Source organism: Glycine soja, chromosome 17 (assembly GCF_004193775.1).
Source record: "Glycine soja cultivar W05 chromosome 17, ASM419377v2, whole genome shotgun sequence".
NCBI lineage: Eukaryota > Viridiplantae > Streptophyta > Magnoliopsida > Fabales > Fabaceae > Glycine > Glycine soja.
The window spans coordinates 7,151,255-7,221,649 of NC_041018.1; the positions used below are offsets into that span (position 1 = coordinate 7,151,255).

At 32.4% G+C, this 70,395-nt stretch overlaps 7 protein-coding genes and 1 pseudogene across 14 annotated transcripts; 4 read left to right on the top strand and 4 right to left on the bottom strand.

Annotated features, from left to right (window-relative positions):
• Positions 1-3,280: 3,280 nt before the first annotated feature.
• On the bottom strand, positions 3,281-10,285 carry LOC114392482 (ubiquitin-conjugating enzyme E2-23 kDa-like). Of its 3 annotated transcripts, none has more exons than XM_028353632.1 (7): positions 10,141-10,285; positions 8,009-8,081; positions 5,961-6,040; positions 5,517-5,631; positions 5,127-5,179; positions 4,787-4,915; positions 3,281-3,630 (listed from the first exon to the last, which is right to left on the bottom strand). In XM_028353632.1, exons 2-7 carry the CDS (start codon positions 8,050-8,052, stop codon positions 3,497-3,499), a joined length of 555 nt encoding a protein of 184 aa, XP_028209433.1. In that variant the 5' UTR covers positions 8,053-8,081; positions 10,141-10,285; the 3' UTR covers positions 3,281-3,496. The 3 variants fall into 3 exon arrangements, with proteins under 3 accessions (XP_028209433.1, XP_028209434.1, XP_028209435.1); XM_028353633.1 differs by having other exon boundaries at positions 8,009-8,084; positions 10,141-10,243; XM_028353634.1 differs by lacking the exon at positions 10,141-10,285 and adding an exon at positions 8,810-8,830.
• A 4,943-nt stretch (positions 10,286-15,228) lies between these two features.
• LOC114393524 (WAT1-related protein At5g40230-like) lies at positions 15,229-17,000 on the top strand. The gene is made up of 4 exons (XM_028354878.1): positions 15,229-15,437; positions 15,889-16,017; positions 16,495-16,749; positions 16,850-17,000. The coding sequence occupies exons 1-4, from the start codon at positions 15,229-15,231 to the stop codon at positions 16,998-17,000; spliced, it is 744 nt and encodes a 247-aa protein (XP_028210679.1).
• A 2,891-nt stretch (positions 17,001-19,891) lies between these two features.
• On the top strand, positions 19,892-22,656 carry LOC114393987 (WAT1-related protein At5g40240-like). The gene is made up of 7 exons (XM_028355520.1): positions 19,892-20,089; positions 20,389-20,448; positions 20,558-20,674; positions 21,284-21,503; positions 21,606-21,764; positions 21,860-22,011; positions 22,309-22,656. Exons 1-7 carry the CDS (start codon positions 19,899-19,901, stop codon positions 22,466-22,468), a joined length of 1,059 nt encoding a protein of 352 aa, XP_028211321.1. The 5' UTR covers positions 19,892-19,898; the 3' UTR covers positions 22,469-22,656.
• Positions 22,657-22,766: 110 nt separating this feature from the next.
• LOC114393986 (protease Do-like 9) lies at positions 22,767-28,313 on the bottom strand. The gene is made up of 9 exons (XM_028355519.1): positions 27,598-28,313; positions 26,212-26,411; positions 25,692-25,872; positions 25,385-25,576; positions 24,476-24,708; positions 23,573-23,674; positions 23,425-23,475; positions 23,217-23,321; positions 22,767-23,132 (listed from the first exon to the last, which is right to left on the bottom strand). The coding sequence occupies exons 1-9, from the start codon at positions 28,163-28,165 to the stop codon at positions 23,034-23,036; spliced, it is 1,731 nt and encodes a 576-aa protein (XP_028211320.1). The 5' UTR covers positions 28,166-28,313; the 3' UTR covers positions 22,767-23,033.
• Positions 28,314-31,409: 3,096 nt separating this feature from the next.
• Positions 31,410-35,298, top strand: LOC114392966 (rac-like GTP-binding protein ARAC8). 2 transcript variants are annotated; one of them, XM_028354222.1, is made up of 8 exons: positions 31,410-31,695; positions 31,919-32,006; positions 32,351-32,460; positions 32,550-32,613; positions 33,644-33,708; positions 33,791-33,856; positions 34,626-34,720; positions 35,015-35,298. In XM_028354222.1, exons 1-8 carry the CDS (start codon positions 31,459-31,461, stop codon positions 35,052-35,054), a joined length of 765 nt encoding a protein of 254 aa, XP_028210023.1. In that variant the 5' UTR covers positions 31,410-31,458; the 3' UTR covers positions 35,055-35,298. The 2 variants fall into 2 exon arrangements, with proteins under 2 accessions (XP_028210023.1, XP_028210024.1); XM_028354223.1 differs by lacking the exon at positions 35,015-35,298 and having other exon boundaries at positions 34,558-34,687.
• A 2,020-nt stretch (positions 35,299-37,318) lies between these two features.
• Positions 37,319-43,856, bottom strand: LOC114392894 (annotated as a pseudogene). Its single transcript, XR_003662415.1, has 3 exons — positions 43,432-43,856; positions 42,014-42,335; positions 37,319-41,917 (listed from the first exon to the last, which is right to left on the bottom strand). The product of XR_003662415.1 is annotated as an uncharacterized LOC114392894 (transcript).
• A 10,408-nt stretch (positions 43,857-54,264) lies between these two features.
• LOC114391875 (nucleobase-ascorbate transporter 6) lies at positions 54,265-60,903 on the top strand. Of its 3 annotated transcripts, none has more exons than XM_028352866.1 (15): positions 54,265-54,669; positions 54,796-55,021; positions 55,923-56,020; positions 56,183-56,359; positions 56,774-56,874; positions 57,184-57,259; positions 57,339-57,398; positions 57,533-57,717; positions 58,203-58,299; positions 59,208-59,294; positions 59,605-59,663; positions 59,757-59,848; positions 59,960-60,037; positions 60,152-60,312; positions 60,425-60,643. In XM_028352866.1, the coding sequence occupies exons 2-15, from the start codon at positions 54,910-54,912 to the stop codon at positions 60,641-60,643; spliced, it is 1,602 nt and encodes a 533-aa protein (XP_028208667.1). In that variant the 5' UTR covers positions 54,265-54,669; positions 54,796-54,909. The 3 variants fall into 3 exon arrangements, with proteins under 3 accessions (XP_028208667.1, XP_028208669.1, XP_028208668.1); XM_028352868.1 differs by having other exon boundaries at positions 54,904-55,021; XM_028352867.1 differs by having other exon boundaries at positions 54,266-55,021; positions 60,425-60,903.
• Positions 60,904-62,217: 1,314 nt separating this feature from the next.
• LOC114391877 (spermidine synthase-like) lies at positions 62,218-66,180 on the bottom strand. 2 transcript variants are annotated; one of them, XM_028352870.1, is made up of 10 exons: positions 65,801-66,180; positions 64,607-64,886; positions 64,297-64,373; positions 63,847-63,969; positions 63,611-63,715; positions 63,416-63,488; positions 63,115-63,186; positions 62,813-63,011; positions 62,593-62,719; positions 62,218-62,506 (listed from the first exon to the last, which is right to left on the bottom strand). In XM_028352870.1, exons 2-10 carry the CDS (start codon positions 64,791-64,793, stop codon positions 62,456-62,458), a joined length of 1,014 nt encoding a protein of 337 aa, XP_028208671.1. In that variant the 5' UTR covers positions 64,794-64,886; positions 65,801-66,180; the 3' UTR covers positions 62,218-62,455. The 2 variants fall into 2 exon arrangements, with proteins under 2 accessions (XP_028208671.1, XP_028208670.1); XM_028352869.1 differs by lacking the exon at positions 65,801-66,180 and having other exon boundaries at positions 64,607-64,905.
• Positions 66,181-70,395: the final 4,215 nt, after the last annotated feature.

The window sequence follows — 70,395 nt, forward strand, 5'->3', positions numbered from 1 at the left end:
TGTTTCTTCTTTTTAAGCGAAATCATACAGTTTAGTTGTTTCCTTTCTTTGTAGATGAACTTGGGCAAAATACTACTGATCACTGTCTGCTTGAAACTGATAACAATTAGCGAAGTTCTAATTAGCAAAGACCACCTAAAGGAACTCATTTGTGATACATATAGAACAGAAAGTGTATAACTAAACTTTCTTTCATGTATTTTTCTTCTTCATCTTTCAATGTAATTGCCACCACTGCAACTTCACTCATACTTGGACTATCAGTTGGAGAACGATTTATGCATTTTGATGCCACCTTCAACAAGTTCACCATCCTTTCTTCACTAGCACCTTGTGAGTTAAGGACTTGTCATAAACTTAAACGGTCCATTCCTCTCTGACCCCTCATTTCACCCATTTAGCCAAATTGAATCCACTATTTTGTACTACCTTTCCTGTCAGCAGCTCGAGAAGTATCACACCAAAGGATATATAAAGGATATATATATATATATATATATATATAAACTTTGAAGGTGCTATATGCATGATCAGCAGCAGTAATTCTCCTGTTTTTGAGATGTTCACCATGAGAAATTGCATTTGAGCTTAATTTTCAATCATCTCTAGACCATATTCCGTTATGCATGGATGATGAATCCACATTCTTGTCAAATAAAATGTTACATGGTTTTAATTTACCTGAGTAATTCCACTTCCACGAATCTCCCCATGCATATAAGCCAAAGCCTCAGCTATATTAGCAACAACATCAAGTCTTCTACCCTATGAAGTAAGGACATTCCACATGATATGGACATAGACCCTTCAACATAGTTAATGTTTAAAATATAGGACATGGAGACATCACATACACACACAAACATAGAAATTCTAATTAAATGAAATATGAATAACATATAACAAAATATCTTCTATTTGTCATATTTGTAAATGTGACAACTTAAGTATTCAAGCCAACAAAAAGTAATTTTTGAATCAAACACCTAATAAGAAATGTTGAACAACTGTCCAGATGCCGAAAAAATGTCCAGCATAGCTACACTTGGAACAAGAGAGGTGTCAGTATTTCATAGCATCTACCCCAATTGAAAGATTGGCCACTTTGGGGTCCTAAAATCATTCAGAGTAGAAAAGCATTTAATTGGATGCATTCATTGAGATCACATTCCAATGCAGCTCCCAATTCTACCATGTTCGAAAAAGGTAGCCCTGAAGAAAAAAGCAAAAGACCAAGAAATACGTCTCATTTTTAAGGCAAATAACATCCCAGAGGAACAACTTTTTTAAGCAATGTGCTAGGTGTCATCATTTGGTAATTGGTGTGTATGAAAACAATGGTTTTCATCCTCAATGATCAGTTTATAAGTATGAAGAATTAAGTAACAAGTTATAAAAATAACTAGTAGATTAGAGAATGTTAAAGATGTTGGTTTCTGCACTTAATTTTTGCGGCTGAGTTTTCTAAGTGTTAGCTTGATTATAGTCGGGGAAGTGAAAAGTTATTACCATACTTATAATAATTGTAAGAAATTACTGATATTTAGACAAACACAAAAGGGAGTTGAAACATCTTTTGCTTACTATTCGTGATGTTTACACAGCCTTCAAATTTTCAAGAATGGCAAACTTGTTAATGTGTATAATACATACATTGGTAAAATAAATACACGAAAAATGTTTGATGTACACTCAATATATTATCCAATACTCTAGTAGAGTGTTTATTTAAAATAAAAAGGATGGTTTTTTTACTGTAAATAAAAGATTTATATATATCATTATTCTAAATACACCAATAGTCGGTTTGGTTTTAATGAATGACATAAAAAAGTTTGAAGAGACACAAATATGTGATGATTGTTTGGTACAAGTGACTTGGGTGAGTTAAGTTTGAAATATTAGTAATTTCTCTCTTCTTTCACGGACGGATAGAGGGGATCTTCAATTTTAAGCAAAAAAAAATCTTATTTATCCTATTTTTTTTCTTTAATGAAGACTGTCTCGTTTTATCACGTTGTGTTTGGTGTAAGCGATCTCCAAAGAGTTGACGAAGACCGAAATGAGAATCCTTACTTAGTGAAGAATAATTTGTGTAGAAATAATAACATATGTTTTTCCTTTTGCTTTGTCACAAAAAATAATTAATTGTTGAATAAAGGTATAATAGTATTTTACTAACATTATTATTTTATTTTCTCTTTATTTGTTACTTATTTTTCCTAAACCAAACAACACAATATTTAATTTTATTTCTACTCTATTTTTTTCTTTAATTATCTCTCTTCTAGTATTTCTCTCTTCACAAGTAGAGTGTTGGAGCATTCAGCAAAAAATAAAAAATAAAAAATAAAGAAGCAAAGCGTTGGAGCTTATCCATTTTTAGTCCAGGTGTTCTACTCCTTCCGCGTTCACTTTAACCTTGCATGAGCATCATTCTATGCCCAATATAATCGGTTATTTGATGTGAATAATCAACTATAATCATTCAAATTGATCAAGTAGTTATCAAGATAAAAATTGCGTTTTTTTATAACATTTTTAAATTATATCCTCTCATTTCATCTAAACCTAACAATTTTACAATATTATTTTTTTCTTTATTTCTCACATATTTCTTTTAAACCAAACAATTCAACATTTAAACTTTATTTCTCTTTTCTCTAATTATTTTCAATCTATTTCTCTCTTCACAACCAATCACAACTCAAGACTTGATAACCAATATTATTATTTTTCTAATTTTGTTGACAATGATCTTTAAGTAACTAAAAAATCATTAAAAAAAGTTTTTTCAAAATAATTTTTTTTAACCCCTATAATTTTTAAATTTATTCATTTTAATCTATATAATTAATAAATAAATATTTTAATTCCTAAAGTTTAATAAGTAAATTTTTTAATTCCTATTTATATTTTAATTTTCAAAAGATCTTTGCCCTTAAATTTTTTTAACTCCATTAGTTAAAAAAATTTAATAAAGAATTTTAATTACAAAATTTTTTTGAGAATTAAAATATAAACTTTAAACTGAAAAATTCACTTAAAAAAGATAAATTTAAACACTATATTGGATAATTAAACTTTTTTTAACAAGAAAACTTTTCTACTTTTAATTGCTTAAAACTGTTTGTGTTCACGAATCAAGACTCCACTGACAAGAAGAAATATAGTTCCATAACTGCAAATAATATTTTTAGCTAATTATACAAGAAAAACAACTGAGATTTTCAACAGGTATCTTTGGACATTTCTTGTTTTCAAATAATGGAAGACAAAATGTAAAACACTAACTGTATATTATATTATGACTTTTCATATGACTTTTCATGAAATTACTGACGAATGAGAATTGTAATTTTACAGACAGAAAAAATAGTGTAAATAATCCTAATTCATATAATTGAACAAGTAATAATCATGTAATAATGCTTTGATTGGTATTACATGTAGCTTTTAATTTAAAGGTATATAAATGGAAGAGCACTGAACCCATTTAAGGATCAGCGCGACCAGGAATTTCATCATCACTAGATCCACTTTCTTCTTCACTGATGTCTTCCTCATCTCCACTCTCTTCAGCTGTAGAGTTGCTAATGTTTTCCTTCTTAGCATACCGCTCACAATACTCTGTCCCCACAAATAGCACAGCAATTTTTTATATATCTTTTGTCACCATTAAATAGCCCCCATTCACCAAACCATGGTACCATAACTTATTAGACAATATATCCAAATATTAAGAAATATATGAAGCAGTGTTGGGTACAAAAAGTATCATCACGTTTGAATAATTTACAGCCTTTGGTCAAAATATGTAGTACTAAACCATTGCATGATACAACTTCTTGGGTGTTAAGAGAATAAAGAGGGGAAAATAGGGTCCTGGAGCACAAGGAAGGCTTTATCATTACAAACCAAAATCCAGATGTGATTCGCCCAGGATGTTAAGCTAGTCAATCAGAAACCAATTAGTGTAGGAGATTCATACGAAAGATTACAACAAGGGTCCTCAAAGCGCATGCAATCAAAATTGTTGATGAAAATTGCAATTCTAAAGTAGAACTCCATCAAATTTAACTATGAATTTGATCCACAACTGATGAGGTGATGACATCGGTGGTGGGATGAGGGAGTAGTGGTATGGTGGAAAAATTAGTGGCAGAGACAATAGTGATGATAACAACAATATCAATGGGTGAGGAGGAGGTGGTGGCAGCGAGAACAGTTGCTGGTGGTGGTGGGGCAGGAGGAGGTGGTGGTGGCAATGGTGACAGCAACAAGCCAACAATGGTAGTAATAGTAATCAGCAGTGGTAAACAAAGGCATCGGCAGCAATGAAGGGGGTGGTGGTGGCACCCAATAATGCCAGGCAGCAACCATGGTAAAAGGGACACTGGTGGTGACAAGGGTGGCAGCTGCAATGGCAGTAGGGGCAGCAAAAACAAGGAAAATAAATGGGCAATGTGGGGTGAGGTAATTTTGATTCAGAGGGTAGGGTTGGGAACTGTGAATTGAGAATTAAGTTTTAATTATATTATAATTATAATTTCATAGAATTGGACCTTAAAATTATTATTCCAATTCTTAAAGTACATCTTAACATTATAATTAAAATTCCAATTCTATGCAGTATGCACAACTTCGTGCACCAAACAGACACTGGCAGTCAGCAGGCCATACACACTGGAGTTGGATCATATTCATAGACTAAAATAGAAAAACCATTATAATACTTGTCTTAAATTACCAGAAAAAGTAGCCCATAACAAACAAATATGCTCACCTTTAACTTTCTGGTCATATAGCTTTTTATCCTTCATCATTAACGATGCTGCATCACCATTGAGAGGATCTGAAGCATTTGGATAAAGCAAGAGTTGGGGAAGAAAAACTTCAAAAACATTTAGAAGATCTGAAAAACAAAAGAAACCTTGGTCATCCATCAGAAATGAAAAGCATAACAGATTAAACGGATAAGGAGAGGGGACATTCCATATTCCTGTTGAATTTCATTCAGATAATTATATACCTCAGTATAGATACACAAGAAATATGACTAAATAATAGAACCTTTAGATGGTGGGTACTTGCAACTTTAATATGAAAGTCTATAACTGGCTTACCAAACATTGGACTCCAAGATTGGTTAATGACATCCAAGCATACAGAGCCAGATCTGCAGTTGATGAACCGTACAGAGCAGAATCAGTCATAATCCATGTGCACACAAAACACCAACCAATAGCAAGTTGTTTCTGTGACTTGATACTTCTAAGAAATATCATTTCCCTCTTGTAGAAAATCCCAAAACAATGAAATAGAAACAGAAAATCAATTTTCTCTCTAGATAAATAAAAGAAAACAGTTATGACATATCATGGAACCCAAATCTAAAAATTTAAAATGTAATAATCTATTGCCAACCCAGATCAGCACAGAAACTGCATTGCAGGGAAAAACATTCTCCCAAAAAAAGTAAAGAAAGATTGATTAATAGCATATGAAGTGCTCACAGCTCATCAACATTTGGGTGGAATATTTTGTTCACAAAGCCAATAGAAGGGGATTTGTACGGGTAAGCATCAGGAAGCTCAACACGAATTTTCCAGACTCCACCTTCATAAAGGCCTGCAACAATCACATGAATGTAATAAATCAAGGAACAACCAAATAGCTTAAAGACGGGTAATTAGTCTTTTGTGCTCAGCTCATTCAAAGATAAGGAAATCAATGTCAAGCTAGAAGATGAAGTATAACTATTTGATGGAAATTTATGCTGATAGAAATAAAACGAACTTCTCATTAAAATTGTCTTGTCCTTCCTTTTTTTCTTGAGAAAGGAAAAACAAAAGGGGAAACATTTATTTAACAAGCATTTGATTAGTAACTAATTCTTCATATACATGTACAGTTTCATCAAACAAAAGACTACGTTAACCATAGAATTTTGACTGTACTTTCTTTTGGACCATGAAACTCCACATTGAACTCATTGAGTCCATCATTTATAGTCTCCACTGCATAATCACTCATCATCCTGCAAAAAAGTAAGGAATATTTGAGAAATATGACTAGGAAGATTTTGCTATGAGTAAATCATGCATACATGTACAAGTGGGTAAGATGTAAATATTATGCTTAGAGTGATAGTCTCAGTTCATCCAACAGATATAATAGGGAAAATCACATGCATGCATCTACAAATTAGTACTTGCATTTGCATACACTTTCTAACTCTATACTGATGATAGTATCATTATTAGCATTGTTTGATCAATGCCAAGTCCCTCAAAAAGTTCAAACCCTTGGCCTGTTTGGATGAATTTTTAACAAGTACTCATAGGAGAAGAAAATAAGGAGGTGAAATTAATGAAATTTCTCTCATAAGTTAAAATCAAAGTATGTATCTCAAGTCTCAACTTTTGGAGAAGTTAGATGAGAGAGCTTTTAAAACAGTTGAACTGCATAAATTGTTTTTGGCTTATGAGAGAAATGAGGTTTATTTACCTTATTTCTCCTACAAGTACTTATTGAAAAGTTTATTCGTAGTGGGCTTTTATCATTTGTTTTTATTCAAGGTACATATTCCTAAACTAAATCAATCCCCCATGCCTATGCCTTCATCATCAATTGCTGTTATCAATTTCAACCATGATATTCTAGCCATAAATTTAGAAACTAATTCAAATTTTGTCCATGCTCTCTGATCATGTGTCTATAACATGTACCAGTCTACTATGATACCATAGCCTATAAGCACCATATGGCACCAAATAATACTACTGCATCTTTCTGCCTAACAACTTTTTATTTATGTAACAAGAATATGCATAAATGATATTGCCACCAAGACACCAACATATTGTCATTACTTAGTCTTGCCACATTACAAGACCAACAAAGTTGCACTAATTGACTGATGTCAATAACAGCACAGCAAAGAGAAAAGTATATAATTGCTGGAAATAAAATGGATATAAAATTAAGTTTGCAATAGAAAAGGAAAGTGGAGGGAAGGAGATTGATTGTAACAAGAACTTACTTCAGCAAAGTATTACATGCTGCAGTTTAGTTTCAATCATCAGCATTTAAATGAATAATGTTGCACTAGAAAATAAAATCATTAATAAAGCAGCGTTTTTGGTCCTATCACAGGGAAATGAGATGGCATTACACCAGCAAAGACACCCCAGTGGTGTTGCACAGAAAAGCAAAGTCCTTTTGCCTCAAATAAGAAGCCACACTGCATTTACCTTCAGGCTTCAGCCTGGAGGCATCTCAATGAAATAAAATGAAAATTCATGTTATACACACAACTCAAATGAGAAATTAGTAAATTACCCAAGATTGCAGCAGCTTTTTCTTTTATTTTTGGCGCAGAGGGTGGGGTTATTAATTATTATCATACTGATATTCTCACAGAAACTGCCAACAGACTAAGACTAAGTAAGCAAGTTCATTTTTCTTCATTTTAATTTCCTCAATTGTTCTTAGTAATCTGCAGATCCCTATTCCAAATAAAAAAAGTGATGTCTTTATTATGACTAAAAATCAGATTGTGCTAATATGTAATGTGATGGACTTAAATCACAAGCAATTTTTTTTTTAAGTTTACTATTGGATTCTATGTTTGATATTTCACGCTTTGATGAATTCGCTTTTCACTTCCAGTTGATTTTTCATAATAGAAACGGCCAATTCATAATCATGCCTTCTGTCATGAATATTAATAAATGGGTAAAATGCATTTTCCTTGAAATATTGCCCTTTCTCAACTTACCTCTAAAGTTTACTTCTTATCACTTAATCCTGTTGTTTGATTTTTAGGAGAAATCATTACTTTCAGATTATGTTTCATGCACACCATGTGACCTTACCATCATAAAAAATGAAGTTTTTCTTTATCATGAATCCCCAAATAACTTATAAAAACAAGGCTATAACAAATAATTCAAGAACAGTTTAAAATAATTTAACCATAAACACAGTAAAAGAATCTACTTACAGTTTCATTACATCCATTTCTCTTCTCTTGCTTGGAGATGACATTTTGATTACAACAAATCACTTATTTCAACCTGCTACAAGGAAAATTAAGGAAAGTTAATATTTGTCACCATCTTCACCACAACAAAAGGTTTAAAAACAAAAAACAATTTCAATGTGCTGCCTATATAAACTCAATTCACTTCAGTTTAAATTTAAAAGAGGATGAGGAAACTTGATATATCACAATATATTTGTTTAGGTGTCCTGCATATCAAACCAACACATAATTTTGCCCACAAAGATTCACCATATGCTGATAAATGACATAGAAAAGCACAAAACCCAAGCAAAAGAAACTGTTCCTCATCAGGATTAATAGATGTGTTTCTATTCATACATAAAAAGAAGTCACATCAGTAAAGAAAGACACTATCAAATGAAAATAGTCGAGAGTCAAAGCAATAAGCTTTTACATTGAAAGTTCAAAATATCATTCAACAACAGAAAAGACATACAGATTGGATGCAAAAGTTAAAAATGAGATACAAACCGAAGGACAAAACCTAAAAAAAAGAAAGCAAAAGATTTTCATTCAATAATGTGGATCCAAACAAGATATACCCTTAGTCCTACATATATGAACCTGTTGACTACTTTCAAAGAATTAAGGAATTGAGTTAATGGTACTAAACTTGTCAACAATTTGTATAATTTTTTGACAAAAACCTTTAAAACTATTGGAATTCCATTCTCTTAATCTCTTTCCACCTAATTACTGAATCTCCATTTCAGGGTATTTTTATAAAAACTAACGTACCCCAGTGCCAAAAGGCTCCTTGCTAAGTGAAGGTACGAGGGAGGATCATTGCTCATGACCAATCAATCATCCTTGAACTAGGGCTCACCCTGTTTTAGGGGTGTTTTTATAAAAATAAATAAATAAAGCAATTAATGCAGTAGACAATTTACAGGGGGTCTTATAAAAAGAACCAAGACAAACTGCCCAAAATGTTCCTATAAGAAAAAACTAGAGGCAGTATATATGAAGGACAACAACTTGCTTAAGATATATCAATGTTTTTCATTGCATATTTGTCATAGATTTTTTTAGAGAAATAATCACTTATTTTTTAAAAGCTCTCTCATAAAGTTATTTTTCCAAAATAAGTTGAACCAAACACACATTACTCATGGACCAAACAGAAAAGGATAAAATGAACAAAGCAAACTAGACAAAAACATAGACACAATTCTAGAGGTATACACTATCCGAGTGTTTGGACTCTGGATCAATTCATATTATAACATTTCCACGTCCAGTTCATAGGAATAACGCAAAAGCTAGTATTAGATGCATTGAAATGACACACTTTAATTCTCACGGTTGAGCAACCAAACACGCTGTACATAGTTCTGCTCATCACAGCGCATACTCTTAGAAGTTTACATTACAGGCAAACTTATTCCAAAATTCAAATTAGTACAGAAGAATACTTCAACAACAACAATAGCCTTATTTTAGAAGGACAGAATACTTCGAGTTGAAAATTTCTATCAAAATGAGACAGACAAGCATCTATTTGAATAAAAAGTGGACCAACATTATCATCCTTCAGAGTATCGAAACACAAAGTTAACAGGTCCAAAGGAGAGAACACTATACAACAGCAAATAATGAAATGGTCTCATGAGTTATCGAAATATGCAGAAAAGGAGCTATAGAAAGTGTGTGATACACAATGTGGCACCAAGTGCAAATACATTAAAGTAAAACCTTTTGCAAACGACAGCGTCCATTTCAAACACGAGCAAATACCCAGAATTCCTTATCCTACTTCGATCAACTTCCCAGCCACCAAAGCGGCAATGAAAAGCAAAATGCGAAAAGGCATTATAGCGCTAATCAAACAAAAACAATATTACCAACCAACAATGTTACAGAAAGAATTGATACAGATTCCGATACAAAGATCCATGGCCGACCCATTTAACCAAACATAAAGAAAAGAAAAGAAAAAAACAATCTTGCAATGGCAAGCATGCTTGAATCAGTGCAAAATCAAAAGGCAACAGAAGAAAAAAAGAGGAAAAGTGGATTGGTATACATGCGAGAAGTGAAAGTATAATTTGGGGAAAATGATGGCTTGCCTGAAACCCTTTGGCGATGGCGTTGTGATCAGAGAGTAATTCGTAATTGGATGGAATTGGAATTGGAATTGGAAGGAAGAAAGATCAGAAAGAAATTGAGGAAGAACAAATATATAGGGAGTGGGTGTGAGCGAGATAGAAGGCCTACGTGGGACATACCACGTGTTATAAAAAAGGTACGGCAACGTGGCAATTATGTTTCACCATTTTTCTGGTATGTGCTTCTAATTACTACTACCCCTCTATCCCTTTTTATTTATTTTAAGGGTTTATTTCATTTCACACATATTTTTATTGCGCGTTTAATTTGAAAAAACTCAATTTTTTTTATTCAGAAAATTATGGAACTTTTGTTTATATCTAATCCAAGGTATTCTGTACATTATTTGTTAGCTACCATAATTATATCATATCATATATTTTAAATTTACATTTTTTACTATTTATATAATATTTATCATACTATTTACTTCAAATTCACATCATCTAACTAAATCATGTTATATATTTTGAATACATATTATTTACTAGTTATAAAAATCTTATCATATCATATATTTTAAATTTATATTATTGACTAGTTAACTTATATATATTTTATATTTTGAATTCTCATAAAATATAATAATATAATAATGATGTAAATTATATTAAGATAATTAATATTAAAAAAATATCTTAATAAAATTTATTATTTTATTTGTTTTTTCCATTGTTAATCAAGTAATACACATGATAAAACACATGTCTTGTAACTCAAGTATTTGGGATGTAATTTGTCCCCCAATCTTTTCTTTTCCATAGTGATAAAAAAAATATATCATTCTTAAACTATTTTTTATTTATTTGAGATTCTAGGTTCATATTTCTTTTTATTTATGTTACTTTTAAAATTATACTTACACATATGTATTAGTAACTTTTTTTCTCCTTTGTTATTCCTTGTAGATCAGCACTTGTCTAGTAACAACCCAAATCTAATTAAGGCGATCCAAAACAAGCTACAACGAATCTGAGTAAATTAGTATTGTGCAAAGACACTCACTTAAAATAAAACAAATCTAAGCATAGTGTTGCCTAAAGAAACTCTAGTTGTTTGGATATTGTTGCAAAAGATGACTCTAACAATTCATTTGAAAGGGGAAAAAACATGTTAAAGTAAGGATAGGAACCCAAAGGAAGGCAACATCTAGTAACTTTTCTTGTTAAAGTTACATGAACATTACAATACATTGAAGTATGTCAAATCATAAGAGTTAGTTTTGCAATTATTGGATTTACTAGTTTTCCTTCTTCAGTCTTTTACAATGTGTTTGGTTAAGCTCAAGTAGGAAGAAAGTGAGTGAAAGTTTTGAATTTCATCTGTTTGTTAGTGAAATAAAAACACAAATTTTGAAATTTCTGTGAAGTCCACTTGATTTAACATTCATCCTCAGGTGAGGAAAAGTGCCAGAAATTTTGTCTTTTAGAAGTTATTGATGTTAATACCCTCCTAGTATGTTGTCTTTTGTTTTGGTTTGAATGCTCATGCTATATGAAGGATAATAATAAAACAAATATATAAAACATGAATATAATTTATCTCCTGCATTCGCTTATGTTTTTCAATAAATGGAAGTCATGCGTTTGCTCCCAACCACTTGCTTAATCAATTATATTTATATGGCATGCAATATAATTATTATGCGCATGGCCATAATCAATTATATTGTATCCCGGCCCATAGGCTTAATCAATTAAATGGGAGGTCACGGTGAAAAATAAAAAGTTAAATTGTACTTTTGATTCTCTTATAATTTTAAATCTATAATTTTTGTTTTTCTTTTTTTAAATCAAAATATTTAGTTTTCTTATTTTCTAAAATAAATAATTTTAGTCCTTAAAGTCAAACATTAACTTTAATATAGCATATTGATGCTGACATAATTATGTAGGTTGTTGATATAGTATTTAAAATATCTTAATAAAAATTGAAATCATGATCATTTATCTATAGATAAGATAATAAATTATTAAAACACTTAGTTAAATATATTAGCATTATTTTTTTTAATCATTAATCAAAAGATATTAATTTTTTTCAAATCACCAAAATTTATAAATTAAATATATTTAATAATAACTATTTTTAATTTTATTTTATTTCATTTTATATGTTATTATTTTAAACAATTTACGTGTTTTTATTTTACCAATTTATAATTAAATTTCATAAATTAATATGTAAATTATTTATATATTTTCTAAAATTGATTTTAATACAAATTATTTTTAATCTAAATATTTAAGTAAAATTAAAATATTTATATATTAAATATTTTTTAATTTATAAATTTTGATAATTTAGAGAAAAAAAAAATATTTACCAACCATACGTACTTAGAAAATAATGTTAATATAACAAAAATAAGTATTTTAATATCTTGTTTATGAATAATTTTACTCTAAATAATTAGAGTAAAAATAATTTATATATTCAAATCATTAAAAAAATTAGAAAATAATTTATATGTTAATTTATGATATTTAATTATAAATTGATAAAATATAAATATAAATATGTAAACTATTCAAAATAAAAACATATAAAATCAAATAAAATTAAAAATATATATATTAAATAATAATACATTGAAAATAATATTAATAAAACTAACTAAACAAAGCAAGTGTCTTTCTAATTTATTATTTTATGTAATAAAGGATCCTAAATTTAATTACTATTAATATACTTTTTATTAAAAAGTATTTTTTTAATTTTTTTAATTATTTCCTTTTTACTTTCAGACAAAAAACCCTCAAAAAGTAAACTTTTACTCCACTTCTCTCCTATTTATTTTCAACCAATCAACAACTTCCATTTCTCCTACTACGGACAGTAAGAGTCAACTGAGAGTTGTTTATTTGATTAAAGGAACTATATATAAAAGTACATACAGATGAACTCAATCGTTATGCGTTGTGAGAGAAAAAATTAAAAGATGTCGGCAGCAAGGGTTTGGATTTGGTCCTCAAATGACCAAATTCTTTATCACAAAAAATACAACAAGGAACACCAAGCAATTACAAATTTCAACTTTTGTTTCAGGTCATTCAAAGTTTAACTCGTCCGCCGAGGATTTTCTCCATAATAAAAGGCAGTGCCAACCATGAGCACCTTGGACGACCACACGAGTCCTCATTAACTTCTGGTCTAAAACTGATTAACACAGCAAAGTTAATCAAAGGAAACTAAACAACATAAGTTGAATGACAAGGACAAGACAATCACAAAGAAGAACCTGCTCCAATCCAACTGCCAAACAAAAGAAAAACATTAAGATTAGCCATCTCCAATCACCAGGCAATGTAAACTTGCTGCATCCCTCAATGCCAATTCATATTCCATTGCACATTACAATTTAAATTTGAAACTATCAAATTCCTTATTTCTTCCTTTGCAAATGCAAATAGAGGCAATTTTATCTGCATATTCATGTGCAGGGAGAAAGGGCGTTCATTACACTTACACCCCATGTCCTTCACATTTCATCAGTCTAGAAAGAAAAAAGAGACTCCTTTTTCACACACTAGAAGTGAAAACTCTAACACCTAAGTTACCAGATTCATTTCCTAAATCCATTAGCATCCAGTGATCAGAAACAACAACTTAATAACTTGATTGATCACACTCAAAGTTGGTAGATTCTACTATTAGTATAAAATTCAGCAACCTAAGTAAATTTCTTGCACTCACATATCATCCTTCAGAAAGCAAGGGTAAGGTAATATAAATCCTGATGACATACATATAAGCAGATTCAGCGCATCAAGAAGCCAATTAAAATAGGTCATTCTTATTTTTTTTCAATTTATGCCTCACACATATGGGTAGTGCAACATTATAAATCTATAAATTTTCAACTCTATTCATCAGGGACATCTCCAAATTATTATCTTTTTTATTTTCTCATTAGACAATTCCAGTAACATACCACTCATATTTTCTCTTTAACTTCTTTTGTTACAGCAATCCGAATTCCACAACATTAGACCCCACCACCTACTTTATTAAACCCTAACTCCTAAGGTCATATTACAGCAATTCCTAACTCTCCAAATCCATAAAGTAACTGTCTGACACCAAAGAGTTTTTTTCCCTTATTATAAACCCTTTGAACTCTTTCTCAATCTCATTCTCTTTTCAGTTTTTTAAAAATAGGAAATAAACAGAGACATGAAAAAGGGTAGTCTAATACAACGAATAAAAAATGCGGAAAATTGAAATTGAAAAGGTAAAATTGAAGAGCAAGGAAAAGGAAAAATAGATAGGCATTTTTTTTTACCAATGGGGACTAAAGGGTTCCGAACTCGCTTCTTCTCTTCTAGGAGATGATCTTCAGCCATGTTGAGCAGAAAAGAAAGCGAGGTTGAAGTTGAAGTTGAAATTGAACCCCAATTGGAGAATCAAAAAGAAAATAGGTGGCACAAAATAACTTTACGTCTCTTCTTCACATTATTACAATTGTATAGTCTAGTTTGAAAAGGCATGCGTAACTCAAACCTTATATAAGTTAATTTGAATAGCAAAATTGTACTACTATGAACAATAATAAAATAAGATATAATTTAAATTTCAAAAATATATTTTTTGAAATGCATACACAATCATATAAAAAAAAGTAAGAGAGAAAAATAACTGAATGATATGTATGATATTAATTTTTATATTTAAATAACAAAACTGAGTTAAAAATGTTTACAAGTAGTATAGTTTTATATTAGTTAATATGCTACGAATATCAAATTTTCTCGTTGAAAGGTGGTTGTAGTTTTTGGCCAATCAGTGGATCCATGCACAGCACAAACACATTTGGACAAAATAATAAGTAAAATTTGGAGAGGGAGAATGTTTCGTACGAAAGTGATGGTGGTTCTGTACCATCACTACAGCATTATTGTCTTAAAATGTTTGATAAGCATCTAATATATTATCTATTACTTAAAGAAAGAGGAAATAACGAGAGAAAAAAATTTATGATCTAATAGAAACAAAGATAAAAATAAATAAGAAATGATGAAATATTCAAAATGAAAAGAGATTTGTATATGTTATTTTATTATAATAATGCTGGAGCGGTTGAGTGGCTTGACGTTGGCCTCACCACGTTGGGTAAAGCAACCATATCAAGAGGAATGAACCACTTCGTCTTTGTTGTCTACTCCAACGCCCTTGCAACTCTCATTCTCCTCTCTTCCTCTTTTTTCATCAACAGGTACTCCCTCTCTCACTTTCTCTTCCTATTCTTTTTTTTTTTTATCTACAAATATTAATTATTAATTTTGTTTGTTAGTGGGAAGTTCGAATTTACAATTTTTCCCTAGTCTTCTTTTTTCGCTATTAAGTGAATTTTATAAATATCTTCTCTTCTTATTTTACTTGTCATCAACATTAAAAATATGTTTGAATACACTTTAAAATCATGATGTCTACCTTAAAATCACGGTGTTACTATGAATTTTCCAAAACAACGTATAATTGTTTCACATTCACCATAATTTCATTATTGATTTTGGTTTGTGACCACCAATCCAAATATGCTATAAATTTGTATGGTGGATTCACAAGTTTTCTAAATTTTAAAAAGTTATAATGTCCTTCAACTTGCTACTTCAAATTTTTGAAATAAGTAACATAACACAATACTGTTCCTATTAGTATTTTACTTGGTCCTTTATAAGGAAAAATTGTAAGAATTTTGTTCATTGGAGCATTTGCAGCATAACTGTCATGCAGAATTGTGTTTTCACTGGCATTGACTACAGCTCTCCCACTCTTGGATCTGCTATGAGCAATTTGACTCCAGCAATCACTTTTGTGCTAGCGGTCATCCTCGGGCAATTAATATAATTACATTCTTTTCTTTTACTTTGTACAATAATAACAACATGGATGAGGAGTTTTCTAGAACATAACACATTGCAAGATAATGTTTATAATTATATTTATAACTCGGGTTTTATAAAAATATATGTTCATCATGATTGAATTAAAGTTTGTAAATTAAACTTGTAATTTGTGTTTGCAAAACCAATCTAAGTCTTATATCTCTCTCAGTTTTCAGACAAAATTTTAATGAACATACTTACTTTTAAAGGTAATCAAACATGTCGCAAAACTAAGTTTACTCTCCAACTTGATTTTGGAACATTCCAAACTGAAAAAGAAACATATCCTATGTTGTTACTTGTTATTTGTTGCATTCAACATTAGAACTGGAACTAAGATATTTCTAGAGTTTCTAAGGACGATTGTGAAACCATGATGTTAGATTATTTTACTGTCTTAATTAAAAACCATATCATATATTATAGGATGGAGAAGTTGAATATTGGAAGCTCAATAAGCCAGATCAAGGTCATGGGCACAGTGTTGTCCATCGCTGGAGCATTACTCGTGACCCTTTACAAGGGAAGTCCCATCATCAGCTTTCGAACTCAACCCTCTCCATCACAACCATTGCCATCTTTGTTGGCTGCAACCAGTAACTGGGTCATTGGAGGTCTCTTCTTTGCCACTGCCGCATTTTCGACTGTTGTCTTCCTTGGTGAAACACTCCATGTTGGCAGGTAACTATCTTATTCTAGAAAGAAAAAAAAAGTTATTTTCTATTGTTATCAAATATGAAGCTATCAACAAAGCTTTTTTTGTGTGTTTCCATTGTTTTAGTGTCATTGGCGCAGTGGTAATCGCCATTGGATTTTACACAGTATTGTGGGCACAATCAAAAGAGGAAAATGCAAAAGGCCTACAGGTTGATAGACTGTCATCCCCGTCTGCCCAAGCGAGTCCTCTACTAGAGACAGTCCCAAGAAAGTAATGTTTTGGCATAACCATTTACCAGTGTCTAGTACTAGTAGTTCATCTTCGTCAATTTTTTCAACAAACACAGGTGTGGTGAAAGAATCTTTGTTTTTTCAGGAGATTTTTTTTTACCAATCTATAGTGAAGTTCTGTTTTGCATTGCCTAATCTAGAGTACCTATCAGTACTGTCACATTGGTGAAAGTAATAGAAACTCTTTAAACTGCTCAGTTCCTTCAAAATTTAACAAAGGACAATGACTCAAAAGATGACTAATTGTAATGTAAATCCTGTTTACCTATCTATCGTCCCTTTCAAAGTGCAGAAACATGAGAGTCCCGAGAGGCATTAGCACTTGAATTAAACATAACTCCAGAACCATGTAGGGAAAGAATCTAACTAAAAGTCAAGTCAAGTCAAGCCACACATCTGCATCATTTTTACCAAGATAATGTGCATATAATGACTTGATATCATGATGCAGAATATCCAGAAGGACTGGCTAAACGACCAAAAGGGTGATTTTTTTTTTTTCTAAATTATCAAATGTGGTAAAATTTAAATTAATACCCAAAAAGAGATAAGTCGCAGGATAACCTACTACTTTAGAATAAAAACTCATAAATTTTTTTATGACTTTTGTTTTCCAACTTCTAAAACAAAAATAAAAATACTTATGACTTGAAAGTTATATTAAAAAAAATAGAAGTCTTATACCTTATTAAAAAAAAAGTTGTAAACCTTTTTACCACTTTAGTAGAAAAGAAAAAAAAAGTTAGCATTTTTTAATCAGAAGTCATAGGCGATTTTATGGTTTATTTCTTTTTAGTATTAATTTAAATTTTACTTCCATTTGGTAATTTAGAAAAAAAAATTGCACCCTTTTAATCTTTTAGCCACGAAGGACCACTGTCTGCATAGGAAATGATAGGTTCGTTAATAAAGCTATTGGCATTTTCCCACAACATAAGACAGTGGAGGAAGGCAAGGGGGGCCTGATTATATTCTAGACTGTTGGTTCCCACTTAAACAAACAATGACGATTTTGAGAAGAGATTAATTCGAGATTGAAATTGAAACTAGGAAGCTAAGGATGAAGAAAGAAAAACAGATTAAATGTCAGAAACTCAAGCAATTAACTTAATTAGGTGTTTGTAATTAATTTTTTATAATCACAATTAGGCAATTGGAAAAAAGTATGGGACCTGCGAATTAATATAATCATTTTCTTTTATACTCTTAATTTATGGTGAAGTCTATAAATGACATATCCACCCACTTAAAAAAAAGTGAATGTATTTATTGGATTATATAATATTGACAATATAAGTCATTTTCATTGTTTGAAAAAAATTATCTCTCAAAATATAAACAGTATCCTTAAATACGACAACTACTTAAATCATTTAATTCTACAAGTATTTTTCTTAGATGACACTTAAATTGATGATATTATTACCTAAGAAAATTAAATTAACTAACTTAATTACTAATCCTCTCAAAAACTATTTTTATTAATTTTAATGAATTAAATTTGTGTTTCTTATACATAGAAACAAAAATAACATCTTATTGGTTCAACAGACTACATCATGATAAGAGTTATCATATACTGACCATCAACAATAATTTTGAAAAAAAATTAAATATTTAAAATTACTAACTAAATTAGTCATTTTTCTTAATTTTTATTAGTTAATAGTTAAAAGATTTTATATATAGGACGGAGGTATTATTATATGTTTATTTTCTCTCCGGTCTCATTTTCACTCAATTTTTTTTTCTATTTCTCTTTTCATTTTGTATCCCGTTATTTATCACTTTTTCTCTATATATAAAATTATTTTTCATAGTGTTCTGCTGTGTGTTGGTCTATTAGTGGTAATATCATGTAAGAATTGGACACCTCATGTTTGTAGATACTTAAGGGGGGGAATAAAAAAAAGAAGTATAAATGTCATAAATTAATAATATAATGTAATAAAAATAAGAGATGTAAATAAAATATTTTCACCATGCCAATTTCCAAAAAAAAGCACGAACTCCTTTATTTATTTTTGCATATTCTTCTTGTTTCCTAAATAAAATTTATGCAGCATTATTGGTGCAATATGGTGCTTATAAGCTGTATATATGTTGTTATTACGATAGACTGGTAGATGTTGTAATAGGCACGTGATCAAAGAGTATAGGCAATTTAGTTGCTAGATTTATGGCTCTATAATAATGCATGTGGTTGTGGTTGAAATTGATATTTGATATTCTCGCGTCACACTCTTTTAAATATACTATCTACTGTTCATAAAATATGATAAGTCTCACACTGCGGGAGGGCATGTAATGATGTTGCATTCTCAGAGTCAGGGATGAAATTAGTCATACAATACAACTACGTGATGGGTCAATAGGTCGATTGTGATGATAGTGTTGTTGGGTCATCATGGTAACTTCATTACAGTTTACTATCATGCGATTATATTAAGGGATTGTACAATTATTATGGCAGAGTTTTGGGCGTTTTTGCACGGTTTGAATTTGGCTTAGGGGAGGGGTTTTCGTAACATTATTCTCATTGAGTCAGATTCTTTACCAGCCATTAAACTCATCTCTAATGGATCTTAAGTTTTTTTAAGATATGAGAACTAGACAGAAAGGATTGATATTTTTTTATTATGTATTATCCAGAGATTAGTCTAAACTATGATAGTGCAAACTATTTAATTATCTCTCATGAATCACGCGATAAATCACATATATCATTTAGAATAAATTATACTGACTCAAGCAAATCGTACTTCACATGCATAATCAATTATTTTTGTTTTATTCCTTAACCTAGAATCTTTTTTCCATGTTACTTAAAAGCCCACCAAATTCACACCAGGGGGAGAGAGAGCTAGAAGGAAAAAGATCAAATGGGAGTGAGAAGCAATTTGGTGGAATGGACTCCATTCATAGCAATGGTGACTGTGGAGTGCCTTAACGTGGGGCTGTCCACGTTGAGTAAAGCAGCCATGTCAAGAGGAGTGAACCACTTCGTCCTTGTTGTCTACTCCAATGTTCTTGCTACTCTCATACTCCTCCCTTCCTCTTTCTTCATAGACAGGTACCTACTCTCACCTTCTCTTACTCCTGAGCGGAAAGAAAGTAAATTCAAATCAAAATTTTAAATTAAAATGTATTCGTTTTTTTCCTTTTTCTCTTCAAACAAGCCCACCCTGGAAACACAGAAAATTATTAGTTCTTATTTGGTTACCTGTAAGGTCACTAAGGTGGAATCACAAGTTAATTTTATAAGGTTATTACAACGTCATGCCATGCAACTTGAGACTTCAACTTCAACTTTTTGAAATAACACAACTTCTCTTTCACTCTATTTAATTTCTCTTTGCCAATTGTTTGCAGAACAAGACCATCCCTTTCTTTCTCGCTTCTCTGCAAGTTCTTCCTCCTCGGCATTCTAGGGTTTGTGTTAATTGCATTATATACCTTTTTTCCAATTCCTTTATACGGAAAGATAATCACCATACACAAATATAATGTAAGAGTGTTGTTCATCATTGGAGATTTGCAGCATAACTGTCATGCAGAATTGTGTTTTCATCGGCATTAACTACAGCTCTCCCACTCTTGGATCCACTATGAGCAATTTGTCTCCAGCAATCACTTTTGTGCTAGCGGTTACCCTCAGGTAATTTTTTGCATTCTTTTCCTTTACTTTTTATTTTACATAATAATATCAAAACCGAACACACCGCAAGATATTGTGTATATAATTACATTTACAACTCGGGTTTTATAAAGTATATGTTGTTACATTCAACAATAGAACTGCGGCACAACAAGATACGGAGAAATGCTGATAATACATTCTTTTGAACATATTCTCTATCATTCTTATCTATGTTGACGATTCACAAACTACAATATTATATATGTTATTTTTTGTTTATTATATTTTAATATTTTTCCACATTCATATATTAAATTTTAAAATTTTTCATTTTAATCTTTAGATTTTTTAAAGTTTATTTTGATCATTTATTTCATTTTTTATTACAAATGTTAGTGTGTATTCTATTAATATTTTAAATTAATTATTTTATTTATTTTAATGTTCAATCAATATTTAAAATATTAACAGACGAAAGAAATGATCAAAACTAAACTTCCAAAACATAAAAGAATAAAATAAAATTTTAAATATTTAATATACCAAAATAAATAAATAAATATTAAAATATAATAGATCAAAATGACTATTTTACTCTCTTGGTTAAAATATAACCATATATTATAGGATGGAGAAGTTGAATATTAGAAGCTCAATAAGCCAGATCAAGGTCATGGGCGCAGTGCTGTCCATATCTGGAGCATTAGTTGTTACCTTTTACAAGGGCAGTTCCATCAGCACCTTTAGAATTCAACCATCTTTGTTGGCTGAAACCAATAACTGGGTCATTGGGGGTCTCGTCTTTGCCATGGCCTCTGTTTCTTTTGCAGCCTGGAATATTACTCAGGTGAGATCCCTATTTCTTAGCTTTGTTAAATATTTAGACCACTAAGATATAAATAGTTGCAAAGGTCTTTAATTTAAGAGATTTGGTTGAGCTTGTTTGCAGGCAGTAATTATGAAAGAATATTCATATCAATCAACCATAATAGCCTACTATTGCCTGTTTGGAACTATCCAAAGTACAATACTTTCTCTAATTGTAGTCAGAGATTCAAATGCATGGAAAATAAGCCTCGATGTTGACCTCATCTGTATATTCTATTCAGTAAGCATTTACTAGAAACGTTAAAAAACAAGTTTTAAACCGTATCGAGGATTTATTGCTATGCTCATTCGTGTGTGTGGAAAACAATATCGCAGGCTATTGCGGGAAGTGTTGTGACATTTTCTGTAACGGCATGGTGCATAAAAAGGAAAGGACCTGTATTTGTTAGCATGTTCAAGCCTGCGGGGATTGCCCTTGCTGCCTTTTCCAGTGTTGCCTTCCTTGGTGAAACACTCCATGTTGGCAGGTAATTCTCATTGTCCCTTGTTTTTCACTTCTATTAAGTTCTGGTAAGTTATCGTCAGATATCATATTAACATACTAAATCCTTCATTTCGTAGCATTTGTGATGTTTATACATTGCATTATTCCATAAACTAGTGAAGGTACTGTGTACTTATAAGAAATAATGAAACATGTCGTGCAATTTGCTTCAATAATGTTAACTCCCAGTTTTCTAATTGCCTGTTTATCCTTGGCATGTGTACTCTTTGCTGAAAGTACAACTGCTTTCTATTGACTTTTCGTGTTTTCCCATTCTTAGTATCATTGGCGCAGTTATAATCGCCATCGGACTTTACACAGTATTGTGGGCACAATCAAAAGAGGAAAACGTGAAAGGTCTCGAAGTTGATAGAAAACCATCCCCATCTACCCAAACAAGTCCTCTACTAGAGTCCCACCAAAGAAACATTTTAGCATAACCATTTAGAACATGTTTAGGAATCTATTGCAAAATTATGTTTGAGGCAAAGATAATTTTGTCAACGGATCAGAATATTTATTTTTGCGTTCATTTTGCTTTTATCTATTGGATTTCGTGTTGAAATATGCATGGTAACATTTCCAACTACAAATCAAATATGTACTTATCTGATGACTATGTTCATCTTCACCAATTTTATTCAAGTCACGCCCACCAATGTGGTTAAAGAATCTTTAATTTTTATTTTTTTTTAACTTTGTTGCCAATCTATAGTTCTTTTTTGCACTGCCTGCTCATCGGTGAAAGTAATGGAAACTCTTTACATTGCTCAGTTCCCTAAAATTTGAAAAAGGCCAATGTATCAGAAGACAATGAATTGTAATGTAAATCCTGCTTACCTATCTATCATTCCTTTCAAAATGTGGAACCATCAGAGTCCCAAGGGGGATTAGCACTTGAATTAAACATACATGTAAGGAAACAATCTAACTAAAAGTTAAGTCAAGCCAACACATCTGCATATAATGACTAAAGATCATGATGCAGAATCTACTACATTGTGATCATGACTTAAGATCATCAGACATTGCCGATGGAATACAGTGCGTTGAAAGAATATCAAGAGTAGCTGCTTTTGCAGTCTTCGTGCGAAGCACCACTATCTGCATATAAGAGGATTAGTTAGTTAATATGGCTACTTCCATTTTCACACAAGCACATAAAACAGGGAAGGATGGCAAGTGAACCTGATCATAATCTAGATCAAATTTTAGATATTCATCATTGCAGCTCTCTACCATAGTGGCTAAGCTCTTCAGGTTTTTCACTGGTTGACCATTGAAAGCAAGGACCTTCACAGATATACAGAATAAAAACCAGTAAACAACTGAACGGTTAAGCTGATATAGCTGTCAGCAAGAAAAGGCAAAAAGATGGAACATATCCATTACTAACCTGGGTGTTCACAAAATCTTCATATCCAATGTTGATATCAGCCACCAGCACCTTTAATGTGTCAAAGAGTTAATCAGACATCATAAGGTCCTTAGGAGAAACAGCAGAAAGAATGGCACTGAATGCAGCAGTTTATCCAAAAGTATACCTGAGAGACCACGACAAGTTGTTCATCCGGTGATTGTGGCATTGAATGCAGCAGTTTATCCAAAAGCTTGACTGGAGCTTCATATTCATAATCCTTTCCATACTGTTCATTCATACATGATAAAATGAGTTGGAAAAGAATGGGTCCATCCACAAGATAGTTACCAAATGCAGGTTGAATGAATGAATTTAATAATTAATGCCAAAAGTAAAGTAAATAATAAAAGGTACAAGGTAATATACACTTCTAATGTCATGAAACTTTGGAGTGAAAGCTTATATAATAGCATAATCTCAAAACCTTACATGTCACCAAAACAGACTAGACTGAGATTACATTCAATACAGGGAGATACATACAGAAACTGAAATAAATACATAACTTTCTATTGTAATAAACATAATCACCAGCTCCAACTTTTATACAGAACCATAGTCATTGCACAGAGTTTAATACATGTTATGTAAAGGCCATATAAATGCAGCAGATAGCAGGACATTGCTATGAAACCTGAATCACATTATTTATTCATTAAAAAACCTTGTAATAACTTCACCAGCACAGTCCACTATATCATTATGGCGTAACATTTTTAAAGGTAATAAACTGTTTTAATTTCTAAACATCTCAATGATCTCCTCATCAATAATGATCCCTGTATTGAGTTTTATGCAGCAATGATGAATGATTTTTCATTTTAGACAGATATTACACAGGTTCAAATCATCAGATCAGATTAAATTTGTCCAGTACTAGACATTCAAATGCCACTTGGGAGGAAGAAACACTGAAAGTGCTGAAGTACATCCAGATCAATATTACCAATAGTAAAACAAACAGCAACACCTAAGACACCAAATAACTGAATTATTAATGCCTAGGGATGATGGATTAGCCACTGACCTCAGAACGAAGATATGGAACCGAAACAGTTGTAAAAACAAATCCAGCAATAATATAATATGAGGGAGGCTTGCCCTTGCTGTGTGCTGGAATAAGCCTTCTGTGACTATCAAGTTTGATGTCAAATTTCAAAATGTCTGAATTCCGCAGTACTTTGATTGCTGCATTATCCCCAGTATATTTCTGTGATATGAGATAACTGAAACCAATGCGCTCTCCATGACGGAATGGAACTGAAAAGAACACCCCAAGAGTTTAAAATATTACAGACTGTTAAACTCAAATCTATGATATATTATATTGGCCACAGGAGAGATGATTAATTGCATGAAGTCTCATAATTGCTACCTAATCAGTAAACAAACACAAAAAACAGTGCACCAATATAGATAGTGACTTTATAACTAAATTGCATAAGAATTAAAATTGATCCAGTAATGTACTATGACTAACGATAGATGACAGTTTTGTTTTTCCTCTTCATATCTAAACTGAAATTATAAATTACATAAGAATTAAAATTGATCCAGTAATGTACTATGACTAACGAGAGATGACAGTTTTGTTTTTCCTCTTCATATCTAAACTGAAATTATAAATTACATAAGAATTAAATTTGATCCAGTAATGTACTATGACTAACGAAAGATGACAGAATTTTGTTTTTCCTCTTCATATCTAAACTGAAATTAGTAGCACAAAACCTAAACCACAAAACAAATGCTAATCCAAATAGCAAAAGTGGACAGATCTGGAGAGAAATAGATTCCATCAATTCTATACAAAAATAGTTGGAGTTTTAACATTCTTCAAAAAGTTCCTACGTGTTAAAATCTTTTAGGGCACCTAAACAAATGTAAGCTACATACTGGGCATAATGTATAAAGAAACTGAAACAAAACCACTCACCCGTTCCATCATTGGCAATGTCAACCCCATCAAAACTAAGAATAACATCTGATGGCTTCAAAACCTTAGATTCTGGAGCAGTAGGATCAATTCTTCTAATACGCACACCTTTCTGGTCAGGTTTCATGCCCGTTGCCATTCGCAGATCAGGATTTTCCATTTTTTGCCACTCAACCCCAAGAATAGGGAATCCTAACAGCAGATTGAGAAAGAAAGATCTCAGTGCATAAAACTTCAATTCTAAAAATGCTCTTGTAGCATCTTGTAAAAGTGAAATCTACATCTTAGTTTGTAGCTACCATATTACCAGTATATCCTCCATTCTTCTCATAATCCTGGATAAAATGCATGATAACTGGCGTTGGAATGACATAACCTATATTCTCCGCATCTTCATGCTTGAGGGACTGAAATGCAATCCCCACACAGTTTCCTTTGTCATTAAATGCAGGTCCACCAGAATTGCCAGAGTTTATAGCAGCATCAATCTGCAAAAGACAACCTTAATGAAGGAAAATTAGGATACATTAAACAAATCATGCATTCATAACTAAGGGTACAATTGGATTTTGGGTATACAGCTTAATTAAGTGTTTGTTCAGTACACTCCTATTATGTGAGGGCTTATGCCATAGATTTGACCATAAAACTTATTGGAATAAGATAAAAAGAGCTTATTTTGATAAGCTATACCAAGAAACTTATTGAAATTAGGTATGAAGAGCTTATGAGAATCTTCAGCTTTTCTATTAGCTTCCCATAAGCTCTTCCAAACAGACATTAAATGATAACGAATAACAATGGAAGACTAATCATTTCAACCTAACCTGTAAACCTAGAAGTTCTGTAGAACCATGGACATAAGATAGAATCTCAATGCGCGATACAACACCACTGGTCACTGAGATAGTGTCTCCACCAATTGGGTAGCCCACAACTGTAACTGCGTCTTGAAGTGTGGGCAATTCCCCAAACTCTACAGGTGACATCCCTTGCCAGAACTCATCATCATCAACTGTAAGCATGGCTGCAAGTGTAAAATCAAATGCATTAATTTGAATTCATATTAAGAAGTATAGCAAAAAGCCTCCTCAGTAATACTTTGGAGGTTGAGAATGAGATCTTAATTATGAATGTTACAAAGAATTTGATTGGGAAGTTACATGGCAAAATCCATTAGCTCGTTATTTAGTTTGAATTGGTGATGCAATCCAAAAAAATTATTCAACAGGCATTGGAAGGAATTCCGGCGGACCATATGAAAATTTAGAAATTCGCTTCTTTGATAGAGAAAAAGAGCCAGAATGGAATGAGTTTGAGTATCGATTTATTAGTAAAAAAACCATCTCCGACTTATGAATTGCCAAAACAAGAACTTTATGTAAGAATTGAAGCCCCCAAGGGAGAATTGGGAATTTTTCTAATAGGGGATCAAAATGGTTTTCCCCAACTAAATCTATCATCCATTATAAGTACACACAAGCAAAAGCATGTAACGAGAAGGCATGACACAACTTATTCTTCATATCCTCACTATTATGGTTTTATGATACTACAACTCATGGTTTTAAATTGCCGCCACAATATTCCTATTGCGGAGCTGTTTGTGACTGCAATAGCCTGCAATTGAGGTTTGAATTTCAATCACATGAAATGCTGAAACGTAGCCACAATGGAGCCGCAACAGAACCTCAGCACTGTTCTATTCCACTTTTATCGTAAAAAAAGACAACATTTCATAATTTGATCTTCTATTCTAACTTCCAAGTGTCAACAGTCAAATGGGTGTGGTCGTACGGGATGTGGGGGATACCGAATCTTAAAATGAGCGAAAAAGTTATACTATCTCGTAAATAAAGTATATAATAAATCATTTTTAAATGCAAACCTATAATAATGTCACGCTGCAATGTCCTCAGTCGCAACCGCAATTTAGAACCATGCTACAACTAGTTCCATATAATAGCTTCAAATACCAATAAATCATTTTTAAATATTATTGATTCTTAATGAAGTCATAGAGCGGATAAATATATTTCTATACATAATATACCTTAATCTCATCCATACAGTGAGTATGTACAGTAACAAATATATGTTGGTTCCCTTCACTTATTCACCGTTATTGTCTTATGATTCTACATTTCTATACATCTATTCTCGTTGTATGAAATTCAAAGTAAATAAATGACAAGGAGTTAGTTGTTTGTTACCAATGTCACATTCGGTTCCAATGGCGAGCACAGTGGCCAAGTACTTGGTATCAGAACCACGTTTCTTGAGCTTGACCTGCGTGTAGTGTTCCACGGAATGCGCATTGGTGAGAACCCTTCTCCCGCCAATCACAAACCCGCTGCTGCTCGAGCTGTATTGCCTCTTCCTCTGCCACGGCAGCGAAAAATTGGGTTCCGTGTGGACGCAGAACACCTTCACCACCGAGTCCATCGCCGGCAGCACCCTTGCTTCCCACGCTGCCGGGTCCGCCTCCGTCGACACGGCGGGAGACACCCCGACGACGTCGCCGGGGACCGAGAAGTCCCCGCCGCCGTTGGTGTCGAGGGGGCGGGCGTGGCGGCGCCCCGGGGGCAGAGCGTGGGGCTTGTTGGGGCGGCCGCGGAGGCGGCGGTGGTGGGGAGAGGCCGTGGTGTCGATGAGCTCGACGTTGCCGACAGAGAAGACGTCGTCCATGGCGGTGGAGCTTGGGGAGGTGGCGGGGTGGTCTAGGGTTTCGGTGGCGGGGGTTTTGGGTTTGCGTCCTCTCTTACGTTTGTTATCTCCCATTCTATTCTATGTTGTTAAGATCAGAGTAGTAGGGTTCAGATTCATGCGCAGAGGAAAAACAAAATGAGGGATGGGAGGGAATCCAAATCAAACCAAACTCTTTTTTATTCGCCTCTTCTTCTCACTTATATTTCCATTTTTCCCCGACTATCATAGTTTTTTTGCTGCATTTAAATATTTCATTTTTTTTTAATGGTAATTCACTTTTTAAATCAAATTCTCTCTCAAGCATTGTCACGGAGTTTTTATATTAGTTCTTGAATTGAATTTTTTGTTTAAAAGCTCAAATATAAAATTAAGATATATCTTTTTTTTAGTCTCACAAATTAAAACTCACACTTTAGTAAAAAAAAAATAGTTTATCCTACTGTAAAAAATGGTTACGATTTGTACATCCAAACCATAAAAGATAGGAAGAACTAAAATAAAATTCATGAATTTAAAAAAAAATTAATTTAAGGATTAAAAAAAGACAGATCACATATTTAAGAAGAAAAAAACTATATGTTTTAAAAGGTGTGCTAGAATTGCACTATCTGGAGGTGAAGTATTGATTGTTTGTTTTACAGAAATAGAATAAAAATAATAAAACAATTTGTGTAACAACACTGATAAACAATTTATTCAAAATGCTTGAAAACCCATTCATACACTAATCAAAATACTTAAATTTTAGAATTAAATTTAAAAGGTAAAATAATTTAATCCAATTAGTCCAAACAAAATTCAATAAACTAAACATTTTATTTTGATAATTTAATATATATATATATATATATATATATATATATATATATATATATATATGTGTGTGTGTGTGTTTGGGTATGTGCATAAAGGGTATTTGAATAATTTCTTATTAGAGAGTCTTACAAACATGGTTATCTTTATACGCACAACCCATAAATAAACAGGTAGAAAATAAATATTTAAAAAAAATTCGAATAACATATAGCAATTTAAATTCAATTCATTACAAATTTTACCTATGCACGGCCACAAATATTTTTACCATACCCATATATGTGATTATGGTAAGGAACATTTCCTCAAAAGAAAAGAAGGCCACTATAGACAGAGAATAGTGAGGTCCCTTCACGGGATAGCCCAGCCTTGTGGCTGCTCTAGAGGTTGTTAAGGATGAGTTTTTTTTTTTTCAGAAGCAAAACTTTTGTTCTTGGATTCATTCAGCCACAGCACGGCCCAAAATCTTACATACATATACTTAAAGTCACAAATTTTGGTGTATAATTTCATTTAAATTATCTTTACATAGATTTTCATACAATTCAAAAATTATACACGCTAATATATTTTTCCTTTAAGAAAAATTCTAATACAATAACTATTCCTTTAGCCCTTCTCATTACACTTTTTCTTTAATCAAACAAATCGCCTTTTAATTTTATAATGAGTGAATTAGAATGAAGTAAAATAGAATATTATTTCACTGTTTAGATATTTTTATAACAGATCGAAGAAAAAAGACTATTCATCTCATACTTGTAAATTAGAGGTGAAAAGAGCAGTAATAGATCAATGAAATGGATTTAGATTCAATTCCAATCCATTTTATTCTAAAAATCTAAATAATAAAAAATCAGTATCGCTTATTCTATTATACAGGAAAATAAAGACTAATTTCACCCTCCAAATTAACAATATGCTGTTAAATGGTCATATTATTATGGAGATCAGTATTCAACCGTAAGCATCTTAAATTGCCTCAATGAAATTAAGCTTCTAACAGTATTTGGAGTTATAAAAAAAAGGGTAAAAGAAAAAACAACAACGATGCATTAACAACTGTTGTAAGGACGCTATTTGTGTTCATAACGTGTTCCTTGATCCTTATGTGGGGGATCCCCTTTTATCATTCATATTGCTTAATGTTTACTTAAACATTCCACCAACCTGTTAATGCCAGTAATAATGTGTAGCCCCCCATCCTTTTCTCCCCATAAAGCCAGCACAATTGCACAACCATTTGTTTTGCCCATCTTACTAAATAAATCTTTTTGCTGCCATTGTTCATAGTCCACAAACATTAACTTTTTTTTTTATCTTTTGCTTTTCCATGTAATTATATAATAAAAAGAGGACTTATCTCTAACTTTGAGATTTTTCATTTGTTGTTTGTGTAAATGCTGTTAATAAAAATATACAATTTATATCCCTAACTTTGAGATTTTTGGTTTGTTGTTTGTATAAATGCTCTTACTAATGGAACGTGATAGAAATGAATATGTTAGTATCACAAAAAATAAATACTTAGGGAGACAATTATTCAAGACGACTAAATATATTTTATTTATTTATATTTTTAAAATTAAAAATAATTGTGATCATTGCCCCAACATTCCAACTAGTAGCAAGTTGCGTCCTCCCCACAAATAATTTTCGTTTTTTTTTGTGTGTGTGTGTAAAAAACTCAGGAATGTATTTTTTTATTTTTTTTTGGTTTATTGCGCTACTAAAGATAGTAAGACACAAATACTTCGCTATAAATACTTAGGCTTGAAATACTCCTTGTGATAGTTAAGAGTGTCCAAACTAAAGAAAATATTCAACTTTTTATTAGTTCACTGAGATGATATGGAGCAAAACACTGTTGCTAAAAAAGCTGACTTGATTTCTCTGCTGCTAGCGCTTATAGGCAATACATTAATTCGTTATAGTAAATGTTAGTATGCTCCCTTGATCGTGTTAAAAAATTATTTGGTAACTTGGATTACCACTTTTCTATGGTTCCGATCAATCTTTATCTTTATGTGACATGTTTTTTAAGTTTTTTAATTTAAAAGAAAATGATTAACAACTCTTAATTTCATTAGTTTCATGTCATACAAAGATTGATCGAGATCATGGATGAGATATTAGTTTAGGATCATTAATAAGTTCTCGTGTTTCCTGATATTTGAGACATGTGTCTCGAGTATAAATAAAATATGTTACACTAAATATTAGTCCCCACTGTGATGATGGTTACAGCACAGACATGGTAATGGTGGTGACCATGCATGGTTGTTAGTTATAACTTATAAAATGCACCTAACTACCTTCACCCGCCTCATGCCTCATCATCTCAATAAAATGAATTGAAATGAATCTGTCCACGTGATCAAAGAGTGGGTAACAAACTCATTATTCAAATTCAACACGTACAATTAACTCACTGTTATCTTTATGTTATGTCATCTTCATATTTTAACTAGTGGAATTGAATTTCCACAAAGCCGAAAAATAAAAAGGATGAAAAAAGTTGTTTCAGAAAAGAAAGGGACAGCAAGAGAATGAGTGAGAATCATGTGAAGTGCCGCCGCGTACACACACATACACATTCACTCTCTCTCTCTCTTAACTTGTCTGTTAAATTCAACAAAAACACACCCTTTGTGAGAACTTGTTGTTGTTGTTGTTGTTCAATGGCTGCAACAGCTTCAAGGTTCATCAAGTGTGTGACAGTCGGGGATGGAGCTGTAGGCAAAACTTGCATGCTCATTTGCTATACAAGCAACAAATTCCCCACGGTATCAACTCTTTGTTGCATATCATATCTCTCTCATTTGTATGACATTTTTTTTATGTGTTAGTGTTGAGATCGTATTAGATTTCATGAAATCAATGTCACTTTGCTATCTGTGACTGGGTTGTTCCTTAATATCTTGCTTCTGTCTTGAGTTTTGGAGTCTACTTTTCACTTTTTGCCCCCAATGCTTGGTATCTATGCCTGGGGGGTTGTTTGGTTATCAGGACTATATTCCAACGGTGTTTGATAATTTCAGTGCAAATGTGGTTGTTGAAAACACAACTGTCAATTTAGGCCTCTGGGACACTGCTGGTATGTTTACATAGTTACACAGACTTGTCAATTTGTTGTAGTATATACATATTTATATAGAGAGTAGTTAATCTTGATCATTCAGTGTTACATGGATGATCAAGATTAGCTCTTCTAATGCTCACAATTCACAATGTATGCAATTTAATTTCTTATGAGCCTGAATGAATTGTGTCACGTGCAATGTAGTTAATCTTGATCATTCAGTGTTACATGGATGATCAGGGTTAACTCTTCTAATGCTCACAATTTATGCAAATTAATTACTTATGAGGCTGAATTAATTTTGTCATGTGCAATGCCAAAGGTTGTAATATTCCATTTGCTTCCACTGCCTTCCTTAGGGCAAGAGGATTACAACAGGCTGAGGCCATTGAGCTACAGGGGGGCAGATGTCTTTGTCTTGGCTTTCTCTTTAGTTAGCCATGCAAGCTACGAAAATGTGTTGAAGAAGGTATTCTAGGGTCACTGAACTGTATTAGTACTTTGACATGTCTTGTTGATTTCTCTCTTCTGTTTTCTAATTTTGTCTACACTGTTCAGTGGGTTCCTGAACTGCAGCATTTTGCTCCTGGTGTCCCAGTGGTGCTAGTTGGCACCAAATTGGGTAAGTCATCATCAAAAAGTGATCTTACAATTTGTCTCAATCCAATGTTATTTTCCCTTCTGTTTATAGTTTTCCTTTTTCTTGTTTTTGGTATGCTCGTTTTGTCTGCGACCCCATCTACTGTTCAACCAAAGCCCATCTATACTGGCACTATATTTGATGCTAGAACCATAGCTATATGCCTTTGCTATACAGATAGATTAGATTCTTTAGGATGTCATTTGTTGTGTGGAAACATATGAGCTCATTTGGCGTAGAGTTACAAGGCATCTTGTACTACATAACTCCGTAAAATCTGTCAAAGTTATGAGTGAAACTGTAAAGAAAATGTTTGATTCTGTAATGCCAGTAAAGGACTAAGATCTCATTCTCATAGTGTAGATTGAATATTCTTTTCTGCTTATTAGATTAATCACTTTTAAGAGTATCTTGCATGACCGTGAGGAGAAGTGTCATACTCATAGCAATATACAAGAAAGTTTAATAAATGTCTCAATTGTAGTCAGGCTTCTTAACGAAGAATTTTGACCATCAAAATGGAACACTGTCATGCAGTAAATTAAGAGAAAGTTTATTGAGAGGGAAACTAACTATGGCAATATTTGTCCACATAATCACAATCTAATACATCAATTGTTAATATTGATTGGCTCCTCAATTTGTTAATTTAGATCATTTACATTTTGTTATGAACAAATTTCAGTCTCTGCCATTCCTCCCAGAAGATTTTTGGCCACTTATATTTCTTCAACACTTTTACTATTTCTGGCTTAACCAGGCCTCAAATGAAACCTTATCTGAGTTTTGTAGCTACTACTTGTGGATAATATATTAATATTTCTCTTTGATTCTTGCTGCAATAGCAACTTAGTAGTTAGTATACAAAAAAATGATGGTAAAATATTAAATTGGCCGTGTCTATAGATTTTTGGACAGTTGACACCTATCTTTCATGGATGGAGGTAATTAGTTGAATGTGCTGTGTTTTTGCCTTCTGCAACATAATACTGTATTTATGATAATCTTGTAGATCTTCGAGAAGACAAGCACTATTTGGCTGATCATCCTGGTCTGGCGCCTGTGACTTCTGAGCAAGTACTATGTCTTACTTTATTAGCCACCTAAAGAGTTCAATAAGCAGTGTTTATTGAAACTTTTGGGTTTTGTCCATAATCAGGGTGAGGAATTGCGTAAACTGGTCGGAGCTACGTATTATATAGAGTGCAGCTCAAAGACTCAGCAGGTATGTTTATTCTGCCATTGTATTCTTACAACACTTGATGTCTCAAGCAATCTGTTGACAAATTTTTCACATTTCTGTTCTAAAGAAAAATATCTCTATTGTCCACTTCAGAAGCATTGTAGCACATTGTCACCAGTGCATTACTGAGCAGAACATACTTCAGACACAGTACTAATTGCACTGGGAAATACAAGCCTAAGGGAACATTTCTTTTTCAAATTATGCTTTGGAGAGAAAAATAGATCAAATATAAAATAATCCAATTAAAATGGATGGAGAAAAATCCAAGATAACTTTAATAATAATAATAATAATAATAATGGTGTTATTATTGCTTAATGGTATTACTGAAAATTTGATTATTGGTTAAGACCAATGATGTCAATTGATCAAGCCGAGTTCACCTGGTGAGACAAGCTTAGTTGTTGTGAATATGGTTGGTATATGGCAGTTGGGAAAAAAGTTAAATCAGTATGTGAAGGGACCATACTATTATGGTCCTGACCATAAGTGGTGATTTCTATACGTTACTTGCTCTAGGGAAGTTTAGTTCTCTAGAGAGAATATGCGAAAGATGAAAGTTGACCCTAATGATTTCTTTGGAATTGAAATATTGAAATATCTACAATAAAACTAAGCTTTAAGTCCAGTTTCTGTGTCTCACTTTTTTCTTCAGAAGATAATGTTTGCCATTTTTACAGATAAATACTTCCTGTTATTTCTGAAACTCAGCTGCAAGTGACCCTATTGTCAATAAAAATAATTGCAGAATGTGAAGTCAGTTTTTGATGCTGCTATCAAGGTGGTCATCGAGCCTCCACAAAAACATGAGAAGAAGAAAAAACCACGTCGAGGGTGTCTACTGTCAGTACACTTTTTTCATATCATAACAACTCCTGCACGTGAAACTTTCTTACTTGTGAAAAGGGATAGATCATTAAGTGTTCATTGAATTCATATTTGCTGGGTGCCACTTAAAATCAAAATTATTCATATGTTATATACCTGACCTGAAGAATAAGTGGTATTCTATATAGTTAAGAATTGAGGCATCATTAGTCATGCCAAACTTTTTATTACAGATTTATTGATTGTATATAGTTTGTGGATTATCATGTACTGGAGGGATTAATTTAATCCATCTCAATGGAATTGCAGAAATGTCATCTGTGGAAGGAATATAGTTCGTTTCAAATGAAACATTTCATCCAAAGGCTTTTCTTGGGAGGGAGAAGCACTGTCATCATCATTCTGTAAAAAAATTTAAATTGGCTTTTTTAATTTGCTGATAGGGTTATGTTTTGAGGAAATACTAAGTTTTTTTTCGGTGCAAATTTTTTGTAAGGAAAGCACAGTCAAAGCCAATTAATTATTCATGCCAAGCTATTATTTTGCTTCGGTTGATATCATCAACTAGATAATGTAATCAGTACAAAATTTCACATTTGTGTGTTACATTCACATATATGGTTAAAAAATTGTTTTTTGATAGAGCTAAATATATTTTGATTCGTTCGGATAAGTTTGATTTGATGATTTTTGTTTACATTCAAACTAAAAAATGATTTTTGTTTATCTCACTCATGCGCGATATAACCACATACCCATATACATGAAGTTTTAGTCGAATTAATTGCTTTAAAAAAACATTTAATTAGTTTGTGTTTTTTTTAACAAAATTAAAGATAGATACTAAAGATTTACAACAAATTACACATTATACTAAATCAACCGAATTACATCCATCGATTTAAGTATTTTGTGTGTATGATGTCATAATTATTTTAATTTATAACCTGCATCTCAAGGAGTATTAATTAAACAGCTGTATTCAAGGCGAAGCAGTCAGTAAGTAAATAGTTTGCAGGCATTAATGACAAGAACGGGCTTCGGGATTGAGGCACTTTCCGTATTGCAGTTATATTTCTTTATTTAGTCATTGTCTCAATTTTTTATTTTGCAACTTTTTAAAGTATCTTGCTGTACGCTGTGTTTGGTAGCTTAGAAATAAGTTGGAAATTATGTGGAGAGTAGATAGAGATGATAAAAATTGCTTGAAGTGAAAAGGTTAAATTAGTTTTTTTAATTATTAATTTTTTTTAGATTTAATTTAATCATTTAATTTTTTAAAATTTATATTTAATTCTCTAATTTTTAAAAATAATTTAATTTGATTCTAATATCAAAATTGAATTAATAGTACTAAATAGTTTTAAACAGTCACAAAATATATTTTTCTAACATTATTAGTTTAATTTAGACAAAATGATCATATTAAATCAGTTTGAAAAATTAAAAGATTAAATTAAACCTAAAAATAAATAGATTAACAAATCAAATCTAAATAAAAAATTAATTTAACCTTAACTAAAATGAAGAGAGTTTAAACGAAAGGGAAAAAGGAGTACATACGTAAAAAATATTTCCGAGTTTCACAAAATTTTGATGGTTTCTAGAACTTTGAGTATCTTGCTTTCAAAAAGCATAATCTACTACTGTCTACGAACACTGAGAGGCATCACTAAGAAGTATGAACATTAACTGCAGTGCCAAATTCAGAAGTGGCCATACAAAAATTTGAACTCCAGTATTAAGCTTTGCAGCTACACTCTATCGCAAGTATCAGAAAAAAATCATAAACGAGAATCAGAAAAGGATAAAAGGAAACAGGGATACAAGATTAATTAAATCATCCACAACAGAAAAAGAAAATCCCAGCTGCAAAACATTAACCTGTCCGTTTTTAGTAACATTATCCTTTACATTAACAGAAAAAAAAAAAAAAGGAAGAAAAGTAAAGGATATTTAGTAACAGAACAGATAAAAAGGTAGATTCATTTACAGTTCTACAATCCACATAGAAGGGCCGACAAAGTAACTATTTTGGTTCACTATAAAGTGATGACACAAGACACCAGTATCCGCCCTAACTGAAGGCAAGCCCTCCATATATTTACAGGTAGAAAACTGACCTAGAAACTATTGAATGAGCAAACAGGTGCTTTCCTAAGCCAGGTTTTTAAGATACATTGACAAAATCGGGCCAGAGTCTATATACATAATTAGGTGCTCACTTACCACCCAAGTCTCCCAAAAGCTCAAAATTTAGATCCTCAAATTACTGAAAATTAAAAAACGTCAAGTATACAAACTCTTAGAATGTGGATTAAGGATTTAACTCAACCTTATAAATTCAACTTCTAAAATGAGAATTGTCCCCTATTTATATACATTATTTTGGTCATATCTTTGATTGACGTGGGATTAAACCACTAAACCGCCTTAAGGATGCACTTTAGGCAACCCCAAAGAAGCTGAAACTAAGATGGGCAAGTGGGTATCCGCAATTAAGGCAGCTTTTCAAACACAAACCAAACTAAATGGCATCATAACAGTTAATTGTGAAGCGCTAGAAACTTAGATAAAAAGGAACAATGCAGTTAAAAAACCAAGCAAGAAGAATTAAATGCACTCAAAGATACAGGATTTCTCATAGAGACGGGAAAGAAAACTCACAGGGCAACTGCAATAGCACTTATTCCTATATCATTAAAAATAAAAATTGCTTAACGAAAAAATTCTCCCCCCTCCTCTGTATTACATCAGCACAATACAGGATATATTTTGAAATATCCTCCCCTCAGGTGCCTACATGTTACAAACAACAGTTGAATTTACAAAACTAAAAACTTACAAGCATCTGTGTGTCATCATTAGATTCTAAGATTACAAATTATGGTACTGCCATGATGTTTGCTTGTAGCCATCCCATCCCCCATCAGGTTCCTTCCTTTTAAGAACATCACTGCTTAAGTGAAAGATCCGTGCTTGCTCTTCAAGTTGGGCCTGCGAACTAGCAACAGAAAGTTGCCGTGGTACAAGAGGTGAGCTATCATCTCTCCCCTCTAAGTTTGAACCAGGTCCAGCATTAAGATCTAAACCCTGCCTTGTCCTTCTCCTACAGTTCTCAGCACTGCTACTATTGCTACCATCTGGGAGACTAACAACGTAAGGCCTGGGGTAATGGACTGAAACATTACCAACAGAACCTATAAGTTGTGAATTTACTGCAGGGAAGCAAAGCCTACCTCCTGAAGTTGTATCTACATAAGGAGTTGATCCACCAGAAAATGATGCTGATGGAAGAGGAAAGCTGGAATTGAAAGGGAAGACAGGATACTGAAATGGTGCAGATTGATATGGCACTGCAGGAGAAGAAGACAAAACTGCCCCCTTATAAATATCAGGTCCAAATGGATTGCTACCAGTTGCAGGACCCAACATCCTTTGTGGCCCATTAGGGGCAACAATTGAAAAGGACCTATCACCTCTATCAGACATAATTGAAGATATTGTTACCGCTGAATAGGTGTTCGCAGTGGAAGGAAACCATGAAGAGAAGTTGCCTACTTCTTCTGCATTACTCATCCTAAGTCCAGAAATGGGTGGTTGAGATGGTACACTATTCCTAGCGGGTTGTGTGGACATCAAAGGTTCAGAGGTGACTTCATCAACTACAGGTCCATCATTCAGATCGAAATCCCTGCGGAAACTCATCTCTCCATTTGGAGGACCACTGGCTGCTGATTTCACCTGCATAAGTGGTACATCCATTTTATGACTACTACTTAAGGTGCAGTTACCCACATCAGAAGCTCCATCCACTAAGTTCAAGTCAAGACCTAAACCTCCAGAACAACTAACATGTGAGGCCATTGATTTATTTGGATCATGCCCATTGTCTGAATGAGTTCCACAATCAGTCTGACGAGCACAATTTTGGGAAGAAACATCATCAAGTATTACTTCATCAGAAACATTCAAGTCAAAATCCAATGGTGCCCGGCTCTGCTTTCTAGCTTCATCATTAGGAATAGGGGTAGTTGACATATCAAGAGGAATTTCCATAACTTTCCTGGGCTCAGCTGGCCGAAATGCACTAGTAGCAGCAGATCCCTTCCAACCAAGCTCCTTTTTACTTTTCAATAAATCTTCAGGTGCCACAAAGGGGCTCTTTGCAGCAGCAGCTACTGTGATCGAGAGAATACCAAAAGACATGGATGAAGCAGAAAATGGAACAGGACTGACCAATCTTGCAGCAGGTGTAGACCCAGGCATCTCACTACATTTCCCATCATCTGCATTGAACCCTTCATTTAAATCAAATTCAACTTTTGTGTCCACTTCTGAGACACCAGCAACAGACGCAGAAGAGGTATCTCCAGTGGTAGAGGTGCATTCCTCTGCTTCCTCTGATTCCATGGCAGTCAATTTTGAATCCTTATGACCTGAACACTGATCCATTTCTCGTGAAGGAAAGCTAGGTAAATCTGTGTGCACTATCTGTCCTGCTCCTGCAACTTGGTCACAAACCTCTTTTGTACCTGAATTCTCTTCCACGTATTCAGCATCAAGACCAGTCGCACCTGAACATAAACCTCTGTTCTTGGGCACCATAATAGCATCATTTTCAGACTCATTTTTTTGCTTTATGGACTCCTTAGCATGATCCTGAGCAACCATATCATCATTTTTTTCAGATTCCCTTTCATTTACGTGTTCAAGAACCTTATCAACAATGTCACCAGATGATTGGGGTGCATTCTCATCTGTTGCTATTACATAGTCAGACGACATGCGAATGGCAGGAGACTTGCCAGCTGTCTCTTTGTCACCGCTTAGTCCTTCAGAAGCACGGTTATCACACTTGACATCAACTACTTCACAGGTGCACGAAAATTTTTCAATTGCCTCTGTTTCACTTTCGCTTGCAACAACATTGACCTTAACATCAACATTACCAACTGCATCCACTCTCACAACAACCTTCTTTTCCTTTACCAGTTTGCTAGAGTCACTATCTCGGACTTCTTGAATGGTGCTTTCAGGAATGCCAGCAGATGATGTACCAGATGATTTTTCAATTAATTTTCCTTTGCTTTCTAAACTAGTTTCAGTAACCCATAAATCCATACTAGATGTATTGTGTTCTCCTGTAACTTTCCCTTCAGATGCAAGAATATCATCATCTGCCCCTAAATCACCAGGTCTAGAATCCTGCTTCGAATGTTCAACATTAGTGTAGCACTTATCCTGAACAAGATACTCTTCAGAGGACTTGACTACTGCAGCATCACCTGCATATGACTGTTCAATAGTAGTGGTGTCTTTTTCAGGGGATCCAACTGGCATTCCCAATTCAGATTTTGAGATCTCTCCAGCAGCCACATTAGCAAGAAGATTCATTCCAACATCATCAGCTTCAGTGTACTTAACACCTTCAATAAGAGCATTGATGGAGCTGTAAGAAGCATCCTGCAAATTCCTGGCTCTACTTTCATTCCCAGATGATGATGAAGCTGCCTTTGATACATCTAATACTTTCTTACAATCCTCACCAGTCCTACACTGTTCATCAGTAATGGCTTCTGGTGATCCATCACCCTCATCAGAACCAGTCAATACATCTTTGAAATCGTTACTCTGCCACGATTCTGTATAAATGTCTGCACCAATATTAGCTCGATAAAAATCACTCTTTTCCTTTGAGCAGCGGTCAAACTGATCGTGCTTCTCTGAAAGAACAGGAGATGAAGCTCGACTGTTCATGATTGCAGGATCATCAGAAGAACCTGCAGTGGCACTTTGTGCAGGACTTCGACTTCGGTTTTGGATCTTAACAATCAGCTTCGGAGTATGCCCCTCAAGAGTAGTTCCATCATTTGCTTTTTCCCTTAATCCAGATTGAGATATTTTCTCAGAAATTAAATTTTTGTGTGAGGAATTCTGCCTCGACCCAGTTTCCCTTTGCCTTCTAGATGGAGTTGAACCCGGAAATCCCTTCATAGATTTTCGGTGCCGTGAAGAGCCTCCCGATACCTTATTCACACTCATTGCAGTAGAGCTCCTGGCATCCTCCTTTCCTGAGAGACCCCCAGCTTTCACATGATCACTGGAATAAGATTGACTGTTGTGAGATGGACTAGAACTGCTACTTTTCTCATCCCTTGCATTTGCCACAGGAAGATCAAAGGAACCACTAGCAGTGGCAACACAGGGCTGTCCATCTTTCAAGTTTGCAGTTGCGGGTGCAGGTGAAGGCACTGATTTCGTAGACCCTGGAGATGCAGATGTAGATCTTGTATTCTCTCCTGGGACAATCTTTGCAGAGGCAGTTTTGGATGCAGAAAGCTGTGTAACTGAGCTCTTCATGGCAACATCAGCTGACCCACTCGAATGTTTATTCCCACCTTGAGCAACTTCAGAAAGCCGTTGTCTGGCTGGCCAGGGGACAGTCTGAACTGAACCAGACCTAGCATCATTTATAATCATTTCAGCTTCAACACGTTTTTTCCATGTGTCAACTAAGCCCCTTGCTTTCTTCTGAATTTCCAAGTTTTTATGAGTTCGCAAATGATTCACAGATTTACCAATGTTACAAGCTTGTAGAGCCTGAAGGTTTACTGGAAGCTTATCTAGCGCTCGGAGTAATACAAAAAGAAAGTCATCAACAGATTTATCACCATCTCTAGACCCAAGACCATCACCAATCTTCCCTTTATGAGCCTCTTGGAGCCATTCATCAAATATAGGCAAACCCTTTAGTTGCACAAACCGACTAAGGCAATCAAATTTATCTGTTGCTGCAATTACAGCTGCAAGCATTGACCGGCTAGCTAAATCAATCTTTTTCTCATTTCCATCTGGAACCATCAGCTGCACTAATTTCTCAACCCCTTCAGTATCAATAAGGCCTCCCTTTTCTGTTACTTTGGCAATCTCTGTCTTCAAAATGCTATCCTGCTTAAAATGACCAGAATCTCCATCATCAATTTTGGTTGAACGATCTCGCTTTACAGATTCTTGCCCTTTATCTACTCTCTCCCTTTTCCTACCCTTAACATGAGAAGAAAAGGAAGAAACACTGTTCTGGACACTATCTGAACCAGATTTTAGCTGTGATGTTGATGTTGGACTACTCACTGGCTTAGGAGATCGACCACCTGGCTGCATTTCTACACAAGTCCTATGTAATAGCTTATCTACTTCTTCTTGACAATCCTGGGATGTTGTGGACAACACAGACGGGAAAAGATAAGCACCAAAAATAGAGAACCATAGAGACATACACAACAACATAAGACATTAGAAACTTACATCAATATAATCTTGATTGCTTAGCCAACGTGAACACCTGTTCAGAACATCATAAACCCTCCTACATACAAATGACGAAATCCCTGATTGAAGCTCAACACCTTTTGGAAGAAATGCAACTTTACAAGGATGAAGCAGTGACGTAGCAGGAATCTCGGCCTTGTGAAAGGAGTAGAAAATTTCGTTTGGAGCACTCTCCAACAGCAAATCCTTGCCAAGTCTTACTTCAATGGGTAACACAACGAATTATTCCAATGAAAGGTGGACAGTCTTTATGTGGTTTGAAGAGAGCACAGTCAACAGCACTAATTTTGCAACCATCCTATGATTTGAAAAGAAATAAAATCTTCAGCAAGCCATTCAATATATTTATAGACCACATTTAAGTTCTCTGCCATTTCCTATAATTAAATTTGAAAAGCTCAAATTTCCTTCAATGTCTCAACAATAAATTGTTACGAAAAACAGCATCTTTGTTTATTCTTTCAATAAGTTATAAACAGTTTAGCCCTCTTAAATCATATCGTTCATCATAAGTAGATATTTTTCTTTTGACATACATAAATGGAAGTTTATCAAAAGAGCAAGAAATCCACTTTATCCCTCTGAAAGCATGTTATCCATTATAAGTACATGTTTTTCTTTTGACATGTAAGAAAAAGCTTGCCAAAGAAGAAAAAATCATAACTAAAACATAGAAAACCAATAATTAAATTTAGAGAATTATTAAGAAAAAAAAACAAGAATTTGAACTCTCCAGCATTTTCAAAAGTCAGAACTCGGAAGGAGAGTGATAAATGGTTTTTTTAACTCAATCGTTCATACTGTGCACTCAATGAAGCACTAAAAAACTAAAATATTGCAAAATAAACAGCCACAGCAAAGAAATCAAGTTTACAATTCCATGTAGATTTTCTTAATTATCAAACAAGAACTTATTTCAATACAGATAGAGATTAAAGTACCACGTAACAAAATAGCAACCGAACCTCGAAACCATAGCGAAAAAGTCAGAAAAAAAAAATCATTTATTTTGAAATAGATTAAAAATCGAGAGGGTGAAGAAGGGGGAGAAACATTCCATGCGTGTAAAACAACCTTGTTAGTTGGAGAATGGAATTAGTAATATGGTATGAAATTTCTAAAATTAATCTTAACTCGATAAGTATTGAACCTGGTGATTTAACACCCCCAGAGAGAAAAACCTCTCAAAACTACACATCCTACCTGCGTAGTTCAATCTATGGAAACACAAAAGAATAAATTCACCGCATTCATTGCCCCCATTCACATAAATCACCTCAATTCCAAAAAAATTGGTCTTCAAATTTTATTCCCATATTGATAAACCAAGTTTATAACCATACAGATACAACCCGAAAACTGTTTCACAAAAACAAAAGAGCATAGAGGGATACCTTATAGAACGAATCAACTGAAGTCGTCGACGACGACGAAGAAGAAAAATCAACGGTTACACTAGAGTGGCCACGCGTGGGGGATTTCCACATGTGCCGAGTCCTCCTTTTCCACTCCACACATCGATCCCACCTTGAAACCCAACGGCTACCATCAATTCCCCAACCACGAACCTCAAAACGCACCGTTTCGACCTCCGCGAAACCCTAGATCCGCACCCGAAAACCCTAACGCGAAAACATCCTCCGCCAAAACAGTAATAATTAAGATTCGGAAGCTCTATCAGGACCAGAATCGAACACGAATCGAAACACCGCGATTGAAACGCGAAATTTCTTAGCCGCCTTACGATCTTGCGAGAAGGGAAATGCGAAGAAGAGTGTTTTTAGAGAGAGAGAGAGAGAGATTAAAAAAAATAAAAAGAGGATAGAGAAAGAGAGAGGGGAGTGGTACTTGGGTAGAGTAGGACGGGCAGGATCGGGCAGTGCGGGCAGGGAGAATGATAACGTCACAGGGAGTTGAGGCTAATGTGAGTGGAGATTGGTCCGTGTGGTGTTGGGAAGCGCATAATGCGTGGGCCCTTTTGACTTTTAATTTTATTATCTGATTTCTGAACTCATTAATCTCTCTGACACTGACACACTCCACTTGCTTTCTTTCTTCTGATTATTTTAATTGCTATGTTCTCGCCACCTCACCTTTTGCCTCCATCACCTCCTCTCTCTTTATTTTCACAAAGTAAAGTGCTCCATCCATCCCAATATAATTACATTTTTAACCTTTAAAAAATTTTAATTAATTCATATCCTCATTTTAAATATCCTGCTAACTCTTTTTTTTTTCTCACAATCATATTATATTTATATTTCTTTTCTTTTTCTCTCTAAGTATAAAATAACATCAAATGTGTATCAAACATTTTCCTATTTCAATTTTGTCCTCTTATAAATCATGTTGCCTTCAAAAATTTAATAATATATTTATTAAAATCAAGAAAAATAAAATAAAGATATTTTAATAAAATTATCCTATTATAAAGTAACTTCTAAAGTACTTTTTTTTCTTACTCTGTAAAAAATCATAAATATCCATCATTTTGAGATGGAGGAAATATTTTTAGTCAATCATAAAATCAATTCTCCAAATATAAAAATCAATTCTCCAAATATAAAAATTATCTAGATAAGTTTTATCTCACTCAATATAATTATTTCTATATGCACAAGCTAAAGAATCAAGTATTTCTCAACATGCTTAAATAACATAACAATTTACCAATTATGCTTGTTGGTACTCTTTACTCACTTTTCGTAAAGATTTTTTTAATATAAATTATATAATAGATAAAAAGTATTAATTTTAATTTAGAAATAATGATGGGAAAAATTAAGAATAAATTCTTAAAACTACTGTGTTCAAGAAAAAATTCCAAAATATTTTTATTAAATAATATTAGTACCTAAAAATATTCTTATTTAAAATAGTTATTTTAATTTATATAAATAGAATTTGAACCGTAATTAGCTTGTTAAGAATTGTTGTTAAATATTTTTATTATTCTAAGGGTGAGGTTGTACTGATATTTGTTATGTAGTATATTTGAATTTAATATTTTAGTAAATATTATTATTATTTTAAGGGTATGGTAGTAATTTCAAGTGAAACAGTTCACATGATGGCATATAATGGATAAGTTAAGGTTGTCCTCTATTGTTCCAACACCTATTGCGGCAAGTAATAAAGTGCATGTGAAATTTCTTTCTTTCTGCGGTTCCAGGTAATCATGCAGAAAATTTCATTATACTGCTTTCCAACTGCCACTGCTAAATTTAATTCTTATTTAATTTTAAGTTTATAAAAATATTTTACATTTTAAAAAAATATATACTCCTAAAGAGTAGTATTTAGTAGTTTTTATTTTATCTCCATTACATAGTGATTAAGCATAAGTTTTTATTTATCTCCGTTATTTTTTTTCTTCTTTTAATAAATATTCTCACTTATTACTCAAACTAGCTATTATTGCCCACCAACAAGAGGAAATCGTATAATTTTGTATCACAATATCTACTTTTAGGGTCTTATGGAATCTAAGGTCCAAGCTACAAATCATGGGGCAACTTGGACATCACTAGAGTGGCCCTAATTATCATGTTACTGATTAAGTTAGACTCATGCCCAAGATGTAGAGCATTGTTCATGGGTTGATCCTAAGGCACTTAGGACTCACAATAGCCTAAAACCCAAAAGCGAGACCCAGAACAAAATAACGCATCTCTTACTATTTACAACGCATTATTATTAAATACACTCCATTTCCTCTTTTATGTTTTTATTTTACCAAATATACCCTTTGATATTAAAACAATATATAAGCTTTATTTTTCACCCCATTTCATTATTCTTTCGACCCTATATTTGCAACCCATTGTCTTCATTATTCTTTAAATCCTATTTTTGCATCTTTCATTTTCATTGTTCTTTAAACCCTATTTTTACATCTCATCTCCATTGTGCTTTTAAGCTGAATATGGAACCGATGAAGAACCAATATCCACAAAAGAACTAAAAACAGAAAAGGAATATTTTTTTCTACGAAAGAGGAGTCAAGGTGCGACAAGAGGGGGTTCACTAGAGAATAATGTTTTTGAAAACAAGAAAGAAAGAGGTCCTTGACAAGAAAGAGGAATTATTTGATTAAAAAAAAGGAGGAAATAGGAAGGTATTTTGGGAAATTTAAAAGGAGAGGGGATATGTACTCATTAGTAAAGGGGTTTAAATAAAAAAAACGCCTATAATTTTCAATCTTCATGGCAAATGAATCTTTGCCAAGTCCACATAGTTATATCATACAGTTAGGCTTGGACTCAAATGAGACATCTTATCCTCCAAAATAGGCCTTGTTAAGGATATTGCTATTGGCACTATCTATTTTGCGAATGGCATTACCCACGGGGTGCACTTTAGTCATATTCCAAAATTATCTCCTAAAAATTTGTACAATGAATGTTATGCAATAAAAGGAAAAAAACAATTAACAATGGAATTATGTTTATGTTGTACAAGTGTACAACAAAATCGTAATTCCATTGTTAATATTTTTAACCTCAAATTACATAATAAAAACACAATTCCGTTGTACGATGGGGTAACATAACAAAATTGTGTTCCCATTATGATATTTAATTTCATCTCAAATAACATAATAGAATTGTGATTTTGTTGTATAATTATCTTTATATAATAGAATTATAATTTTGTTATATTTTTCTTTTTAAAAAAATAATATATTTTTTTAAAAAGTAAACTTTAATGTTTTATACGGAAAGGGAGAAATGACAGGGAAAGCAAGAGAGAGAATAGCATGTGAGAGAGAATCTTCCTTTGGGGTATTTTTGTTTATTTCCACTACTTTTCAAAAAGTGATAGTGAAAATAACAAAGTGTAGTGAGAATAGTTATTCCGGTGAATTATTACTCGACAAAAAATTTACCTATCGTTCCCAAAAAAAGAAAAGTACATATGACCCGTTAAAATCCTGCATTGAATGACGGCAATTTAATTTGTAAGCGGGAAGTGGATTTTGAGAAATCATATATACCGATTTAAAAAACAACCAGGCTCTAAATTTAAAGATAGTTCTTATATATATATATACTTCTGAAAAAATAAATATAACTTATTTTAAAATTTTATGTAAGAAACAAATAAGTTTTTAATTTTATAATATAATGATTCTATTAAAAAATCATAAAGTTGTTTGTTTTTTTACAAATAATCTGAGGATGTATTTATCTGTTTGTTAGTATTATTGTATTGTAACCCAGTCATTATTACAAAAGAAATTATCAAGAGAACAGTTGTCAACTCCCAAAGCTCCCAACACTTGAAAATTGGCGTAATGTTGCATGGAAAACAAAATGGCATACGATATATATTCAAATTTAATAGTGATTTGTTCGTGTGACGTGAATGACTGACTGCTAATGACACATGTAGATGGAGTCGTGATATATTTTTCATGTAATATTAAATATTGCAATTATGCAACTTAGACATGGATCTTTTTAGGCAAGGACTAAATTAATTTTCCTATACACAGGGCACTGCCAGATCGTATTACGTCAACAAAATCATGAATGAATTATTAATGCTTTTAAATAATGAATGCCGGAAGGTAAAGCTACACAATTGAGGTGTATCTTCTTAAGCTTTCACTTTTGTAACTAATTCAATTAGATGTGTAAATAATAATTTTGTATTATGTAAAAAGTTTGATTGAGATTTATCAAAGTAAATAAAAAAGAAAAAAAATAGTTTTAAAAATCACTTTAAAATTTATTAAAATAAGTTAAAAAGAATATAAGAATTAAACATTGTTTTTTATGAGTTCTTCTAAATGTCCCTATAAAGTAGTATCTTCAGGTCACAATTTTAAACGATTTCCAAAAATGAATAGAAGTAGTATATTCTTATTAATCCTTTAAATACTTTATAAAGTAAATATTAAATGAAGAAATATCTTTAATATATTAAAAATGTGAAATGTATTTAATTAATATAAAGCCATAAAAATATTGTTAAAAGACTAAAATGGTCAAATGGAATGTGTTTAAGTTTCCCCTCACCACATGGGGAGCAAGAAAACGAGAGAGATCACTATCTCATGTTTCGAAGACCGATAAGACAGAGAGGTTTCGTGACATTGCATGGGAAAGACCGAGAAAGGCTCAGTGTTTATATGAACATCCCTTGTAAGACTGATAGCCACAGCTACCTTTGTGCCCCTTGTCTTCTTTTGTAGATTTTTGGATTGAAGTTTAAAATGTTGTATGAGTTTTAATTCTTTAACAAAATTATTTTTGTCGCAAAATTATTTTTTTGAATTAAACATGTATTTTGTTTTTTGTTTTCCACACCAATATCTTAAACATGCTTTGGAAGGGGGGTTAATACGTATCAATACTTTGATTAAGATTTGGCAATTAATTCCTTCTGCTTTATCATATTAATACCTACTTTTGTGGTTATCGGATAAATATAATAATCCACCTATATGACTTTGATATGTCTTCAAGTGAAGAGAAAAGAAAGGCGATGTTTAACTATTATTATTATTTATTATTTATATATACAAACACAAATAAAAAAAGACAACTAGAGGTTTACTTGAATTCCAAGCTTCAACTATATTTATTTCCCTCTTTTTCTTCTCTCAAATAGAGACAGGTTGTAGACCAATAATATGTCCAACTGATCTTTCAATATGGCATAAAAGAAATTAAAACTTTATACACATTCAGTGAACAGCACACTGATTGTTCCTGGAAGATGTGAGTATATTTTCATGTAATTTCTGCACTTAATATAATTAGAAATTCACAAATCCTTCATAGAATCTATATAGTTAATATAAAAATTATATGCTCTTTTGTTGAGGAGAGTTGGACACAGATCTAAAAGCCCAAGAAAACACATGAAAACACAAAACAAAAATCTGGACAGAGAGACAGACTGAGTTTCACGGTGTCAAGTTCGATAGCTAAAATTGGTTGGCGGTAGTAGCATTCGTGATGAAACCCCAAACAAAAAAGGCAGGCGTGATGTTATTCAAAAATGCTAATAAAATGAATGATGACACGATAGAGTGATCCTGATTTGTGAAAAAAATAAAATAAGAGTAAATACCTAATTAAAATTTTATTAAATAATATATTTCATTTTTATTAATTAATCCTTCATGCATATTTAATATTTTAAAAACAAGAGTATGCTAATTTAATCCATAAAATAATATTAATCTAAATTAAAATTAATTCTTAAAACTATTAATTAATATATTTATCTTTGTGATTTTGAATAATTATTAACTAAAAATTGAATGATTATTTGTTGAGATTAAATTGAGTATTTATTAAAAAAATACTAGTATTCAAATTCAAATTGTCTAAAAATAATTTTATCTACACCAAATAATTATAGGGATAAGATTTTTTCGGTTATACCTACACCAATCTACTTGTACAAATTTTATGAAGTTTTATCTACATCACATAATTGTAGATATAAGTTTTTTAGAATTTTTTCTATACTTAATTTTTGTAGTTAATAATCCTTTTGAGTTTAATCTACAATAATTGATCATAGACATACGTTTTATGAAGTTTTATTTGCATAAAATAATTATATGTAGAAGTCTTATTAGTTTTAATGAATATACTTACAACAAATAAGAATAGATATAAATTGTTGAATTTTACTCACATTAACTAATTGTATATAAAAGTATTTTTGAGTTTTACCTACATTGATTTATGTATGTAGATAAAAAGACTTTCATAGACATATGTTATTTTTTCTTATAGTAAACACGCATTATATTATAATGTCCCCTAAAAATGTCTAAAGATTTTAGCTTGTCACATTATGAAAGATTATGTTAAATCATGTAACATAACCGGGATCAACTTTGGCCGTTAATCTTAGATAAGGCTATAGATATGTTAGGACTTCCCACATCCCACGCTAATTAAGATGGAGTTGCTAATTAATTAGAAACAACTTAAGTTGATAATTGTTACCATAGCCCAAAGTCAATATTCACCTTTAGATACAAAAACCAAAACTCAGTTATAAGTATCTTCTCTGTTATAATATATTTTTTACTCAGCCAAAAATCTCATCTGATAATTACAACTTTAAAATCTTTGCAGATATTCCTACCTCATTCAATTCGCCGTGTTCAACCCCGTTCAGTCATCATAAAATTAAGTAGACTTCACCAAATGAATTACCCTAATTCAAGTGTGTGTGTCATTTGTACCACCAATTTAGGCCTATAATGTGGGCCAGTTAGGATCAATTAGGAACTGCTTAAATTCTCCTTAGCGCTCCTCAATCATAAGTATGCCATTGACCAGTTTATATAGATTTCTAACAATAAATAAATAGAAAGGCTCAGCTTCGTATTCTGTCACAGTTTTAGCTTGATAAAGTCAACTAGCTGATGAATAACTTTTTTGTTTTTCTAATGAACAAAACCAGAATCTGATCCAGTTCGATTATTCGCACCTTTGGCCTTTTGGGATAAGGATGCATGCATTACCAATGTAAAAATAAATTAAAAAGGCACGATGGACTATATTAATCGGCGTCTTTTTAAGCAAAAAATTGTCCACGGTATTTTTATGGTACTTTGTCCTAGATTAAAAAAAAGTACATATTTTAGGACAAATAATTTTGAGGGAGAATTGCGATTCTTTTATACTTGGCAAAAAAATAGCAATGATGCCAACCAAAAACATGAGATATGTAATTAATAAATACAAGCCAATTTTTTTTATTTTAATTTATGACCATAATATTAGTGTGAAAAATTTATCTTCACGAATTTCTATTGAAAAAGTTAATTGATAAATTTTACTCGTGTCTCTTCTTTCAATCTCTAAGATTCGAATCAATAGTGTTTTTTTACACAAACTCAAACTAACGTAACAACTTATTGATATACATATCAAATAATAGAATTATGTAAGTTTATTAATTAATATAACATCAATTTTAATTTTGAAATAAATGATGGCAACAACACGTACCTAGTTCGGTCAGGATCTACGTAGGAAAGATTCAGTCTGTGATTTTTCTTTCTAGAGTGAAGACGAAGACGAGGGACTTTTGAAGGGTGACTCCAGTTGATTCTCTTTCCACACTTGAAATTCATCAAGAGCATATAGAGATAATGAAGAACCCACAATGAACTAAAAATATGCCCCTCACTTTCTGACTTGATCATAAAGGCATCTTCATGCATGTCACTCCACATTGCCACGCCTTTCCTTAACTCAACTCTCGCGACAACGTATCCAAGTCCAGATAAAAGGACAACTAACGAGAAAGAAAAAGGAAAAGGAAAAAAAAAACTTTTGTGCATGACCTTTTTCTTGTTTTGCAAATTTTTAGGCCAAGCGGTTATTGAAATATTTTTATTAGGGTTGTCTGTTGTATCAGAAAGGAAAAATAAAATTATATATATATATTAAAATATTTATTATATTAAAAACACAAAAAATATCCGATATTTATTATAAGCAATGTTTCTTATAATATACTCCTAGATTTTCACTTACTTGCAAGATTCCTTGTACAGTAACAAAGTTTGGTGCTAGTGCGCTATTGCATAGCAGGAGCTTCACTTTCCGTGTTACTACGTTGCTATTTGGAAGATAGTGTTTGGCTTTTACTTTCTTTATGTGTTTTGACTTTTGGTGCTGTTTGATGAGATTTACGTAAATAAATTATCCAGAAAACAATCAAAATGTTTTTTTAAAAAATTACAACTGTTAGTCTGTTAGAATTATTTTTTGCTGAACAATACTATGAAGAGTAAATTACATTAATAATACACGAGATTTCGTAAAATTATATAAATCTTTTCTACTTTTTTTAACATTTATAGTAACATCTTTTATACGAGAGGTTTGTCTAATGTATAATGACATGTCATTGTATTTTTTTAAAAAAAATTAAGGAGAATTGTTATAGGATTAGATAAAAACAGAGACGTTTGTGTAATTTTATAAAATATTTGGGATAATTAATATAATTTACTTTATTATTAAAATATTAATTGTGTATTATTTAATATTCCGTTTCCATTTAATTAAATTTCATGCCAATATTATTAATGAAAAATAGTCAAATGATTTAAAGAAATTTGTAAAATTAATTTAATAATAAAAATGTGTATTACACCCTCAAAAATACACTATTAACATACAATCATGTTATTATTAATTAAAACCTAAAAGTAACATTTTAATTAATTGGGCAGATGATTTTTTGTTTAACAAGAAGTATAAGGATGAAATTCTTACCATTAAAATGTCTATTCATACTCATCTCATTTTACAGTAATTTAACCTTATGCGTCTATTTTAAGTTTATCTTTCAAACATAAATAAAGTTATTTATGTAACTCTTTCCAAAGTTTCCATACATTTTTAAACTTATTTAAATTTTTGCTGTGGAATAATCTTTTAAACAATTTTAAAAAAAAGTAAATTTTAAAGACTTATACCAAAATAAATAAACCTTAAACCTAGGTGGTGTTAGTGTGCCGTTTCGAATCGATTTTGGCTAGATTTAAAACTTAATTCAATCAAATTTGATCGATTTAGTTTGGTATGATTTTTACAATGCCAACGAGTTATCTATTTAAATTTGATTTTTTTTTCTTATAACTATTATTTTATATCATGATTCATCTAAATATCCAATATAATCAACACAATATTATCAAATATCTGAAAATAGTAAAATTGATTCATTTAATACCATCAAAATAATATTCTAAAACAAAGTTATGGAACCTAGTCTAGTCATTGATCCGGTTGAGGTGATGAGTCAGTGATCTAACCTAGAAGCCAGTAACGGGCTTGATTTAACCCGATATATATTAAAAAAATTCAAAATTATATATATATATATATATATATATATATATATATAATTTAAACTCAAATATATAACTAATTCAACTTAAATTCATAATCTAATCTGTACATAAACAATTTAAATAAATTTAATTCAATTTTAACTCAAATATATAACTAATTCAGCTTAAATTCTTTAAATCGATTTCAATCAATTCGAATTTAAGTAATTCTTCCGTATGTGAACACTCATACTTAAAACAAACGAATAAAAAAAAGTTATAGAATTTGCGTTCACCTAAAACCCAAACTTCAAGCCTAACAGTACAATTATTCATTCAACTTCAGTGTAAATTTTATTTTATCGTCTTAATTAATTAAAATTATTATCGGTATACTATTTATGATATTTTAGACTTTTAGTGTAAACTTTAATAAATTTATTCTAATGAGTATTTGTGATTAAATAATAATAATGTAAAATATTTTGTTTTCCTCTTGTTAGTAGTATACTGTTATTATTGATGGTTACTTTAAAGATGACAGTTGGAAGTCAATAAGGGACAGCCAAAGCAACATAGTACGGGGATAAGCATTTGTCGGCGCTCCTCTCACTCTCTTCTCTTGCGCTTCAATCATGTTTTTCCTTTTGCATTTAATTTACTGCTTTTTCTTACTAGTATGTCTTAAAAAACTAATAAATCCCTTCTATCCTATGTTTTAGGTTTTTTGGGTGCCCTAATATTCGCCACGTGATCATCCTCTTTCCTCTCCCCGCCCCATTGGTCATTTCAACATTTTCAACCTAAACCTCTCCCAATTTTTGGTTCACATGTCCAACTCTTTGGAATGAATTATCAACCATAACTCCAATTTAATTATTTTTGTTAAACATTTTCAAACTCGTAACTCTGCAGACTTTACTAATTCTAGCAAGAATTAATAATCTCAACTAAAATTTAAAAATGTTCATTAACTCTAGCTGGTTTCACAGTGCCGTTTAGAAGGGCTGCTAGCGATCTTTGTCCCCCACTCTCGCATAAGTGTTAGTAGTATTCAGTATTCACCTCCTTTAACGAATAATAAATTCATTATTCATCATTGTTTAAACAATTAATAAGATTTCACAATACATTTTTATTATTATTGGAGTAATATTTATATTATTACTTTTTCTTTTCTTATGTAATAACGATAATCATTTATTGTATAAAAGAGTTATTCTCAAATCATTACCATCATGACACGAACCTCGGTTTTGCTTATACTTGGCGCGGTCATATGCCACTGTCGCAACCGAACGACAACAGGGAAAAAAAATTGTCGGAAAGTAAAATTGGAGGTATATGAATATGAAAATACGATTCTACTAGAACTGTGTAACTAACCCGTGGTCATACATTGCATACTCCGAGAGAGAGAGAGAGAGAGAGAGAGAAGGACTCTGGTATCTGGTAGAAAGTGACGGAAGAGAGAGAGAGAAACTCTAGTTTAGTTCATTCCGTGTTCGCGTTTATCGTTTCCTTGTCTCTTTTACTCTTCACTCTACAGCCTACACTACCCTATAACACCACCACCGTCTGGGTTTTCATTCTTCTTTTTCACTGGCTCAAACCATTTTTTTTATTCCATTTATTTCGTGGTTGGTGTGGGGTACCTGAGTTTTTGACTTTAAAGTCCCCTTGTTTTTGCTCCCTCAAACATCGTTAAAAGGTGCTTTTGTAATTTCTCCCCATCTTTCTTTTCTTAAACTTCACAATTATTGTCGTAACTATTACTTACTCAAAGGGAACTCTCTAGTCTCTAGTACGTACTCTCATACTCACAGCTACTCTATCACTTTTCCCTTTATTTTCTTCTTCTGTTCAATATAGCCACTCATTTTTAGGTAGCTGAGTCTTTTTTAGAGTGTGTTTTGTAATTTTGTTTCAGATTTGCGTTTTGATTCATTGATTCCTTCATTTCCTTGCTGAGAGTGCGTGTGATTTCTCTCGTCTCCTTTAGAATTCCGATTGGTATTTCTAACACTGTGAAAGAAAGAGAGATATGGCAGGAGGTGGTGGAGCTCCAGCACCTAAGATCGATGAGCCACAGCCACATCCACCGAAGGATCAGCTACCGAATGTTTCTTACTGCATTACGAGTCCTCCTCCATGGCGTGAGTTGTTTTTCTTTTTTTTTTCATCATAGATTCCGTTTCTCTGTGCTCTTAACTTTGAACCTGATTCTTCTGTTATCTTTCGTAAAGCATGTTTTGAGATTCTGACATATTTGTTTGCGCGTGCTGTCTATTTTTTTTTGTTTGTTTGTTTTTTTTTTTTCTAATTATTGAAAGTGGCTTTCGGTAAATTCTTTCCTTTTAGGTGCTTTGACGTGACAAAAATATTCTGCTGAAAAATAAAACTTATTATTTAACCGATTTTAATTTTATGTTTAAGAAGGCATGTCGAGGAAACTAAGGGAGATCAGGGGGAAAGAATAATTGGTTGTTTAATTCACTGGCCATGCCTCATAATTTTGAACTTTGAATTTAATTATTATTATTTTTGTTTATCTTAGGGACTTGGGGTTCTAATTTATGAAAATGCAATCGAAGGTTTTTTTTTTACCTGTGGCACTAATTGGATTGGAACCTTTGATTTTTCCCATTTGTAAGTTGTGACTATTTCCTGATCCGGGCTTGGTACTTTATAGACTTTTTGATAGTTCTTTTAATTCTATTTATGGCTCCTGATGTTATAAACTTATAATTTTAAAATTTTTTACTGATTAAATATGTTTATTTTCTTTTTTGATCAAGAAACTATTATTCATTTATTAAATTTTGGAGCGTTTTGTAAGTAACACTGCCTGCAGTCAACTCTCAACAACTTTTGATTGAACAATGTGGGTGTTATGGATAAATTAAATGCTGTATTCTGACATCACGTCAATTTGTTGAAATTTAAGTAACTACTACTACTTCCCTGGGCTTATGTTGTTGAAAATATGACCAAGATATACGGTTTTTCTTTTTCTTTCTTTAATTTGATGAGAAATTTGGTGCAATTCTGATGCAGCTGAGGCCATACTTCTTGGTTTTCAACATTATCTTGTGATGCTGGGTACAACTGTGCTAATTCCCACTGCTCTTGTTCCCCAGATGGGAGGTGGCAATGTAAGCATTAACAAATTAAATATACTTAAGATACCATATTAAATTTCAAATGGAATAATTTTGAAAGGGTTATCCAACCATTTGATTGAAGTTGCACTATTCTCCTAGCCAAAATTTATTACGTATAAAAAAAGAAGAAAATTGAAAGTCCATTTTTTGCAGGAGGAGAAGGCAAAAGTTATCCAAACTCTACTCTTTGTCGCTGGAATTAACACATTGCTGCAAACTCTGTTTGGAACTCGATTGCCTGCAGTAATTGGAGGCTCTTATACTTATGTTGCAACAACAATCTCTATTATTCTTTCTGGTCGATTCAGCGATGAGCCAGATCCTATAGAGGTCTTTTACTGGAACAATTCCTTTCTATAAATTGTGTGTGGTTGATATGCTTGCTAAGCAGAGGCTTCCACATGATTTGTATTCTGCATCAATTTTTAGCAAATTTATTCTATTTGAAATAATAAGAGCATAGTTTTCTAATGAGGGTTGGGTTAATCAATGCATTACAACTGTGCAAAGACTACGGTCTTGGGTTCAGTTCCTGGTTTGCTTGTGGCATACCTTTTAATTACAAGGAGACAATTTATATAAGAAAGAAAGAGTGTAATTTTAAATCACGGAGCTGAATATGACATTGGATCCTGATGCTTATTTGATGGAATTATTTTATCTCTATTTTGTTTTTTTGGTGCACATGAGCAGTTTTATCACTTTCTTCCTCCGACTTTTGGCTTTATTTTTTCTTCTACTCAGAAATTCAAGAGGATAATGCGGGCAACCCAAGGTGCTCTTATTGTTGCTTCAACTCTTCAAATAGTACTAGGCTTTAGTGGCCTTTGGCGTAATGTTGCAAGGTTGGTCTCAGGTTCTTAGTAAGTGGCTGCATTATATTTTCATGGTCTTCATATGTGGTTGAAAAATGTCTGAATTGAAATGTGTAATCTAGATTCAGGGCCTGTTTTGCCATGTATGCTCATTGTCAGTTGTTACTCTGAATTGAAATTGTTTGAAGTACATATTATACTGACATGCTGGAGTGATTTGTGCGATGTAATTTGTATCAACAATGTAGTCCCTGTGAACTGAATAGATCAAAAGAACTTACCATTCCTGCAATAGAGTGTAATATTCCCAAGTGATGTAAGTCCAACTTCTTTCTTCAGGTTCTTGAGTCCACTTTCAGCAGTTCCTTTGGTATCTCTTGTTGGTTTTGGGCTTTATGAGTTGGGCTTTCCTGGGGTAAGTACATATTTAAATTGCTTGGGTTCAAAGCTAATATATTAAAAGAATTCAATATTGATCCCAGGCTTGTGTGTAGGTTGCTAAATGTATAGAGATTGGACTGCCAGAGCTTATATTACTAGTATTTGTTTCACAGGTAGAGTTCTTTAGAGTGTCAAAAACTCTTAGCATCATGATCTCAGTTCATTTTATTCACTTGATTTCTTTACTTTTTATGGCATGATGGCTTTTATGAAACTTTTTAAATGACAGTTATTGGTTTTCATGCAGTTTGTACCCCATGTGCTACATGCAGGAAAACATGTCTTTGATCGGTTCGCTGTTTTATTTACAATTGCAATTGTGTGGTTATATGCTTACCTGCTCACTGTAGGAGGGGCATACAATCATGCTGCACCTAAAACACAGTCAACCTGTCGCACAGATCGAGCTGGTTTAATAGAATCTGCCCCATGGTTAGTAGTGGAACTTCATTGACTACTTACTCTAAATGGTATTTTTTTTTCACTATAAATTGGGGTGTGATTTTTCACTATAATATTTTATGTCTATGTGATTGCTTCATAAAATTTAAAAATGTACCTTCTGCGGATTTGGGGGGTTATGGGGATTTATTCTTATGATTTCCTGTTTAAGTATACTAAATTTTTATGATTGGTGCCTTTTGGATTTGTGGCTATCTGGTGAGACCCCTCTTAGTTGATTTGGTGAAATTTCACATCCGAGTTTTGAATGTGAAGAACCTCAAGATGCTTTGACTTTGATTTAGCCTTGTGATTACCATCTGATTGTAGTTTTGAATGTGAAGAACCTTTTTATGCAGGACTCTGTTGCATCCTTGAGATATTAATTTATTATTCACTGATAATTTACTATTTAATCATAGTCTTGTGACTTGAAACTTATGGGGAAGTATTCAACATGTATTTTGGGTTTGCAGGATACGAGTTCCATATCCATTTCAATGGGGAGCACCTACATTTGATGCAGGTGAAGCTTTTGCCATGATGATGGCATCCTTTGTTGCTCTTGTAGAGGTAATTTCTTTCTTTAGATCTTTTCTATCTAATTTTAATTCGGAACAAGAATTCCTTTTATTTATTAATTAATTGGTATCATCCTTCCTATGTAATACATTTATATTTATTCTCTTAGCTTTTATATTCATAATTTCCTGTCTCTTCTGTGTATTTTATAAGAGCTTTGCAGCTAGACATTTAGGATATCATATCAGTATTATTTTTTTTTGGATACAATTGATCTTTAGAGAAACTATCTGGCTTTCTTAAAATAAATTTTACAAATCTTGTAGCTTAGCATCATAATAGATTTTTTTTCTCTGCTCCCTTAGAAGAAGCATATAGTACTGAAGTCAGGATTTTAACCCTGAGAGAAATTTTATCAGTAGTTTGGCATATGTAGAAAATGGCTTATTTGGTTTTCTTGAATGGAGGTTAAAAATTGGGAACCATATTGGTACTGTTAACCACTTAAATGTATATAATGGCTTTATAAGATAACTTTAGCAACAATATGAAAATAATTACTACATAAATGTGGTAATTTAGGTTGGAGACTATGGTTGGTATGTTAATGAATGTCTGGAAGGATAATATAAGGCAATGGAACCAAAAGGGTGGGGGTGGGGAAGATTGATCTAAATTCTTTTTCTTAGTTTATCAGCTATATAAACCAGTGCAATACTTTTTTATGCAGTTCACTGATGGAAGTAGTAATAATTAATACATATTTCACTAAATTTTGGCCCTGCACATGGTAGTGTTACTACTTGCTTGATGACATACTGACTGAGATTATCTGGCTTCCATTTTATACTAGTGCTTAATTCAGTTAGTGTTATACAGTTGCTAGTTTGCATTATTATTGAATCGTACTGCTTCACTAGAATTAATTTATATATTCACGAGTCATTTGTTACAAGCAGTCCAGTGGAGCTTTCATTGCTGTCTATCGGTATGCAAGTGCAACACCATTACCACCATCTATTCTTAGTCGCGGCATCGGTTGGCAGGTACAAATTAGCTAATACTTCTGCATATAAATATCTTAAGTAATTTTTTTGCATTTAGAACAAAACTTAAATCAAGTTCCTTGCCATCTAATTTTCAAATCAAACAATAGCATGTGAAGGTATTTTTCAACATTAAATAGCCTACATTAAAAATGTTTCTGAATAAGAAAAAATTATCACATCATTATTTATTTATGAATTTAATGACAAAGATATAAGGAACTTGATCTAAATTTAATCCTTAAAAATAATGGTAATTTAAAGTAGATTGATTATACTGATGATTTTGCATTTTGTTTCTTCTCTTCAGGGAGTTGGCATTCTATTATCAGGATTGTTTGGAACTGGCAATGGATCCTCTGTATCTGTGTAAGACTGAAATTATTCTGTTTGTATACGCTGCTTCAATTTAGAGGAAACAACTTCCTTGTTTGATGAGGTATTTGTTTGGTTTCCATATAGAGAAAATGCTGGTCTTTTGGCTTTAACTCGTGTTGGCAGTCGAAGAGTGGTGCAAATATCTGCCGGTTTTATGATTTTCTTTTCAATTCTGGGTGAGTTGAAGATGAAGCTGAGTGCAGTGCTTGTAATTTTGAATATGTAGTTTGCCTTAACCTAGTGCACTTATTCTCATCAACTCTTGCTAATTTTTCTTTACTGTGTAGGGAAATTTGGAGCCGTTTTTGCATCCATTCCACCTCCAATTGTTGCCGCACTGTACTGCTTGTTCTTCGCTTATGTTGGTATGCCTCATTTAAGATATAATCATAAGACAGTTTCAAACTTTTGGTTTACTTTGATACTCACAATAAACAGCATGTAAAATGTAATGCTCCACTTTCATTCCTTTTTTGTAGGAGCGGGAGGTCTAAGTTTTCTTCAATTCTGCAACCTCAACAGTTTTAGAACAATATTTGTATTAGGCTACTCCATCTTCATGGGCTTGTCTGTGTCACAGTACTTCAATGAGTACACAGCAATTAATGGTTATGGTCCAGTTCACACCAAAGCAAGATGGGTATGGAACTATGAACTATGGATGTGATATTGTGATGTATAAAAAAACCTTGAATTTGTTATTAGCTTTTGTCATGAATTCACGTACACTAACAATTTTATGTGCTTTTCAGTTCAATGATATAATCAATGTCCCATTCCAATCAAAAGCATTTGTTGCGGGTTGTGTGGCATATTTCTTGGACAACACACTACACAAGAAGGAAGCTGCTATTAGGAAAGATAGAGGAAAACATTGGTGGGACAAGTACCGTTCCTTCAAGACTGACACAAGAAGTGAAGAGTTTTATTCACTGCCTTTCAACCTAAATAAATACTTCCCATCTGTGTAACTGTGCAGCTTAACTAATAAAAATAGGGGGTTTCATTTCTTCCAAAAAAAATGAGTCACCAGAGTCTCTGAGTGGTCGTGATTTGACTTTTTCTGATATGAGATTGGATTTTATTACAGGTTATAGTTATAATGAAGTCCTCTTTTGCTATAGAATATTCTATAACATTTGTTCTATTGCTTTTCTTTCTGTAAATGCTGACTTGGAAAGTGGATTCACTGTAGTAAAGTGCTCATTTTATTTATCAGTCATTATGTTCACTTTTTATTATCTTTATTTCACGGGATTATTTTAAACTGCATTATTTAATCGAGTTAATGATTGAGTAAAGAATCCATATTTTATTTTTTGAAATGATACAGTACTCCGATTAGTGGTTCTTGCCACATTTTAATCTTCAAATTTCTTGTAGGTCCTTTCTTCACAGAGTAAATTCTTGTTCAATGAGCTCTACAGTAATTCAATATAGCTCCTTTATTTATTCAATTTTGGGGCGGGAAGAGAGGGGACGGGGGTATTAAACAATGAGGCCTAAGCACAAAAGAGGAAGAAATATAGTGGGGGATTATCAAAGAAAGGGATCGAGAAGAAATATAACGTGTATTAGATCTAGTACATTGTTTTTGCATTTGTACTGTATTTGGTCATAAATGCTGGAATTTGGGATAAAAAATGAACTGCCATAAGCGGTGTAAAGAAACATTAAAATACCATTGTTGGGTTAATTACTATTCGGCGCTAACTAGAGACTACAATTTAAGAGAGAAAATGGATGAGAATCTCCAATGTTGGAATCTTTTTGTTTTGCAGAATTCATGACATTGCTAATATGCAAGGGCTGCATCCTTGTAAAAGGAGATTAAAGCATTGGAATTTCGCGTAACCATTGAATTGATATGACACTGGTACTATTTTATGGTACAATTGATTTGAGTAGAAATATTTACCAACCCCAGCATTCGGCTCGTCATTCATTGCTAATTTCTTTGGGGTAATGGTGAAAAATACAACCTATTGCGAGCCTCTGAAATAGATCCACCCTCTAAATTGGTCCTTGCTTAATTGGCAGCTTGTTTTTTCCTACCTCAACAGGTTTTTGTTTTTGCAATTAATATTAACAAGTTATGATGTCCATAGATTTCTTATATTGCTTATAGTGTGCAATACAGATATATTGGATCAAGTTTAAGCTATATATATTTTGTCGTCTTACCTTACGGTTTGTGTATAATGTCCATGTCCCCAAAAGATCTTGATACAAGTCAAATTCCTCTCTAACAGTGTTTACCCTGTTAGAGATGTGTTCTTCTTTTGATATTTAACTCCATGTTATAATGTACCTCTCTTGTAGGCGTTAATAAACTTGTAATAGTTTTGTATGCGCAACCTTTTATAAATTATATGTTGAGTGATAATCAGGAGTAACAATTAAGAAACAACTTGGCAGGTTATCAACTTCTCATTGTTATAAATAAACTTGAAGTAGTTTTGCATGTGCAACCTTTTACCCATAAAATAAATTGTTAGGATGCAAAGTCTACACCACTCTACTCCTAAAAAAACACCATTAAAGCTAAAGAGAAAAAACTAAATTTCAGATTTCATTTCATTGATACCTCAATAGGTGCAAACCTTACATTAGATGATAATCATACACGTGTGTAACATCTAATATTTTAGGGAATATAAAATAAAACTAAATAACATAATAAAAGGATAATATCATAAATATGCAGAACGACACAGCAAAAACAAAGGGTAACTAACAGCAATTCCTTAATGCTACCGAGTCATTTATGAATGTCTGTTGGATCAATCAACCTTGTCCACAAAAGAAGGCAGACAGAATGCAGCAGCATGGATCTGAAGTAGTAACAAAAATAAAAGGCAAGATAGGAATAAATTTAAATTCTTATAAAGCAAAACAAGCAAGTGATCTGAAAGATTACCTCTGGGTTATAAAACTTAGTAGGTCCCTTTGCCACCCCATTTTTCTCTGGATTCAATTTATTTATTGGATGTTTGAAGTTCACTGGTGGACCCTCCGTAGAGCAAAGCATGAATCCAATCACCCCACTGGTAAACAAAAACAAAGAAACACTTGTTACCAAAAGCTTCTCTTAATATATAAAATTTAGAAAAGTAAACATATAGTTAGATAAGAAATGCCTTGCATATGTAGGAACCGTGGTCCAAGCATAGTTAACGGAGCCTTTGAATATCTTCTTGCAATTTGCTATGGTGTCTGCAACCACAAAGTTCTTATGCCACAGGCTGTCTGCTGGAGCAGAGAACACTCCTCCGGGTCGAAGAGCCTTTGCTACTGATTCTAAGAAGCATTCATCAGCAAGAACATCAGCACTATGCCCTGCATCAAATGGAATTTCATCATGTCTCCCTCCCAATTACTCTTTTTCTCACTACACTTGCAATTTTAAATTGGTATTTAACAGAAACAAAGTTTTTCTTACCCATTGCTGGAAAAGCATCCGATATAATGACATCGTAAGTGCCCTCAGGAACAGAATTGATAAACGCAACTCCTGCATGTGTTTGTTAGAAAGTTGGTAACTCGCAACAACTTCTACACAATCATGTTTTTTCTCTATTTCTCAGCTAAGCGCCTATCTTGTTACACATTCCTCTTCTATATCTCCTGTTTTTCTTTCATGTGCAGAAACTATCATAAAACTTCGTTGTATAAAGAACATAACTTATTCAAACACGTGTGGTTTGTTATGCAAGTTAAAAGCAAGTGGTTTAACTTTTTACCATCGCTGATATGAACATGCACTCGGGGATCCTCGTAACCAACAGCTATATCCGGGAAAAACTCCGAATAAACCTGTATATGTAAACGCATAAGAAACTCGCATGGTTCCAAGACTATAATTTGAGAGGGGTTCTTTTTATTTATAAATTCATTTCAGTCAAATTTCACTAAGGAATGTTAAGTTAAAGACTTACATCAATGACCATTTGGTCTAGTTCGCATATATCAATATGCTCAACAGAAGAATGGCGTGATATTTCCCTAAGAATTCCACCATCTCCCCCTCCAATAAGCAGCACCTGTAAAAAATGTTTAAACAAATTTGGAAGTCACATTAGTCTTTCTTTCTGTGTTATTTCACAAATGCTTCTATTTCCATTAAATAGGTTTTCACTTCGCGTATTAGGAATAGAATGAGTGAAGAGAAAACCTTCTTTGGATCTGGAATGGAACAGAGTGCAAGGTGAGTGAGCATCTCTTGGTAAGCAAATTCATCGTTTTCTGTCAGCTGGATATGCCCATCAAGAATTGCAACCTTGCCTTGTCTAGAAGACTGCACAATTTACATCACTCAGGGATGTCATCAATATTTAATAATAAAATAATTTTGCAGACAGACGTAGATCATCCTACATTTCTTGAACAAATGACAGTATTATAAGAGAAAAAGTACACAAACTACTTCCAATTTGTATTAATGTGATAATATACATGACCAGATACAAGAGATTGTGCCTATATAGTAACCCATTCACTATAGAGACTAAATGATGAATGAAAGGGTTAGGAAAAGTTAGAATAAAATCAAATAATAACAAAAACATATGAACAAATCAAATGATTATAAAAGTATGGAATATGGTAACAAAGAACAAGGTACCTCAAATACAAGAAGCTCTTGGAATTCTGATTTCCCGTGGAATAGAATCTTTTCTATTTTATATGTGTGTGCTTCTCCTGTACATTGTTGGTGTGATAATTAATAATACAGAATGTTACTACTAGCTATAATATGGTATTAGTTATTGTTGTTACACTTCTTACACCATCCCTTCTTTTCAATTAATGATGTATTAAAATAATCACCGACCAAAAAAAAAGCACCAAATGAAAATCTAAAATAAAGTAGATATCATATAATATAAATATACTAAATCAGGAAAGTAATTGACTTGGAAAGAAATAGTTACCTGGCCAGGAAACATCAGCATACCACCCGGGAAACGCAGGATATGTGTCATTAGGTGCTCCATTACTCTCCTCCTTCTTTCCATTAGCAGCTAGTGTTGTTATTACAAGTTTTTTATGATCAAAATTCTCACCCCAAACTTGTGATTTGCTGGGATATAGATAAACAACACTAGTCTCTTTGGCCATGGGACTTATGCTACAATTTGTTTGGGAGATCTAGGAAATTAAAAGCATGCCCCAATGCATCTATCACGCCTTCACCCGGTATCACATATATAGCTAGGAAATGAAAAAGTGGGACATGCCATTAAGGTAGAGTATAAAATTAACTTCATTGTAGTTTTATTCTATTTACTGTGGTTCATGTAAGATTTTAATCTCTTAGTCATTTTTATTTTAAATTTAATCTTTAACTTTTTTTACTGCTACAATTAAGTTATTTTTCTAAATATACTATTTAAATTAGATCTTTTATTTAAATTTTTCACAAATTGAAGTAATTAATTGTTTATTTTTTTATTTTAAACTCATTAATCAAAACATCTGGTTGGCTCAAGTACTATATGAAGGAATTTGATTCCTTTCAAGTAAAATTTTAGACTCAAGGTTTATGAATTAATAAAATAGACACTAGGATTCACCTGCTTAGTTTAAGAATCCTTATCCTTATCCGTATCCTTATCCTAAGAATACACAACTGCCTTTGCTTTGCTGTATAAGAAACCTTATCTTTTCCTTTGCTCCATTCCTCATAAGCGATATTATCACATATCCAATGATTAAATTCACCAAAGATCTAAACCTTAAACAACAACAACTGATTGAAAATTTCTAAAGATTATGAACGAAGAAGAACGGATTTTAGACTGGCTGTTGAAAGTTGTCGATATTTGGCTAAATGGCTAAAGCTATTATGAAGATGATTGCTAGAGGAGCAGCCATATAGCACGACAGCACGTTGGTGTGATTGAGATAAAAAAAGAGAGAGAGAGAATAAAAAACAAGAAAAGGAATTGTTGGCTGGAAATAAAAAAAAAAATGAGATGGGAATGAATCACATCTGAAAAGGACCCCAGATTGAGTGGGTTTGTGATAATCGTATATTTGGAAGCACTAGTTTGTCACTTTCTGTTTTTTTTTTTATGCAATCACTTCCAGTTTTAAACTAATTGGGATTCCTCTCTTCATCTAACCTGCAATGAGTGAAAGGAAAAGAATTTCAAGAACGAGGCAAAAGTTCGGAGAAAAACGCAGAGTGAGCATAATGGACTTGCGCCGCAACGCCCCGGTCGCCCATATGTTAGCAGTCGCAACTCCGCGGCCACCGATCTGTTAGCTGTCGCAACGCCGCACCCACAATCACCTTCCCATGTTCTCGACATGACTCTCTTGCACACAATCAACGACCATCGCGGAATCTAGTTTTGGCTTCTTGATCCTAAATATTGTACTGTTGTTGTTAGTTTGTGATGTTGATGCTGGGATTTTTGGAATTTCTGCTTCGATTACAGGTTTGGTGATGGTGATGCTGAGATTTGATGAGCGTTTGCAAATCGAGGAGAGGATCTGAAAAGGGAGAGCAATGAGAGGAGAAAAATAATTGTGGGGGTTTCTAGCCGCCATAATTTGTTTAATATGTTTCTACCGCTTCCCGCATAGTTAATTTTTGTTAAAAAAGACTAAAAGTGAAAACGTTCAGGATAAAAAATATGGTTATTCTTTTCTAATATAATTTATACTATACTTAAATCAATTGAAATTTAAATTCTAAATCACTTAAAAGATAAAAATTATTGCTAGTTATGTCAAATGTTAATTCTGGCCAACACTCGCCGAAAGCGATGTTCAACTAATCTTTTTCCTTTCCTTTTTTATGACTATTTGTCTTCTTTTACTATTTTTAGGGCGGGAAAGATGTTTCATTTCCCCGGGAAAAATGGTATAACCCTATGATTTGATAATTTGTGGATGAATGATTGGAGGCATATTAAATATATTGGTAGGAAATAAAAAAAGTAGGTTCTGAATTTATTATTAGTAATTAATGAATTCCGTCGACTCGGAATTATTTTTTATTTGAATTTGTTTTATTATTTTTATTTTATTTACACATTTTTAATTAATTTAAATATTGTGTAACGTACATTATTGGAATTGGTGACCACGTTCGTTAATAATGAAAAAATTGAATGGAAGAAACAAAATATTAAAAAAAATATTGGTAACAAAAAGTATGATATGACCGAGATATTTTTATTTTTGAGCAGGTATTTAAAACGTGTGAGGCAGGACTCTGCATGCCGACAGGCTTGTGTCACATGACTTGATAAACATGTCATTGATTGGTAATAATAATAAATTCTGACCAGATAATAAAATAATACTTACTTTTTTTTATTTCTTATAATTATTTTTATTATGTCTCCAACCATTCTTCTTATTTCTCTTCCCTCCCTCTGTTCCCATACACATACACGGCCAAGTTTGCCCACACATACTTACTAATGCTACTAACTAAATTACCTAATTTCTTTAATTATACTCGTATCAAAATTAAAAAATTGATATGGATGGTTGATTTTTTTCCCCATATATAAAATTATTTACTCATCATAACTGTGGTTCAGTGTATAAACTCATCGAATACCCTTTCATGGAGACTAATAGTTATTTTTATTACATTTAAAATTAGTCATCAATGACATGATTCACGAACTTCTTAATTTTTTTTACTATAACGACAATAAGATTAGAATCTAATGTCTTGTGTAAATTACTTCAAGTCTGTTACTAGACTGTCCAGTGGTTTGTTAGTTAAGATTTTTTCAAAATATATAAATAAACTTTTCCGTGAATATTCACGCACACACACAAAAGAAAAAGAAAATAGCTATATACACTCTGACAGTGAAAAGCAAATTTATATCATCTTTCAATCATAATTCATTAGGTAAGTTAAGTTTTTTTATGATAATTATTTTAAAAATTATGCTAATAATAATTTATAATTAAATAATAATATAAAACTGTTTTACATAATAATTGGAACAATGTTTATCAAAAAATAATAAAATAAATAAATAAGAATAAGAATTAGGTCATTAATTTTTTCATTATATAAAGAAACTTTTAATTTCAATGTAGTTTTATACAAATTATTTGTTTCTTTTTTTTTTATGCTCAAAATTCCTAACAGAGTTACAAGCAGAACTCTAAAGAATATCAGAAACACCACTATTACTAACAAAGAACACTTGACTAATTACATCGAAATAAAGATAAAGAATGAGTTACTCAGACATGAAAATTAAAATTAATATATGTAAAATTCTTAAAGGACTAATTTTGGAGTTAATTTGGATTATTTTATGAAATTCAAGTCTATTTTTATATTTTTATTTGTGAATTACCTGTGTTTGATGGATTAATGTCCCAATGCCAAATTATTTGCGATTTACATTCAGGAGTATTTGTTTGTTATTTTTTGTTTTTACTTCTCTATCATTTGGGGTTTTTGATTGATTTTAAAGGGTTGAATTATTTTATTTTTGTTGTTGTCTCGTGACCTTTTTTAATTTTTGTGGCCGTGATTGCATAGAATTTTGTGGTATTTTTGTTAGAAACATGATGTTGTTGTACATAGGTACACGCTAATTGCTGCATATTCAGATACGGAAGCTTTTCTAATTGCACATGGTCCTTTCTACACGCGTATAAATGATTTTATATATATATATATATATATATATATATATATATATATATATATATATATATATATATATATATATTAAAATAAATATTTTAAAAAAATAATAAATTAAATAATGTTATGAAATTATTGTTTGATAATAATTATTTTTGCTACACTTCAATTTAATTATTATAGGGACTCTTTTTAATTGAAAATAATATAGTTTGATTATATATATATGGGTTTTGTGTCATGTAAATATTATTACTGTCTGATGTGTATATGATTCATGAGACATGATAAATTGTTATATCAAAACTATGAAATGATGATTAAGATCGTGTATAATTGATAAATTATGTACGTAATGAATTATGAGTTATGAACTTTGCAGTCACACAACTGTAAGACCCTTTCAAGGAGACGAGTTAATACACGACGAGTTTGTGATGGGTTTCATTATGGAAACTCAACGAGTTTAATTACTGGAGGCGCGATAGGTTAAAACGATTTTGAAAATAATTGAAATTTTGAAAAAAACAATTGAATAATTGTGTGTATTGCATAATTTATAGGTAGAGTTTGTGTGCTAAAATATTTTCTGTTAAATACCAGAGTATGCTTATGCGTAAATGTAAAGTATGCTCATACCTTTAATTACATCATTTCACCAAAGTATTATTGGCAGTTCTTCCATTAATGACTTCGTCCAAGAAGAACAACCTATTGTTCCTAATGAACAATTTCAATCACAAGAAAATGGATAAGTACGCCAACAATCAGCAAGAAACAAGAAACTTTCCAGATGTAAAGCTGGTGGACACAGACGACATTAATTGCCCTTGTTAATTATGTCCTGTTATGATGATTGTCAATTTTTCCTTGTTAATTGATTGAACACTTAACAATGCATTAACTGACTAAACACTCCATTTTTTTATACGAATTGATTGAACATTCATTTCTTCGAGACAGTTTGACCCCACGTTCTTTTTCCCCATATGGTTTAACCTCATATTGCTTGTTTCTAAACGATGTGACTGGACAATGCTTTCTACGAGACGATTTGACTTAACACTATTTTTTTAAAATTGTGCAAACCAAACGTAATTAATTAAGACTCAATCTAAACTGTTTATATTATCGGTGTGATCTCAGCCGTTAGTATGAGTCACAAGAGAACACTTGATCACTTAATATATATAGTAGTAGGGGTCAGATGCAACTCAACACCATAGTTTGATATTCACCCTATTGCTTAAACCATGGAGAGTGTATCCACTATTGTGTATTGCGATGGTGACATGATTCCATCATATGAAGGGATAACATATAAATGACCTAGTGATCCTAAATTCATTACAATAAGTGAGGACATGTGGTTTGCTGCCTTGAGGAAAATATATTTTTATGGCAACAGAGGTTGTAGAATTTTAATAAATATTTTTCACGGTCAACTAATCTACGTAGGTGATGTCTGCGTTGAATACAATTGCATAGAGCTCAAATGGAACAACGATGTGGGAAAAATGTTTTTCGTTTATTTAGAATTTAGCACCAAAGGTTCGATTGTGTTGAATGAAACTTTTGAACGTTCTCCAAATGAAACATTGCCCTATTGCACAAACCAAGGAAACCAAGAACGACTAATGAGATAATTGCTCTGATACATGATGAATTTGTGTAGTAATTGTGCAAAGTACTTGTTATTACTTTTTTAGAATAAACTTGCAATTTATCATTGAAATTCTATTGTTATTTTTTTGTAAGACTCTCTACTTTAATCGTGCTAGTCCTAGAGAATTATGATGTTTACTTAAGCTTTATTTATCTAAGTTTTTTTTTTTTGTCTTCTTCAATCTAGGTAAACTTGGTTTCATTTAAGGATTAATTTTTTAAAATACTATTTTAGATCAATTATATTTAAGTACTCGTAGTTTTACATCAATCATTAATGCATATTATTAAAATTTTGAACATGTTTTATTTATTTCATTTGTTTAATTCAACGATGCCTTGTTGTGCTTGTTTGTCAATTTCTAGATTTGATGACTTTTTACAATAATTCCTAAGATCCAATGAAGTTAGGTGTAC

Excerpts from the sequence above, each read along its gene's own strand:
- LOC114391877 (XM_028352870.1), bottom strand. The coding sequence starts at position 64,793 with ATGGCCAAAGAGACTAGTGTTGTTTATCTATATCCCAGCAAATCACAA. Across the intron at positions 63,970-64,296 it reads AAGAGCTTCTTGTATTTGAG|TCTTCTAGACAAGGCAAGGT; the intron begins GTACCTTGTTCT and ends TAAATTGTGCAG. Across the intron at positions 63,012-63,114 it reads GGATGCTTTTCCAGCAATGG|GGCATAGTGCTGATGTTCTT; the intron begins GTAAGAAAAACT and ends CATTTGATGCAG.
- LOC114392482 (XM_028353632.1), bottom strand. The coding sequence starts at position 8,052 with ATGTCATCTCCAAGCAAGAGAAGAGAAATGGATGTAATGAAACT. Across the intron at positions 6,041-8,008 it reads GAAATGGATGTAATGAAACT|GATGATGAGTGATTATGCAG; the intron begins GTAAGTAGATTC and ends ACTTTTTTGCAG. Across the intron at positions 4,916-5,126 it reads ATCTTGGAGTCCAATGTTTG|ATCTTCTAAATGTTTTTGAA; the intron begins GTAAGCCAGTTA and ends TTTGTTTTTCAG.
- LOC114391875 (XM_028352866.1), top strand. The coding sequence starts at position 54,910 with ATGGCAGGAGGTGGTGGAGCTCCAGCACCTAAGATCGATGAGCCACAG. Across the intron at positions 57,718-58,202 it reads TTAATAGAATCTGCCCCATG|GATACGAGTTCCATATCCAT; the intron begins GTTAGTAGTGGA and ends TTGGGTTTGCAG. Across the intron at positions 59,295-59,604 it reads GTCGCGGCATCGGTTGGCAG|GGAGTTGGCATTCTATTATC; the intron begins GTACAAATTAGC and ends TCTTCTCTTCAG.
- LOC114392966 (XM_028354222.1), top strand. The coding sequence starts at position 31,459 with ATGAGTGAGAATCATGTGAAGTGCCGCCGCGTACACACACATACACAT. Across the intron at positions 31,696-31,918 it reads CAAGCAACAAATTCCCCACG|GACTATATTCCAACGGTGTT; the intron begins GTATCAACTCTT and ends TTTGGTTATCAG. Across the intron at positions 32,614-33,643 it reads GCTAGTTGGCACCAAATTGG|ATCTTCGAGAAGACAAGCAC; the intron begins GTAAGTCATCAT and ends ATAATCTTGTAG.
- LOC114393987 (XM_028355520.1), top strand. The coding sequence starts at position 19,899 with ATGGGAGTGAGAAGCAATTTGGTGGAATGGACTCCATTCATAGCAATG. Across the intron at positions 20,090-20,388 it reads TCCTCTTTCTTCATAGACAG|AACAAGACCATCCCTTTCTT; the intron begins GTACCTACTCTC and ends AATTGTTTGCAG. Across the intron at positions 21,504-21,605 it reads CAGCCTGGAATATTACTCAG|GCAGTAATTATGAAAGAATA; the intron begins GTGAGATCCCTA and ends GCTTGTTTGCAG.
- LOC114393986 (XM_028355519.1), bottom strand. The coding sequence starts at position 28,165 with ATGGGAGATAACAAACGTAAGAGAGGACGCAAACCCAAAACCCCCGCC. Across the intron at positions 23,675-24,475 it reads TTCCATATCTTCGTTCTGAG|TATGGAAAGGATTATGAATA; the intron begins GTCAGTGGCTAA and ends ATGAATGAACAG. Across the intron at positions 23,476-23,572 it reads AACTTGTCGTGGTCTCTCAG|GTGCTGGTGGCTGATATCAA; the intron begins GTATACTTTTGG and ends GACACATTAAAG.
- LOC114393524 (XM_028354878.1), top strand. The coding sequence starts at position 15,229 with ATGTTATTTTATTATAATAATGCTGGAGCGGTTGAGTGGCTTGACGTT. Across the intron at positions 15,438-15,888 it reads TTCCTATTCTTTTTTTTTTT|GAGCATTTGCAGCATAACTG; the intron begins TATCTACAAATA and ends TTTTGTTCATTG. Across the intron at positions 16,750-16,849 it reads GAAACACTCCATGTTGGCAG|TGTCATTGGCGCAGTGGTAA; the intron begins GTAACTATCTTA and ends CCATTGTTTTAG.